Source organism: Cygnus olor, chromosome Z, assembly GCF_009769625.2.
Source record: "Cygnus olor isolate bCygOlo1 chromosome Z, bCygOlo1.pri.v2, whole genome shotgun sequence".
Taxonomy (NCBI): domain Eukaryota; kingdom Metazoa; phylum Chordata; class Aves; order Anseriformes; family Anatidae; genus Cygnus; species Cygnus olor.
In genome coordinates, this window is record NC_049198.1 from 19,012,292 (window position 1) to 19,084,165 (window position 71,874).

The window sequence follows — 71,874 nt, forward strand, 5'->3', positions numbered from 1 at the left end:
ACACACATTAGAACTTGTTTTTTACTATTAAATTTAGTAGGCCATTTTCTCTCTGTTTTTTAAATCTTGGGCTTACTGTGTCAGAATCTTTCTGGATCAAATCTGTATTAATAAGGTTCTAAAGCTTCTACACAAATATTTTGATTTTGTACTTCTGCTTGATTCTTTGGTTCGGATTGATTGTGTGTTTGGCACACTGGGTTTTTAGTACAAGGTTAAGTATTTTGTACATCTTGGAGTGACAATTAAATGTGTAATAGAAAGAAGTTAAAATTCTTCTTTTTTCTTTAATATTTACAGAATTAACTTTTTGAGTATATAATATAATTTTATATGTATCTTGTATTCTACTCTAGAACAAATTAAAGTCAAAGATATTTCCAGTGCCTGCCAAAAAACATTTTAAACTTTAGGCTTAGTAATTCATTTCACCATCAAATTTTATGAGCAAAAGATTTAATTTTAAATTACTTATATATTTTTTTCATGTTAAAATGAGCTCTAAGGTTTGTATTTAAGTAGGGATGGCTAGTATTTCGTGGGAGTTAAAATGTTTCTATTTCTTATACCTCAGCATTTCCAGTAGATTTTTGTTTCATTGTATTTGTCGAATGCTCTCATATACTGATATAGACAATCCCTGAATATGGCTTCACCTATACTACATCTCTCTTCACTTATCTCGGAGTATGTAGTCTGATCTACACCAAACTGAACCTTAAATTACATATAGTATCCTGAACAATAAGTTTGGATTAAAGTTCTAAATGCTTTTTTTTTTTTTTTTTTCCCTTCTCTTCATCAAATTACAGGAAGTACCTCAGTCATTCCAAACCAGTAATTCTTAGCTTTGTTCTTAACTGTCAGTTGTCCAAATTCCACGAGTTACTCATTGCTTTTATCATGGCTCAGCGGAAGGCCTTTTAAAAACATGGGGGAGCATCTGTGGCAAAAATCTAGGCCTACTTTTCCAAGTTTGCCTAACAAAAGAGAAACATTCATATGAAAATACCACATATTCAGTTCTCCATGACAGAATTGTTCTGCTCAGCTTACCTAGTTTCTTAAGCTGCTTCTGTTAAAATTAGGCCACTTTAATGCTTTAACTTTTAGTGTCTGATATTAAATGTTTATTGCTTGAGGCAAGCTGTTTGTTAGCATGGCGTACTATTATGTTTGTTACTGATGGCATTACATTTATTTTATCTCCCAGTATGTTCAAGTCTTATTAAGCAAATTCATATGTTTTATATGAGTCCCTGAGACCTATGTCAGTTTTACCTCAGTAAATGCAATTAAAATTGAACAGTTTTAACTTTTGACTAAATATTTCTCATGTATAAGTGGTTAGACATTGGAAATCAAGACCTCACAGGTATTCTGAGCAACCAAGTAGGCAGTACAGTCAGAAATGCTACTAGAGTGATGAAATAGGATCTGGAATCCTGATTTATATTTTTATATGAAAATAGAAAAAAATGTTTGAAAAGCCAAAATATAAATGACTTTATTTGCATTATTTTATATATTTTCTTGGCTGTAAGTGACCATCAGTTTAGGTGGTAGCTTTTTAAAATGTCATCTGTCACGGGTGGGAGTTGCTAAAATATCCAAAATGAGAATAGGGAACAGCGTGATGGCGTGGCCCATTGTCTGCAAAAGAGGCAAAAACACTGCAAAGAGTAGCCAGCACATTATGAAATTATACATTTCGCTCCTGGCATAGCTGGTTTCAGGAATCTGGAAAACACGTGCGGATAATGGGGAGCCAAGAGCTTGCAGTGCGATGGCTTCTTCCAGACAAGGTCTGTAAGACTAGGAAGGATTTCTTCCTAAATTTGAGGACTTGGTCATCGCCCGCTCCTCTGTGCTTTCTGGTCCCTGGCCATGCAAGGCAGAACTAGGAGCAAACGCTGTGGTCGCACTGCCATTGATTCTTTAAATTTAAAGTGTTCCTAGGTGTTAAAGCATTATCGGCCCGAGGACTTTCCGAGGCTGTCACCCCCTTCTGTGACAGTATAATCCCAGGTCCAGGCACAATCTTCCTTCAGAAATAAGACGTTTTACGACGAAAAAATCACTAAAAACACCACTTGACAGATTTACCAGCCTGCCAGTCTCCCGTCTTTCCCCCTGCTCTTTATGACCGATGTCTGTATTTACGCCAGGGTTTCCTTACCAGCGAACAAACAGAATACACCCGGCTTTTATCGCCATAGCTTAATTACTCCCGCAGACGCAGGACCCGCAGCGCCGGCAGCAGCACCGCGGCGCTGCAGCGAAGCCCGGTGCCGGAAGGGGGGGGGGGCGTGGTTTATGCGAGGGGGCGTGGCTTTAATGGAGGGGGCGTGGTTTAGAGGAGGGGCGTGACAGGAGGGGGCGTGGCTGGAAGGAGGGGGCGAGCCGCGATGGAGGGGGCGTGGCATGAAGGAGGGGGCGTGGCATGACGGAGGGGCGTGTCTCTCCGCGTCGCGCGCCGGGGATTCCCCCCGCCGCCCCGCGCGCGGAACCTTCGGGATCGTTCCCGTGACGTCACGGCAGGGGGGGCTCTCTCCCGGCGGCGGGGCGGGGCGGGGATGGGCGGGGCCTTCGCTCCCCCCCCCTCACCGGCGGGACGCCCCGCCCCTCCCCTCTCCTCTCCCCCCCCTCCCCTCCCGAGCGCGGCGGGCTCTCGCGAGATTGGCCCGCGCGGCGCTGTCGCGGCTCGGAGCGGCGCCATTTTGGGAGCGAGGCGAGCGGTGTGTGTGTGTGTGTGTGTGTGAGTGAGTGAGTGAGTGAGTGAGGGTGCGCGCGTGTGTGTGAGTGTGTGCGCGTGCACGTGTGTGTGTGTGTGCGCCTGTGGTGGCGGCCGGGCCCCCGCGGCCCAGGGGCGGAGGGCAGGGGGGATCCGGAGGAGGAGGAGGATGAGGAGGAGGAGGCGGCGGCGCGGCGGGGCCGGGGCGGCGCCGCTGTGAGGGGGGAGCCCCGCGGGGGGCAGGCCCCGGCCGCGCGGGGGGCAGCGGGAGCCGCCCCCGGGCCCCGCCGCCGCCGCCTCACGGCCTCCGAAGGCGCCGCGGGGGGAGTCGCGGAGTGGGTTTGTTTCGGCTCCTTCACCCCCAGTAAAAGCCAGCGGTGCCGGTTTCTGTCCGGGTATTTTTCGCTCCTGGCAGAGCGGAGGGAACGCGTGCTGCCCGTGGAAGGGCAGGAGAGCGCTGGCACCGCGGCGCTGCCCCCGCTGAACGAGCCCGCTGCTTGCCCGGGGATGCGAGCGCAGGTCTCGCCAGCCCTCAGTGTCAGGGTTCCCTTGGCTGGCTGCATGCGTGCTCGTTTCCTAACGCTCAGCTTCACCGCTCTGTCTAACGCCGGTTCGCGTCTCAGAAGCGCTGATGGCTCTGGTTCTTTTTCCCCTAGGCAATCTGGACCACAGAGGGAGCCCGGGTTATTTGGAGCCTTTTGCTGGTAGCGAGGAAGAACGGTGGAAGTCGACCTGCTGCAGTTGCTTCCTTTGAGAGCAGAGAAATACCGGACGCTGCTCGGGATTATTTGTCCAAGTGCTTTCTCCTGCAAAGGTTTCTGAAGCAATCAGTAGGCATCTGGGAAAGTGAATTGGAAATTTGAAGTCGTGAGCTTTCTAGAAGTGCACAGCACCTCACCCTCGGACGCTTTTGTCCGCATGGCATGGATACGCAGCTGAATTTGTCAAGTTTGGAATGCTTCGGCTGTCAAATAAAGTGCTTTTAGGTTTTTAGTTACCTTTTTTCTTCCAAGCAACACTCTGTCTGAGTCACAGGCGTAACTGGTTTCGTGGACTGGCTCCAGGTTAAATGTAGCCTGAGTCACTGTGTAGACATTACTGAAAAGTTTCATGGCATATATTTTTACCCTTATTTTATTTTTTAGGTTTTCTGACATAGCCTTTTGTCATTTTACATTGAGACATATTTTCTAAATGAAGAGTCTAACAGAAATTTGTTTATCATTTTTTCTTTTATATTTTATTTAATATTTTTGTTGGAAAATGTTGTTGCCAATAAGCAATATGGCGGTATCCAGATAGCTGTTGTTTACAAATGCCTCTGCTACCTGAAGCTAGGAAATGTTCCTCAGCTCAGATGTGAAATTCGGATTTTCAGCTTTACAGTTGGTGGCATAAACAGTGTATTTATTTCACCTGGAGCTGATGATTTCTATAGTGATATGTACATGGAATAGACAAGAGAAGAATCTTTCAGAGAAAAAACGAGCCTTTTAAGTCAGAGACTTGGAAAATTTTGGAAATAGCCTTGCAGAATCTGTAAGCAAGAAGGATGGGTAGCTGATTCGTGTGAGGTCAAATCTATGTCAAACAGCTACGAATGTAGTATCAACAAGAACTTGGGATATTATCTCAAGGAAGACAAACTGGAAAAATACAAATCACGCAGTGCTAACACCTTGTGCGGTCCTCTTGGATTAGGTAAGTATTGTAGAGTTCATAAGTCAATTTACACCAGAACATTTTGTCAGTAGACTGTTTAAATCAGTAGCATCTATTGCCTGGAGGATGTAGGTTTTTTTTTTAACATTGAAATGAGCTTGCAGAACCTAACTTTTTTGTTAGATTAAAAACAACAATTTGTTGTTTTTAATAATAAATGGAATATCTGCAAGGATTTGAAGAATGCATGCAATTCTACAAAGAGCAATTTCTAAGCAGGAGTGTGGTTTTTCTGGGAGACTTAAAAAAAAAAAAACAACAACCCTTCCTCCCTCCCCTCCCCCCAAAACAAACAAACAAACAAACAAACAAAAAACCCAACATATTTGTAGACTGAATCCATACGTAACTTACCCCTTGTGTTAATGTTGTAAACTCAACAATGAGCTGTTATGCTTCTTGAACAAGACTGCTAGATGGCTTGTCTTTCCATTTTTGTTAGGCATGTTTGCAGCATGAGGGTACTGAGAGTGTAGCTTTGCTCTTTTTTTTTCTTTCCACTGTTCTTTGTCATGTATGGAAGTCAGTTATTTATTACCAAAAGTTAATTTACTGTCTGTGCAAACTGGTGTTTTAATGCATCGATATTTTAAAGTTGTGTTCAGAGTAATTACCTGTTCTGTAGTGGGAATGAGACTGGTTTGAAACTATACTGTAATAATAAATGTGCTAGGGAAGGGTTCAAAACCAAAATGTATTGGCTAGCTAACCAATTTTACATGTCATTTTTGGATGTACTGCTGCCCTCTTCCCTTGTAGTAGGTAGATGTTTCTCCATATAGATAAAGTTTAAATCTGGAAATTAATATATGTTTACAATATTTTCTTTGCAGGTGTGCTTTCAGCTGAATTGCTACTGCCTCAAAGGAAATTAAGATGGACAGAACAACTTAATTCAAAAGTCAGTGGTAATTTTACTAAATACAATCCTCTCCCGTCCCTTGGGTTACTCATAAAGCTTTAAATAATTAAAGCATTATTGGGTAGACTATAAACAGAGTGTCTGGTAAGGGGGATACATTTACCATAGCCACCACCTTTTCAAAATTTTTTCAAAGCTTCTGCAATACCGAAATGTTAGTAACACGGAGCTGATAAGGAAAATTGGCCTCTATAACAGCATTACCAAGATATTTGGGAAGAAGCCTGGTAAAAAGTAATTTTAAGCATGGGAAACTGTATCTCAGAATTGCTACAGTGGATTTTTCCCCTGTAACTTTCTATTGAAAGTTACAAGTGAAAGACTGTCATCTAAATAGATATTTTTACATGACTTCTCAGGATCATTGAAATAGTTCTACTCTGTGAGTTGTCAGTTATCTAAATGTTGATCTAGCTTCAGTATTTTGCTGTCTGTGAATGGCCTTGCTGTTTTGTTATTTTAACTTCTATTTCAGTTTTGCTGTTACAAAAACATGGAAACTGTAGATGATGAATAGGAGTCTTTCTGTGATCTCCTGTGGCTGTGGCTTGGGGCTTTTCTGCTTAGTGTGGCTGAGGATTGACTGAATGAACTGAACCACATCTAAAGGAACCAGAGCAACACAGAAGAGTTATCTTCATTCTTTTAGTTGGAGTAGTCTGTGTTTTGCTTGAAAACCATTTGGTGAATGGAAAGAATTCATGCATAAGTGGCCATTTCATTAGATTTTGTCTATTACGTGCCCACAAATGTAATAATACAAGTACTTTTTCATAAATAATAGAAAAAGTGATGCCTATGTTATTTTTCAAGCTGTTTACTTTCAGTGATATGAGAAACTTACCTCTTGATGGGGAGCTCTCACTGAAATTGAGGAGCTGCATCCCACCACCTACTCTTGGAATCACATTTTTATCTCTACTCCCTCTTCTGGATGTTTTAAAAAGTTTTCCTTTCAGCTTTATTAAATTATCTCTTTCTTTACATCTTTCTGGCTGCTGGTAGGTTTTTTTTTTTTTCCTTTTCAAAATGTTTGCACTTGGTAAGTGCAGTTGTGTGTCTGATTTGCATGCATATGTATTTGATGTAGATTTGTGTGTGTGCTTTATGGCTATGCCCTTGTATCCTGAGCAGAATTGATAGTTGGGTGAGGCGCATGGAGAATAAAATGCCTAGCGTGTTGGTTCACATGTATACCTTCTTTGGGCTTTTATTTGTATAGTGCTGACAGTCTGGTAAGTGGTTTGCAGACAAGTATGAAGATAAGGTCCTTGCCCCAGAGAGCTTATACGTTAAGCCTAGATGTAAACATAGCTTTTGTACTGGAATAACTGTCAGCAGCATGGCTCTTCCATGGTTACATTTCTTCTGGTGGAATCCTAAAATGGGTAGTTTGTGTTGAGAAATTGTTGTGAATGGAGTAGGTTGCTCTATGTGGGGGAAAAAAAAAACAACAAAAAAAACACTCTAATGGAAGCTTTTAAGTGTAAGCAGAGTTGAAACTTGCAGCAACGCTGAAGTGGAATTAAATATGTTAAATAGTATAGGGAAATTGTGCGGATAGTTAGCTTTCTTAGTACTTCACAAGGTAATGTACTTTAGGTTCCTTTTTTCCTCCCTTCTAGTGAGTTTCTTCTGTTTAAAATGCATGGATGACGCGGTTTGACAGTGATACTTCATCGAGGACTTCTGGGGAAGTTGCTCAAATTTCTTTCAGTACTAGGAGTAAAATTTATCCTACAAGGAGAACTATATGCAGAACTGATTAAAGACGAACTTGAATGAGACTTGGCACACTTTCTGTTTTGGTTTTGTAACTGTGTTTTCGAGCAGTAGCATTACACACTGAAGACAATGCTGTATGTCGTGCTACCAACTCTTCCCTGATCATTTCTTTTTTTTTTTTTTCTTGAGGTAAGCATACTCTGTGAAAGAGCTGAAATATATAGATTTTTTTTTCTGCTTTATATGCTAGGGTTATTTCAAAACTGCCATCTTTTATAACTGCTTTTTCTTCAGATTGGTCATGAAGACTCCAAAGTGCGAAAATGTTCCCAGTGATTTTGTTATAATGTATTCTGAACTGAAAGGCAGTGTTACTGCACTGACACTTCAGCTTTTGGACTCTGAACCTTGCAGAGGGCAAGAAGGTCAATGTCTATCTAGAGTTCCACTAAATGGTACTGCAAGTGTAGGATTTTGAGCAGAAGGAACCTTGTAGTTTACCTTCAGATAAGCAGGTAGTCTATGCTACAAAATAATTTTTTTTTTTGTTTTTAGATTTAGGTTTTGGTACAGTCTGAGAAGGAAAAGCCTTTTTTTTTTTTTTCATTAAAAGTAGGGATTGAAACATTCTAACCTTTCTTATGAACTTTGTCTCTTTCTAAAATATCTCCTAAAAGAAGTTTTGAATCCTGGGACACTAATACTTTATTCACGGGAGTGGCCTAAGCCCTGTTACTCGTAAATCATATCTATGTAGAGAAAGAAGACAATACAGAGCAGTAGTTGGGATTTTTAGAACTTCTACTAGTTGTTGTCTACTAACATTCTAGGTCCTTGTGCTAAACAAGAGCAGTAAGCACTCTTCACTTGAGTCATTCTCACATAAGGAACTTGGGCCCTAAGTTGACAGGAAGATGTGTTTTTCTTGTTTTGTTTGTTTTTGCTAAGTCACTGTAATGTTAGGTCTTAGGGGACTGTATTTTTTCTAGAGAATGTGTTAGCTTAGATGATGAAAAAAATTGACTGATATGGTTTGACACCATACAATTTTAATACCTTGGTGTGTCTTAAGACTTCTGGAGGTGTTTAAGTCTGACAGAGGATTTCATCCTATTCCCAGCACAGGAAACCTTGCTTACTCTGTTTTCTCTGTGTCAGTACATCTGTATGGAGAGAAAATAAGGGAAAATAAATAATCTTTTGTTCAAATAGTTGTGCTTTTGCAGCAATTTGTGATCAGTAGAAATATTTCAATTTTCAAAAACTGTAAAGCTTTATTATATTTTGAATATTCTTTTATTAATGTACAGATTTTGGATAGCAAAATAAGTTGAAATTAGCTTGTTTCTCATTGTTCATACTAAATAAATGACAGTGTAAGAAACTTCTCTGATAAGCTGCCTCTGAAAGGGGAATAAAAATTGAGATGTATAGGGTTTAAGCAAAAGTACTGGTTAAAGCTTCCACATGTCTTGAAATTAACACTATTTTGACAGGGGATAACAGGGAAGGATATGTTATCACCGGAAACTTTCTGTTTAAAAGAAAATGTGGTTTTGTAGCAGAAGGAAGAAGTTTTGACTTACTTTGTCTGCTTAATTAAGAAAAATCCTGAATAATTCAGTTTACGAAGAATAGAGGCTGTGTAAGTCAGGTGGTTAGGACTGTGTAGTTATGTGGTTAGGATATGTAGTATCCTTGCCTGATTGAGAGAACAATTGTGTAGTTGTTCTATGGCTAATGTATCAGGCACATGAAATGTTTGAAGCTGGCCTGAGATGGGAGAACTGTAGGGTCAATTTATTCTGTAGTTTGGTTATTTCAGAGTTGCTCTGCCTTGTCTTCTGCTTCTCCAGAAAGCTCTTTGACCTTGGCTTTCTCTTTTTGTTGTCATGAAATGCAGTAAGTTGATGCTTGACATCTCTGCTAGTAGGAACGTTGTTTTAATTCTATCATAGAAAATAGTGTGCTTCCCTCTTCTTTCTTCCTGTCGATGATCAGTCTCTTCTAAGATGTCATGTAGACTTTCTTATTGGTCCCCTATGAAACTCATATACACTTGGTTTTGCCTTCTTGACTTAGTAAGAAGGATTTGATATACTTGCTGTAGGTTATTACCAAGGAAGCAAAGCAGCAGCAGTAGCGACAAACTTGAGGCAGTGAATAATATATAACTATTTTTTTACATTGTCATAATAATACTATAGTACACTTTACTGCTGGTGGCTTACAACCTTCTTTTACCCCATTTATAAATATATTAAAATTACTGTGACAAGATGAGGGTGGATTATCAAAGAAGTTTATAGCAGAGGGGTGGAGTTAATGTTCCCACACATGGTTTGTGGTGTGCTGTACTTAAGGTAATAATAATCTGTGAGGCAGTAGGTAAAAGATCACAGGGTATGTGCTACTTAGATACGTGTACATGTTAATTTTAAATTTTTCTGAGAACTATATATGTGTATATACATACACATACTTTTAACATTTATTCTGTTTGTGGATTTCTCTATGCAAATCAGCAGACTGAAATTCTAAACTGCTCTTCAGGGAGCATCAAGAAACTTGAACTTGTTTCTTCCTTTGTAATCTAACTTTGAGAATTCATAGCTGAATTTTTTGTTGTTGTTGTTACTGACTTTATTATTCTGCTCATAAGCTTCAAGCATTTTTACCTATTTGAGTTTATAATTTCATTTTGTTATAATCTTCTAGCAATCTCTGCAATATGCTGTGTCACAGAAACTGTTTTATGTAAAGTAATTTAGGCTATCCTTGGAGCATGAGAAGTAGAGAAGCTGAGAATGCCTAACTTTTCTCCTTGTATCTAGTTTCTGGTGAGATGGTTTCATCTGTCAGTTTTTTTCCTAATTTTTATCATTAATGTAAAAATTTGTTTTCCTATAAAATTTTAGATGACTCTATTTAAGTAGGCTGTATTTAATACGATAAATCCTTGATGGTTAACAGCATACAATCTTTCGGTAAATCAAATTTTTAGATTCTGGGGTTTGAGCTATTTTGCTATCGTTCTGAACAGCTTTTTTTCTTACTGTAGTGATGCCACTGGTTTTATCTGTCTCTTCCTGCTAGGACATGATGAAAAAGCAAAGCTGTTTTTATTCATTCTGGTAGTTGAGACAACTAGTGTTGCTGTGGGCTCAAATGTTTCGTATACTGACTGGAGAGACCTCCCTCAAGCTGGACCTCTTCAGCACCAGTGGGACTGTCTTTCCTCTGCCTGCTAAGTACTGGTTAGACAAGTTAAACAACATGCTCTTATGGGGCATGGGTGGGGACAGTCTCTGATCTCACGTCATTGTCATCTTTAAGTTCTGCTGTGCTTTTTTCTCCGCCCTCAGTGGAGGAGGATTGGGTTAGGAAACACTTTAACAAGATTCACTGAAGTGCTTGGGGCCTGACCAGGAGCGCCCACAAGTGCTGAGGGAGCAAGGCCCTTCAGTGATCATCTTTGAAAAGTCATGGTGATCATGAGAGGTTCTAGAAGAGATCGAATGTTAATTTCTCTCATCAGAAAGAGGATCCAGGGAGCCAGTACTATTTAACATCATTAATGACATGGGTGATGAGGCAGAGTTTATCCTCAGCAAATTTGCAGATGATATAAAACTGGGAGGAGTGGCTGTTACACTAGCTGTTTGGACAAGCTGGAGAATTGGAGAGAGAGAGGATCCTTGTGAAGTTCAGCAAAGGGAAAATGCAAAGTGCTGCATGTGGGGAGGAGTAACCATGCATGCTGGTACATGCTGGGGATTTGATAAGCAGTTTTGTAGAGAAGGATGTGGGGACACTGGTGGGCAGCAAGCTGACCATTAGCCATCAGTGGGTCCTTGCAACAGCAAAGGCCAACAGCGTGCAGGGCTGTTTTAGGAGGAGCGCTGGCAGCAAGTCAAGGGAGGTGATCGTTTCCCTCGACACTGCGCTCGCTGGTGAGGCCACACATGGAGCACTGTGTCCAGTTTTCGGCTCCCTGGTACAAGAAAGACATGCACTTACTGGAGGGAATCTAGCAAAGTGCCACAAGGATGAGGAAGGGACTGCAGCGTCTTTCGTATGGGGAGATGCTGACAGAGCTGGGACAGTTCAGCCTGGAGGAGAGAGGCTCAGGGGGATCTTATCCATGTGCGTCACAACTGATGGGAGTGAATGAAGAAAGGGGAGCCAGGTTCATCTCAGCTGTGCCATGACAGAAAGAGAGGCAAAAAGGACAAGTAAAAGACATGAAATTCAGTTTGAACAGAAGAAAAAACTTTGAGGATGGTCAGACACTGGAACAGGTTGTACAGAGAGGTGGTGTAGACCCAGTCTATGGATATATTGAAAACCTAACTGGACGTGGTTCTGTTTTTGATGACGTGTGTAAACTGAAGTTGCAGGATAAAACATTTTGATATTCTAAGGAAGTACAACTCGATCATTCTTTCAGAACTCTGAATGATGTTTTATCTTTTCCAGAAGATACTTCCCAGATTCACAACTAGTAAGCCATCAAACTCTCGTTCTTCCATGTAAAATTTGTGAGGATGCCAACAAGGAGGAGGACTTATCTTTGTTAATGCTATTGAAAAGGCTGGAGGCTGCTGAGACAGGCGTTAAGACAGCATACCGTCAAAACGTTGTTACATGATAGCAATGTTTCATTACAGGACGATGTTTGAAATTCGTAACTGTGTCTGATAAACCAAAGAGTTGCTTTTCATTGCTAGAACACCTCTAGTGCGTAAGGTTTGCGGACCTTGGAAAACAAAAGGTAGTATTACATGTTTTAAAGCTTTCTTCCGGTGAGTCACAAAACTGTTACAGTTTAATGCATTTAAAATGAGATACTATGTAGTTTGTCTTGTTCTCTTATGAGCTACTTAAACCATTAAAAAAATGAAAATAGCTTCAAAACCTAGTAGCAGTAAAGTGAGTAGATACTATGTTATTTTCTACTGTCTTTTCAGGATTTTGTAGTTTAAAAATCATGCTTATTTTTTCTGTTTTGGCCTGTTCAACAAAAGATAGAAGCATGGTATCTTTGTAAATTGAAGCAATCGAAGAATGCTTCGATTACAGCTGCTTCCCCTGCTATTTGCGCCAGCAGTGTCCCAGAGGATCATTTCTCCCTGACTCCTCACCCCTCACTGTTTGCAGGCTCCCACGTCCACATACGCAGCCAGTACTGATTGCCTGAGAGGAGTTTTCATGGGAGTCACTTTTCCAATGCCTGAGCTGTATTACACACTTCAGAGATGCCATTTGGCTGTTTGGGATGTGTTGTAAGTAGACAAACAGGGAGGAAATATTTCTGTTGCTAGAAAGAGCTGATGAATGGAAGTGAAGCTTGAAGAAATTCTGGATAAAAGATCACCTTCAGAGTGGGAGTGATCACTTTAATTTTTATCTAACTATAACCATTAATTTTCTCCACACTTCAGTTTCCTTTGTTTTCCTGATATTTTTAATGCCAGACTGGAGGTGATTGTAAAGAAAATAACTCTCTCAACTGTATTAACAGGTGCAGTGCTATATGTTTTTGTATGGGTTTCTAATACATGAAGGAAGTCAGACTAGATTGTAAATTGTGGAATCAAATACTAGAGTATTTGTTTTGGAGACTTGTATTTTTACTTTAAAGTTTTGTTACTTTTAATTGTTTTTAGCCTTTACTAGGTCTGATTGCATGCCTTACCCTTTTGTTCCATGGCTTTTGTTAGCAAAACTGCTTCCTGGTTTATCTCTGCAGCTAAGTCATCTGTAAATTCACCTGATTATGCCTGTAGTGACTCTACAGTTACTTTGTAATGAGTCAGCTATGTGTCTGCACTGTATTCCCATTTTTGACCTGCAGTGCAGAGATGGGAGCTGGACTAACAGATGCTTGCCAGGGCTGAGCACCATGCTTAGCCTATAGCATTCTTATGCTTCACAGTTAGAAGCAACTGCCACATATTGCCAGTCTGCCTGCACATTTAGTGAAATCCTTCAGGAGTGAAGGAGGGCAAAATCAACGTAGTTCTCGTGGCAGGAGTCTCTAATTTAGGACAAATGGTTTGAGAATGAGTGAGCATCCTATGTTTTTTTTTCCACTTCCTGATAAGCCCAGGGGGGCGGGGGGGACATATGTATTTTTTTTTTAAACTGCAAGAAACTATGCAAATTTTATTAGAATATGAGGGTTGATATTAAACCTGAGATATATTCCATAGGACTGTTTTGGGTAGTTTGTTCATCCGGATCTCCTTGGTCTGTGTATTTTCATCTAATCACAGAATATCCTGAGTTGGAAAGGGCCCACAAGGATCATGAGTCCAGCTCATGGCCCGCACAGGACCACCCAAAAATCAGACCAGATGTCTGAGAGCGTTGTTCAAACACTTCTTGAACTCCAGCAGCTCAGGAGTGTGACCGCTGCCCTGGGGAGCCCGTCCCACTGCCCGACCACCCTCTGGGTGCAGAACCTTTCCCTAACACCCAGCCTGACCCTCCCCTGTCCCAGCTCCATGCCGTTCCCTTGGGTCCTGTAACTGTCCCCAGGGAGACCTTTTGTGTCCCTGTTTTATGTGCTGACTGCCTGGAGGTTTTTAGCTAACAAGCATTGCAGACAAAAGTTAGAAGTTAGATGTTTTGGCTATTGCATAGTTTTTGCCATTAACCATAAATTAAAGGTTGTATATAATGTGAAAATTGTAATATAGAATGAAACTTGAAGAACTTTGTATATTAATCTGAAAGTTCACGAATACAGGCTGTCTTTTCCTTTTGTACCATGATGAATTATGTTTTATTGCAGGAAAAAAAAGCAGATTCTTTTCATACATTGGTCCCACTGTGGTTTTCACATTTAGAAAGTTTGTTTTCTAAACACTGTTGATTCAAAGTAGAATTTTCAGAGGGGAAAGAGGAAAAATCTTTCTGGGGGATCTGTAGTCTCATGTGGTTACCACCTGAGGAGGAAAAATCTGGCTTAATTATTACAGTGTTATATTTGTGTACACACATAGTGTAATTAAACAGTTTAACATACACCAGTTTCTGACATCTAAGCATAATGGGAACTGGCAGGTCCAAATATTTGTCTGAAGTCTTAAAGATGTTCCAGAATCTTGTTCTTCTGACCTTCAGAACTCTTTTTCCACCCTAAATCTATCATGAACTGGTATCTTCTTGTATTCTCATGGTGTTTGGGATTAAAACGCCTTTTTTTTTTTTTTCTCAGTGGAATTTACTCTTCAGATGTTTATGACCAGGGTTATGACCAGATTTAGGTCCTCATTTTGTGAGGCAAAGCAAGTCAAGAAGTCTTCTTAGAGACTTGTCCATGAATACTGAAGTCATTTGTACTCAGTAAAGTTTTGAATTTCTGTGATGGTATTCCAAATGTGGTCTTACTTGCATTTTGTTCTGTGATGACTTAAAAAAGAAAAAAATGATAGTGCAGAGAAGGCTGACTATACTGTTTAAGACTTGATTCTTCCATTTAATGCAGTAAGCAGAAACTAATCTAATGATATCTCTTTTAGTTCCATCTTTTGATTTTTTCTAGTACAGAATTTTGGGAGTTGACTTGATGATTTTCTTAGACTTTTCACAGAAGTCTTGACTTCTGGTTCGTGCAGCTGCTTTAAGCTTTCCTTTTCTCAATCTGCAACTTATTTTTCTAAAATAGAGGCAATATACGAAGCTTTCCCGGATACTCTTGAGATAGGACAAATCAGTTTGTATGAAAAATGAGTTTTTCCAGCTCCTTTAAAAATGGAGTAAAATAGGTTGTCACAAAGGACCCTATCAACTCAACTGTAAAAAAACAAACCAAACCGAAAACAAACAGCAACAACAACAAACCCACTACAACTTTTTTTGAGTATTTGTTGATTGTACTTGATGCAGTCTTCTCATTTCATCTGCTAACGTGGCTCAAAGTGGGTGACTGTGTTAGCTTTACGACAAATCTCTTCACTGTATTCACTGTACCTTCTTTGGAACTAGCTGCTCATTATTGCTTTGAATTCACTGCCTTATCTTTGGTGATCAGACTTCAAAAAAAAAAAAACACAATAGAATTAAATTTGATGTAATTAAATACTGGAATAATTGTTGCATGTTACCTAAAACAGACTTTTCCCAGATGGATCCACAAGAGGCAAAACAGAAGAACTTTTTTTTTTCTGCAATCTGTTCTGCTGTCCACATACACAGCAAAACAAATCTTGCGAAGACTTGCATCTAAATTTATGGGCTGACAAAGGAAGGCTTTTTTTCTGAAGTCACTATGCACTACTTGAATCAGACATCAAAAGTGTTGCTGACACAAGTCTGAATGAATGTTGTGAGCAGTCTGATTAAAGAAACTTAAATGCATTTGAATAGTAAGAGTATGAGGACAGCAGTATGTCAGTGTCTTTTTCTAGCCTTTTTAGAACTGCGCAGCTCTGTATCAATGATAGACAACACAAGCAAAGTTAGCATTTATGATACTTCTATTAATGGCAGGTATGTTTTGAGTTTGTGCTATGACAGAACGATGAATTCATCATTGTGATAAATTTTGGGCCTAATCGTCTGTTACCAAGAGAGCTTCTGAAGGCAGTGGAATCGCTGCGTTTAGATCCATGGAGCTTACCTCAATACACTTACTTCTGATAGCTGTTTTAATGTTGAGTACAAAGCTGTTTTATCAGTGTTAATGAACAGGGGTTGATCTGTTGCGTCATGTGTACGTGATAAGAGAAGGCTTGCTAGCAGACAAATGAGTTCTTCATGGTCTGTTGGTGTAATTAAAGCAGGTTCTTGTTAATGCTTGTATGAGTGCCTACTGTTTATTTTCATTCTTTTCAGTTTCTTAATGTGAATTTTCAGTTGAAACTGGGACAGTCATGTATTTCTGAAAGGCAGAAGTATCATTCTAAAATGAGTTGATTATATGTGCTACCTATTTGCCTTAGAGGCTGTTCAGCCTCTGCAGAGGCAGATCTTGTTGGATGTTAAGCTGGATGGATATATCAAGTGACTTTCTAAATAGATGTCTTCAGTATTTTTATTAATATTTGCAATAATGAAATAAAGCATATGGCTATTAAATTTGAAGGTAGTACAAACTGAATAGAGGCTCCAATTGCTTTGGAAGATACAGAACGGAGAAATGGCTCTGAACACTGGATAGCTTAAGAAGTAATGGGCTTGAATAGAAGGGGAAAAAAAACACCTTAGGACAAATCTTACAGAAACTCTGACCTTTCAAAAATAATCCAAGAGCAGCTCAATACTGGGACGTGTTGCAGAAGAAAGTAGTAGTCTTGGTTGTTGGTGCAACTTGGTTTGAAAGCGGTCAAAAATCAAACTCATGTTCAGCAATCAAACAGAGCGTAAATGGTTTAAGAGTACCAGTCCTGCCTGCCAACAGAGTAGTCTTCCGTTCTCCCTTTGTGATCTGTTTTCAGTTTAACAAAAGTGTATTCCTGAGAATGAAGAGTATTGTAGAACTGTTGTGTATTTGCCAGATCATCAAAACAGAGCTCATGCTTGTAATGATTTTTTTTTTTGGTATTAAAATACATTCTAGGACAAGTTTGTTGGCAACATTAGAAAGGTAGCAACTGTTAGAATTTGATGAAATGTGGTTAAACATGGGGATTGACAACTTGAAGCTGGGTAGGCTGTGCACCCTACAATGTGGCTTAAAAGAAAATATATTAATATCTATCCTTTCCTGATCTGCTGTTTGTTTGCCAATTTAGTTATGGATAGGGTATTTGTGCCTGTTGGAAAATTGTGACTAAACTTGTTTCTCTATCATTTTGCTGTACTCTGGGAGAAAGGGATTGGCTCATCTGACTTAGTGGCACTAACAAAAACCTATTTAGAGCTTTAACTGAGAACATTGGTAAGATTTGAATCTGCTTCCAGAACAATTTTTGTGGGAAGAAACAGCTTTGCCCACAGTTTTCCAATACTACCCTTGTGGTTTAAAAATATTTTCTAGTCCTGGGGTAGTTGGTGAACACCAAGTCTCAACTCAGCCTGTGTGATTGATGAGCAAAAGATAAAAGCTGGGAATGCTAGTGAGTTAAAGCACAAACTCTCTTCATGGCAGTTGGGTAAATAGTAATGTTTATCTTATCCTCGACTAGTTTTCTAAAAACAGTAAAAATAATTTATTAAGAAATCACATTGTTAGTGCCTTTGTCCCATTCCTAATGTCTGGTTCACCAATAACTTGGTAATACTTCATGGATCCTTTCATATGTTCTTATGTGGTTTGTACTGAATCTGTCTGGTTTTTAGACTGTAAGTGCTTTGGTCTGAAGATTATTTCATTGTTGTGTTGATCTTCCAGTACTGACACCTCTTTGCTCCTTTCTAAAGATTTCATGATTCTCCATCCTGGAGTGGGGAACTGTATCTGAGAGAAGGAGGGGAATCTTTTTTTTTTTTTTTTCCTTCTTAGTCAGTTCACATTTAACTTGCTGTTACTTAATTTAACATCTCTTGCTGGCTCATATGGTAAAACTTATAGCCTTTTCTGTTTCTCTATCAATACTGAACATGATTAATCAGCAAAAGTTCCTAACAGGAACTTGGTTCCTGTTTAAAAAAAAAAAAAAAAAAAAAAAAGAGAAGCTGTTTTTGTTATGGTTCTGTGACTCTAGAACTTCCTTTGTTATATTCCAGGCTGTCATAATTGGATTCTTTAGATTTTTTTTTCTGGAATTTCTGTTGAGGTTAATTTAGAAAAGCATGTTAGATGATGTCAGCACACTAACTTACAACAGGTTATTTGGGTGACACGTACTTCTAAACTCGTCTTTATGGAATTCCAGCTGATTAGGTGCATCTTACCTCATAATTTAACTCTGGTATCATAGGTACCTACAAAACCTTTTGTGTGAACTCCTAGCATAAAAAAGAAGCAGCAACTCAATTAAGTGGTGCAGATTAACACTTAGAAATCTGCTAAACTTCTTTTTAGTTGTTGGAATGTTCTCTTCTTTCACTGGAAGTTTGCGATAGCCCAATTCAGGCCAGAATGCGACAATAATTATTAGTTATGAAGTTCAGATTCCACAGCTCTTACTAAAACTTACTCAAATTACAGCATTTTTAGATTAAAGAAACCCACATCTATGCACACTGACTAACAAATCTTCACTCTCTTGTTCAGAGACATGGAATACTTGTTTTTGCTTCCCTATGACATGCACTTGGATGTTTATTTTTTTTGCCAGCTGAATTTCTAATAATGCATATTATCATGCTTAAAATATATTTGAATCACTGACAGTTTTGCAGTATCTAGCTGCAGAGCATGATTCACATAACCTTATAGTCCATGCAGTGTTTCATCCATTTCTTTCCTTTTAGTGCGCTAGTTCAACTTTAAGTAATATAGCTTGTATTATCTTGCATTCTCTTGCTTCCTGAGAGATGTTTGCCTGCTTGTGAGGAGAACAAGGGGCAGAAAAAGTACTCTTGGGCTTTTCCTTAAGCCATTACCTTCTCTTGCCCATTTTCAAACTAGAAAATTTTACTGGATTTTGGCAGTATTCTGGATACTTTGGCTCTGTTTACATTCAATCTGGAGAAAATTAAGGATTCTTGCTGGCTCTAACTATCTAGTCTTTTCATGAGGAACCCTAATATGGCCTCTGAGGTTAACTTTGAGGGGCTAATTTGAAAAATCAGCTTCTAGGAAGCTAATGAAATGGTTCCTGCAGTCAATTCTGGACAGTAACAGAAAATATTTCAATGCAGTAATTTTGACGTTTCTGATCAGACCTTACACAAGATGTTTCATCCCATCTGTAAAAGGAAACGGTGGAATGAATGTTACAGTTTTATTTTCATGATCCTTGGGAAATACTTGATTAGTGTGACACTTCTGTAATAAAAGAACAAATGTGATGCCGTAATGAGATAAGGCTAGTTAGATTTCAAACCATATCTGTTTGAGAAGACAGTACCAGAAAACAGAAGGGAAGTAATGATGAAAACACCACAAGTGTAATACTTTTGTAAGTTAAACATCTGAAAAGTACTCATTTCTCATTTTTCCAATTGCAGGGACTTGCCATGAGGTGCTGAAGCCTTGTTTCATTGATTCGGAGAGACTGGACCTAAATGGCGCAGCATGACTTTGCTCCAGCCTGGCTTAATTTTCCTACTCCGCCATCGTCAACAAAGGTACGTTCTTTGCTGTTCTTCTGATCAGTCAGTTTCATTATTAGAGAAGTCTAAATGTCATAACCTCAATCACAGTAAAAATACACATATGTTTTTGAATGTGGGAAGGGTGATAATAAGATACCTACCACGTCTTGGTCATGATGTAAATAGTTGAACCTTGATTCTCAAGCTCCTATCTTCAGCAGGGGTTTCTGCTTTAACAACTGAGTTGAAGGAAGGAAGAACCTGGACACGCTGTCATAGCTGTTGTTGGATTAAAACTTCCTTCATAGGTAGTTTAAAATAAGAAACTGAGACTGAGGTGTGTGCTTGAGGGTGTTCTTGCTTCTGATTTTGTTTTGTGTCTTATACGTTTTAGAGAATGCTTTTTCTTACTGCATCATCCAAGTGATTAAAAAAAAGTGCTTTTGAAATAGACTTTCTGAAATGTCTCCTTGGTTGGTGGTGGTAATGTGTGGTGCTTTCAAATAGTTGTGCATCCTCACTGTGGTTGTTCAACCGAGACTGCGATTACTCAGTTTATGAAACGGAATAGTTTGCTTAAGAACAAGAAATAGCACAGAATCATAGAATCATTAGGGTTGGAAAAGACCTTCAAGATCATCTGGTCCAACCACCCCCCTACCACCAATGTCACCCACTAAACCATGGCCCTAAGCACCGCGTCCAAACTTCCCGTAAACATGCCCAGGGACAGTTACTCTACCGCCTCCCTGGGCAACCCGTTCCAATGCCTGACTGCTCTTGCTGAGAAGAAATGTCTCCTAATTTCCAACCTAAACCTTTCCCCTGGTGCAACTTGAGGCCATTCCCTCTAGTCCTGTCACTAGTTATCTGCAAGAAGAGGCAGAACCCCAGCTCCCCACGCCTTCCTTTCAGGGAGTTGTAGAGAGCAATAAGGTCTCCCCTGAGCCTCCTCTTCTCCAGACTAAACAACCCCAGTTCCCTCAGCCACTCCAGGACTTGTGTTCCAGGCCCTTCACCAGCTTCGTAGCCCTTCTCTGGAAACACTCCAGGGCCTCGATGTCCTTCTTGTAGTGAGGGGCCCAAAGCTGAACACAGTACTCGAGGTGAGGCCTCACCAGAGCTGAGTACAGGGGGACGATCACCTCCCTGGTGCTGCTGGCTACACTATTCCTGATACAAGCCAGGATGCTGTTGTCCTTCTTGGCCACCTGGGCACACTGCCGACTCATGTTCAGGCGAGCATCAATCAGCACCCCTAGATCCCTTTCCTCTGCACAGCTTTCCAGCCACTCTGCCCCAAGCCTGTAGCGCTGCATGGGGTTGTTGTGATCAAAGTGCAGGACCCGGCACTTAGCCATGTTGAACCTCATCCTATTGGCCTCTATGCCCATCGACCCAACCTGTCCAGGTCCCTCTGCAGGGCCTCCGTACCCTCCGGCAGGTCGACACTTCCCCTCAACTTGGTGTCATCTGCAGACTTAATGAGGGTGCACTCAATTCCCTCATCCATATCATCAATAAAGATATTAAAGAGGATGAGCCCCAGCACTGACCCCTGGGGAATACTACTGGTGACAGTTGAACCCATTGTGATTTCTAGGGTTTCTTGAATATGGCTATCTTATAAATGTTTCTTTTTCTGTCATATCCTCTTATTCTTTCTTAATGTATGTGAATGTAGAAGTAGAGGCAGCACTGGATATATCAGTTCATATCATCTGTTTAATTTCCCAATTTATCTGTTTACCTTCTTTGTTCTAATATTTTTGAATGCAATGTCCTTATCTACAACTATGAGAGTGACGTTGCTTTCATGTACTTAAACTTCTTGCTGTCTTTCATGTCCATGGAAAATATTTAGCCTTTATAAAATTTGGAAGGAGGCTTGTACGATTATTCAATGCACAGTCAGCATGAGTAGTCTACATTGTTTTACTTTTGTATCTACACACAGATGCACGCATGCTTTTTTTTATTGAGGTCATTCAACGTCCTGATTCATCTTATGACCTTTTTATCTTTCTTTTATGCTGAACTAGCTAGCTTCTTTGTTTAGGATAGTCTATCAGCAACTGTCAGTTGCTGTTAAGAGACAGCCTTATCTGATTCCAGACAGTTCCTGAGATCTGTTTGATTTTATTATGCTTGATTTCTGAAATACTCAATTTTTTGTGACCTGCTCTTTCCAATTTAATGTTTTCAACAGGAATAGTAATCGGAGTTTAGTTTAATATAGTGTCACAATTACAAAACAGTTTTGCTCCACATATTCCAAGAATCTGCTGGAAGAGATTTACCTGCATACTTAAAATGTCAATACAGCAGGATAAAAGTAAGTTCCAGCAGTATTCAAATGTATTTGAGGTGTGTGTTGTTTTTTGTCACCTCCTTCCTGAATAGTAGGAAGTTTCATTGCAAGCATCTGTTGTGGATTCTGTTCTCTTCCATGAGTTTTTGCCTGAAGGAGTTTAGATAAGCTTTCTTTTATCTCTTTCCAAAAACTTTGTAGCTATTACAGTCCTTGTGCTTCATTGTCTGTATTGCAGCTTATTTGCTTCCATTACCTCTTCCTTCAGTTATGAGCGCTTTGTGATACACGGCCCATTTGGATATTAAACACTTGAACAGTCTTTTTGGCCCTACTGACATATGATAGTTCTTAACTTACATCATAAGGCTTGTTCTGTCATTCCTCTACAAGAAAGATCTCAAATATTGTGGCCCCCTGCCTAGCCTTCCCTCCTCCCACAGCAGTTTCTAGAATAAGTGTTTGTTTCTGCTTCACGTTACCTGAATGAGGCAGTTGAAGAGAAGAACAGATAAAAGGGATGGATATGAAGAGGAAGGATAGGATGAAGAAGGGAAGGAGTCTCATGCAGAATGAAGCTGGGATAAGGCTGTGTTATGAACAGCATTTAGAACTGAAAAGGAGAAACTGAACTTGTTTCACTGCGAAAGCACTTTGAGGAACTGTATCTTCAGGATTTTGATTTCCTGTCCATGCTGGATAGCTGAGGCTTTCCCTGACACAGGTAAAGGATAGCATTAGAAAAACATGATGGAACAGGAATGAGCTTGCTTAATGTGACTGACTAGATGATATCTTGATTGAAATCCACCTCATCTGTTGCTGCTGATTTCCATTTAAGAATAAGCTTTTATATCATCTCCCTGTCATTTACATAGCAAAGTCCACTTAGCTGGGTAGCCACTGCTGAGCAGCCTTATTTCAGGTCTGGAATTAATATATTTGCATCAGTGCAGTACTGTAATTGGGCAAATGTGAAGCCATCGTGGGTTATGGACAAACGATTTCTGAAAGGATTTCTGTAAAATGTATATGGAGCAATTGCAGACAGACTGGTAAAGTCAATAGTTTTTGCAAGGTTACTGTCACTTCATGTTAAGCAATAAGGGTTCTTATACTTCAGAAATCTGTTTTGGTTTGTTTCTTGGCTGGCTGAATAAGGTTAGATAACTTCTCAACTTCTAGAAATTGCCAATAGATTTCCTGTTGATTACAAAGCTTACTGTCATCTTTGCCATGAGAGGCTTGATAGACTGATACCTCCATCATGTGGAGAAAAGACAAACTGCATGATCTTTGGAAATGACTTAGTAACTTTAGATATATCAAGCACAACTTACATTTTGTGAAAGTGTGATTGTTCTTCAAAGTTACTCAAAAAATGAATCTCCAAAGGCAATATTAGAAGGTTGTCATATGTATATGAACACACAAAGCTGTCTTCTAAAATTACACCTATAATCAGCAAATCTGAAGCTTTCTTAAATATTTGGTGGCTTAATCAAAGCTTGTTTGTAAGGAATTGATATTGAGGTTCCTTATAATAATATCTCAAATATTTAAATCTCAAATCTTTTGGCAGTTTCTTATAGCTTTCTGTTTTTTCCGTCCTCTCCAAGTTCTCAAGGAAATAGATCTCTTCCCAGGTCTCAAATTGAGAGGGAAATCCCTTTTCGTTTGACTTCTGTACAATTTGATAGTATGTGCTTTTTATTTTAAACATCTCTTGCTTACTCAAATTACACAAAAGCAGTGAATTTTGAACAGCACCTTGAGCACTGCTGAAGGCATTATCATGATTGTTGTTAAGATTGTCGTAAGAACCTAGGGATTGTTTTTTGTGTGCTTGTCTATTGATAGGGTTGGTGGTGGAAGACTGATTGTCTTCAACGTATTTTCCAAAGTAGTTAAGTCTCTTACTGTGACTTACCTTTTCTTTTTGTACTCACTCTGATTAGAATCAAATATTAATATAGCTTGTTAAGATGTTAATGGATAATAACCATTGAAATTAAACTTGTGGCTTTCATTTTCAGGCATGCATCATTCGTGCTTACATTAGAATGATGTTTTCAAGGTTTGAAAAATTAATAATTAAAGTTGCATACCATCTCTAGATGGTGCATTAACTTGGGAAAATTTGTGGGTTAATAGCAACAAACACAACAAATAAGTACATGTGAAGTATCTACCTAAATACATGTGAAGTATCTACCTGAATACATATCAAAGCCAAAAAGCGTTCTGACTGATAAACTGGCCGGAATCAAACCCCAAATTGAAGAGCTGTAGTTGCTATTAATCTAAATTTTGCAGTGTCAGTGTTAATGGTACTTGGTTCTGGGCTGTGCAGATTTCAAACCTTGCAATAGATTATCATCTGAGCCTCACCTTTGAGATGGTCAGGTCTCTAAAACTAAGTTTCACGTGGCATTTAGCATATGACAAATTTAGGGTATTTTTGGTTAAAGATAAAATCTATAGAGTTTGGGAAATTGCTTATCATGGTGAGAACCTCTTGCCTTTTTTATAGCCTTGCAGATTATGCTTGGCCTTGTTTTTTATTTTGCCTCTCCTCCTCATGTCCTTTTATCTCTTCAGCTCCAGCCTTCCATACAATCTCTTCTAAGGTGATACTCAATCTAGCCTTAGTTCCTTAGGCTCCAGGTTAAAAGTTGTGGTGTTTGCCTTCCAGCCTTCTAAACTATGATTTATTGTCCTTTCTTACCATTTTTATATTTTTCCTGTGCTGCAACACATACCACGTCTTCATCTTGCTGCCAAAACAAATAAAAACTTGGCTTTTTTTGCCCTGTTTCACAAGCATGGTCCTCAGCATTGTTTCAGTGTCCTTGGAGTGGAATATAGAGCTTCCAGTTCTACTGGCATGAAGGTGGTAGACATATGACCTGAACATATGCATACTTGACAATTGCTGTATTCTCTGCCATACTATGTGTGTTACAGCTCTGATAAATCAGTTTTGTTATTAATCAGGTATCTCAGGTCTACTACTTGTGTTCCTTTACAGTCATCACTGAACTTTGAGAAACATTCTGAAAATTTTTCATGGACAGAGAATCGTTACGAAGCAAATCGCAGAAGACACAACTCTTCAGATGGATTTGATCCTAACATTGGACGGCCTAATGGAGGTATAACTTAGCTTTCATGAACTGTTTTAAATACATCTATATCATCACTCTGTAGCCCTCTGACTAGGAAAAGAATCTTATCATAATAGCTGTCATTTGCTAAATGTTGTATTCTGTTGTAAAATATATGTAATGGAAAGTCAGATCTTCTGGGAGAGGGTGTGGTGAGTAAGGGCTGGTAAGAGTAGTGTGATTCCAGGTGTATTTCTCTCTTAAGAAGGGTAAGAATATTGAGTTAATTCTCTAGCCAATGACATACAAGCAATCAGGAAAGGGGGCTGATTTTCACAGTTCTGTGGGATTTTTCCCTGCTGCTTATGTGAATGAAAACTTATGTTCACTGTGCTATTACATACCAGAGAATAGAGCTGCTTGCTTAACTCCTCTAATAATTTTGCAAAACTAGAATGTTCCTTCAATACTGCTTGTAATTTACATTTATTTAATATTTAAAAATATAAGGGCATTTTGGGAGAAAAGAGAAGAATGGGTGGCGTTCACAAGGCAGAAGTGGTACAGAAAATATAAACCATCGTGGGGGATACCATGGCGGAGGTTCCCGTGCTCGTACCGGCACTTTCCACTGTGGAAAAAGCCAAGGACTGCATGAAAACAATGTACCTGTTAATGAAACTGGGAAAAAGGAAGACAAAGAAGTACCTAAACAGTTTGAGGCTGAGGATTTTGTAAGTTAATTGTAATTATAATAAACAGGGTTTCATTGTTTCTGCAAGTGCCATTTTGTCCATTACAAGCTACTTCATGAGATTTCACCAATTACAGATCATCATATAAGGGATCACCCTTCCTGTAGGTAAGGGGGTGTTAGTCATTTCTCCGCTAGCCTGTTTCTCTTTTAATCTCCAGTTTTTATCATTGTATTTTTATTACTGTCACTTAAATGATTAGGTGCAACTACAGTTAGGCTTATAGTATTTTACCACAGTTTGCTGTGGCATGTATATGTATTAAATTCTACACAGTTCTCTTACTGGAAATCTGAAGTACTAACAAAGTGGTTTTTCTGCTACCAGCCATTGGAGGTCCCAGGTTTCATTCAACCTAGAATTTTAGGATGTAAGAGGAAGGGTGAGCTTACTGTTCAAAGAACCATACATTACTGTGTGTTTTTTTCCCTTTCTGTGGACAGTTCATATAATGGTATTGACTGGTGCTTGAGATGTTTTGTTGGAGAAGAGAAACAAGTGAGCATTGATATACTTGGGTTGCAGGGGGAGGTTTCTAGTCTGTCTTCATTTTAAAATCTTGGACAGCAGAGGTTATACTTCTGATATTGTTATGATTCTTTATTTCATTAGTTCTATAATTCAAGACTTCTAAAATTTCTTTTTAATGATAAAATTTCCTTTCAGCCATCTTTGAATCCTGAATATGAGAGGGAACCAAACCAGAATAAATCATTAGCTGCAGGTGTGTGGGGTGAGTATTTCTGATGTTTTTAAGTACAAAAAATACAGCACAGATCTTAAGTTGTTTTATTAGGAACATAGACATCTCTTTTAGAATATAAGGTTACAGATTGAGGAAAATTGTGGAAATTTCAGTGTCATTACAACGTATCTTTTTGTAAGAGAGGTAATGCTTCTGTTTGGATGTCAATCTGTTGGTCTTTAGATGTAGCCACAAGTAGGGTTCTTGTTCCCCAATAAGTATGCATCTTTTTGGAAAGATGTCAAGAATTTATCTCCCAAGAGGAAATGTAGTGCAGGTGGGTCACCTAAACTAGTGATGTGATTGCTAGCTGAAGACTTGGTGAAAGAATGCTTCTGACTGATTACAGCTGTTAAAGAGCTTGGAGAGAAACCATGCCATGGAGATAAAATGGTCATTGCCATGGTCTGGAATAGTAGTCATCTCTTCTCTCGTGTTTATAAAGACCTCAGTGTGGAACATTTGGCTATAAATTGAGTGGTTAAAGTGCAAGTAATAATCCTTTAGTAACCTTGAAGGGAAATATGAAAGGCATACTATCTTTTGAAGATGCAGCCGAGATGGTAAATCACATTTTGGGGTGCACTGAATACAATACAGACAGCCGGTCAAAAGAGGTGATTCTCCTGTTGGTTCAATGTTCAGTGTTGGTGCGGCCTCACCTTAAATATGGTGTGCAGCTCTGGGCTCCACAATGCAAAGAGGATGTTAAGGCCCTTGAAAACATCCTGAGGGGGGCAACGGAGCTGGGAACAGGGCTGGAAGGCAGGTCTTGTGATGATAGGCTGAGGACACCTGGGTTGTCCAGTTTGGGGAAGAAAAGGTTCAGAGGTGAACTCATTGCTTTCTACAGTTTGCTGAGGAGAGGAAGCAGAGAGGGACGTGCCGGTCTGTGCTATGTAGGAACTGGTGACAGGATGTGCAGGAATGGCACAAAGCTGCAGCAGAGGAGGTTCAGACTGGACATTAGGAAAAATTTCTTTACCGTGAGGGTGATCAAACACTGGAACAGGCTTCAAAGGGAGGTAGTTTGTGCCCCATGCCTGTCTGTGTTCAAGAGATATTAGGACAATGCCCTCAGTAGTGTTCTATCTTTTGGTTAGCCCCAAGTGCCTGTGCCTGAGCAGCTGGACTGGAGGTCCCTTCAAATTGACTAGTCTAGTATCAACTAATAGTATTTGGTTTTAGATTTCCAAACAATTACTGTATAACTAGTTTCTTTGAAGAACATCTTTTCTGAAAGTAAAATTCCTGCATTGTCAAGTAGGATTATTTTACAAATGATGGTTGTAGAAAATAGAAAAGAACTTCTGTTTAGCCAGATTTGTACAGTGTGGTATTTGTGGAAATATCACCAGACTAAGCTCCTGCTTTATGCCTGTTTGTTCTAGACCACGTGGCTATACAGTACCTTACGAAATAGAAACTTAAGACTTTATACACATGCATGCTTTTTCTTTTTTTCTCCAGAATATCCTTTGAACCCTAAATCTAGATCTCCAAGAATGCTGGTCATTAAAAAGGGCAATACAAAAGAACTGCAGATATCTGGATTTCCTGTAGTAGGAAGTCTTCATTCACAGCCAGTAAAAAATGGAACTGGCACAAGTGTTTATAAAGGATTAATCCCTAAACCTGCCACTCCACCCACGAAGGTGAGTTTTGGATACTAATGGCATGAATGACATGCTGGGAAAATGAAACATGCTCTTATTCAAAATGTGCTAATTTCACCCTTGGGAATTCTGTTTGTAGAGTATGCTTTCAGGTCTTGAACGCTTCAATTGCCACATACTTCAGAAGTGGAAACACTTTTTCACTTAAAAAAAAAAAAAAAAGAAGAAAAAAACCACAACTGTAATTGAATCTCAATTTATTGCATTACCATTTTTGAGAAAAGTGAGAAATGTCCAAGTGAAAAGGATGTTTTGAACTTACAAAATAGCAATGCTTTTTGTGTTTATTTTTTAACAGAAAAAGAGGTACCAAGTGGAGAGCTATAGCTGGCATAAAAATACCTTCAGAATTTATCCCAACTATTGATACAGATAATGTTGCAATCCACTAGAACTGTTCTGGTCCCTTTCCATGTGCAGCTTCCTATGTTCATCTTTTTGGGGGGATTTTTTCTGTGCTACTGAGAGCATCTGACGGAGCTGTTCTTAACTCTAGAATTTACTGCATTAAAAACATCACATGCAGCTGCTAAAGAGTCTCATTTGATGTATTAAGAACCAAAATAAGAGAGTGATAATTGTTTTTGAATTTAACTCATTATATAGAAAGTGTAATCAGTATTTGTGAGAGGATGAGTTGCTCATAAACAGTCTCTGTCCTACAAGAAAACAGGTGTTTGCTCTAAATTATGGTTGTAGTTATGATTTCATTTTGCTTAGTTGTTTTTCTGAAGATTGATGGAAATAATTTTGTTAATGATTATTTACATTTTTATTTAGCCTTCACAGTGGAAAAGCCAAGCAAAAGAAAATAAAGTTGGAAATCCATTTCCTCATGAATCTGCATATGGTATTGGCAATTTCGTTCCTTTCAAATCAACTGCCAAGGCATTTCCTGTATCACAAAATTCAGTGAAAGAGGTAAAGCAATGTTTGTATTCTTAATCTAATAGTTCGGTTTTTTTAATTTGCTTGATTAGATAAGTGAATATTATTTTATGCAGAATTATATGACATAAGTGTATATTTTGGAAGCTTATATGAGAGGGGGGAAACGGAAGCTACCTCACCGGACTTTAAGTCCTGCACAATTTGCTTTGTAGGTTTGATTTATAGTAAAAATGGTGCACTAGGGTGCATAACCTTGATAAATTTAAACTTTTAAAACTGCTAATATACCTCAGAAGGTTTGTTGTTTGTTAGCAGTACTCTATAAATCTGTATCTCTTTGTTTAGATGCAAGAATCATATGTATTTAAATACAAATATTTTCCCTCTGCTTTTGACTGGGGGTGTACGCACAACCCCAAACTATAAGTTCCTGAGAAACTGTCTTTTTTTCAAACTTCTCTAAATGAATGAACTTCTAATAGTCTTATTTTTTTCTACCCCCCTGTGTTAGTGTAATCGGTCAAATTCTTCATCCCCTGTTGACAAAGTTGGTCAGCCTCGTTTAACAAAATTGACAAGAATGCGAACTGATAAGAAGAGTGAATTTTTGAAAGCATTGAAACGAGATCGAGTGGAAGAAGAACATGAAGATGAGAATCATGCTGGGCAAGAGAAGGTAATTTTCTTCATACCTGTTGTCGATCCCACAGTAACACATTACAGACTGAAAGTAACATACATTACATTTGTCTGTAGCCAGCTGTTAAGACATGGTCTTGGATGTTTGAATGTAAGAAAGGAATTACCTTTTGATGAATTTTAAAAAATTGCTCCAAATACTACTGTTTCTCCAGTGCATGTAGTTTTTTCTTTCTGCAGGATGTGTTGCTACATATCAATAATTCGTGCATACCTTGTCTTTAGCAACAATAAAAAGAATAAAGAATCTTTGTACATTAACCTAATCTTTCTGGAGGACAGCATTTTGCACCTCAGCTGTTAGTTATGTTGCAAAGCAATTAATGGAAAAACTTGGTTCTGTTTCTCAAATTGTTTTTGGAATCAAACTGGAATTTAAATTGGAATCTTAGATGCCAAGAACATCTCTATTCTTGGCCTTACTGTAGGAACAATACTTTGATTTATGTTTATATAAAGAACCTGTTTCTGCTTCTGAACTGAGAACTTGGAGGCCTATACTGTATATATTATTAATGTGTCAAGTTTCTTTCATTCACGATCTGTATATGTAGTGCCTGGCTGGCACCTGAGAACATTAATGTTTGTGCTACCTGCCACCAGTGAGCCATAAGCATAATTACCTTATGTAGTTCAAGTGAACGTAAGTAATGTATTACTCAAGATGAGGTGATTACACATCTGAGTGGTAACAGTATTAAAAAAAAAAAAAAAGTCTCGAAGTGTTACGCAGATTAAGAGATACGAAAAAAGAGACAGTGCAACTGTGCATTGCTTGTAAAAGTAAGACTGACTTTTCTGACCTTGTTTCTATTTCAGGCAAAATAAAACTTGCTGTAATGGGATTGTACAATTTAACTATGTATCAGTTAGGAAAGGTCTTCATCTTTTTCTTACGCATTCTGTTGCTAAGCACCCTGAGATGGGTGTTGAGTGCAATGTTGTTTAAGGAATGTTAAGGTTAAAAGGTCTTGGGAAACATTGTCATGAGCTTAGAATTCTCAAAATATTATGTGAACACGATGGGACTTTCTGTTCACAAAATTGTCTTGAGTTCTTTGTCTTCATGGTACTTACGTCAAATGCATATGATTGTACCACTGTACACAGCTCATTTTCTGAATCAGTGTATTTTGGGAGGAAAAAAAGGTGTTTAGAAGTGGAAGCCATAATATCTTTGGACAGGTGTATGTAATGTGTAGCTTGGAGTATTTATTAGTGATTGCATGCACCTTGTTTTTACTAACAGGTGTGAAAAGATGTTAAAGCTTAACAAGGCGTGTAACTGTAATAGTTGTCTACTTTCAACATTCATTTAAATGATCATCAGTAGGCAATGTACTGTGCAACTGAGTTATTAGGTAGATAACTGCACAACAGTGTTCTGTAACATGATAGAATTAGAAGGCCTGCAGTGACAGATTTCACCTCTGAAATAATGAGGCAAATTGTGATCATAGCTGAGACAGGCTTTGAAGAAACTATTTTGCCCTAGTATGGTAAAATCCTTTGATATTTTTATGAATTTTCTCTGATAGTCTGAGATACATTCTCCAGGTTAACGATTTAACAGCTGAATATAGATTTACTGGGATACTTTTTTTAAAGAAATTTTTGGTGAACATTCTAAAATTTCTGGAAGCCGATAACTCTGAATGGGAGGGGAAAGATGGTGATGAACTCGGAAATACGATTTCTTACAAGTGCAGAACTGGCTGATTGAGTGATTGCCTTCTGCTATGGATAATGCTATTGTGTGCCAAGTCTGGGGCTTTTGTTTAAAAAAAATGTTCTAGCTAGATAATGATCATACTCTCCTTTATTTTTATAGTTGCTAAGACTTCTGAGTCTGTTTGGCTAATTACTGAGTAAGAATTGCAACCTGCTGAAAAAGTAGAATAAAAAGAAACATCTCAGGTTTATAGGATAAAAGAGCTTTTAATATTTGAGTGAATCTGCAAAATCTGCTTTCTAAATAAACTCTCTCTCTCTAGTTCTTATATCATGGCTAGTAAGTTACAATTGCTGACACAACAGCCTGTGAAATTCTGTGGTGTGTCCCTGTGTGTAGGATAAGCTGTTGTCTGAATTTAAGGAGTTTTTCTGAACTTGTGACAGGTGAATTTGCTGGTTGAGATATGGTGGCTGTGACCTGCCCCTTAAACCAAATAAGCATAAAAGTTCTCATGTTTTCAAACTTAGCCTGACACAGGATATTTATTTAATAAGGAACCTTGTTTGTAAGTTCAACAGATAATTTACTATTTGTAAAAATATGAAAGACAGCTTATATAAGCTTGAATTTTTGAGATTTTTAAAATTTTTCTACAACGTTTGGGCAGAGCATGGGAGTTGCTTTCTACTTTACTCAATCAGTGGTATAACTTCAGATTTCTGTAACATCTATGTATTGTAAACCCTTGACTAAAGGAGCAGAATTACCCTCTGTAGTATAGGATATCTCCATTTAAAATTAAATTAAACAATCAGTGAATTGCAGCATTTTACTTGTAAGTGGAATTTCCATGTAAACTCTGTAACATATAATTATTTTGACAGGATGATGACTCCTTTAACTTGTGTAACAGCAACAGTCCTCATCATGAGAGAGATATAAACCGAAACTTTGAAAATGAAATTCCTCAAGAGAATGGCAATGCTTCAATTACATCTCAACAGATCATTCGATCTTCAACTTTACCTCAGGCAGATGTTCTTTCAAGCTCGCTTGAGGCAGAGCATAGGTATGTACTTCTTATATAAAATGTTTATTCATGGTAAGTGAGCATGTCTCATATTCTTACCAGCTCAGAATTCAGCATCTGAAAACTGAGAACACAAAATACTTAATAGTACCATAAAAGGCTTAACTTATAGACATGTACTAATGTAGAACGGAATAGACTTTGTTTCTGTTTGAGTTGTGTACCGGCATCTTTAACTTGCTTTACTAAATATTTGATATATTTCCTTATAACAAATAAAGGAAACTGATCCGCATATCTAGGAGGAACAATGCATGTAATTGCTATGAGTATTAACAATACGTTAAATGCTGCATCTTATGTACAACTCTGAGTTTTTTCTTGTTGTTAGAGAAATGGATTATTTTTATAACTGACTATTTGACATAGCGATATTGCAAGACAATTCAATGGAAAGGGAGAAAGTAACTTCAAAAAGGTTCGAAACATAATTGTTATCTCATAAGAAGTAACTGCAGTAGCAGCTGGTAGAGATGAGAATGGTGCTGCTGAGAAATCATAACTCCATCTGGAGGTGAGCTTGTCATGAGTTCTGTTAAATTCTTACTGTTTCTAGTAACGAAAGAAACCCAGCATCTTTTTCCAGTGATAGACTGTATGTATACATTGGACTAGACAACTTCTTTTGTAGTACTTGTAGAGGAGACTTTCTTGGTCTCTTCTTTGGTATGAGTGTTGGAAGTGAAATGCAGTCTGGTCTGTTCTTCCATTTCCCTTGCTCCCTACACACACCCCATTGACTATGGAGACAGAAATGTTGGACTGCTAGTGGCTGCTGACTCTGGTTTTTGACTATAAGGTAGGAGTCAAATCTAAGTGTCACTTGTCAACTCAAATGACTTTGAGTGGCCTTCATAGGGTTTCTGGGCAAGCTTCCCTCTGTGGTATCCTGGAGACATTGTGTGTCTCTACCATGGCTTTGTCCTCTGGTGTATATACAGTGCTTTTGGTAGGAGTTTTAGTAGAAAAATGGACTTGAAGTGACCAGCTTAACTCACAGGATGCTTGTGGATGCCTAATAACTGAACTGGCACATGTTGTACAGAATACTTCTTGGGTTTCCTTCCACTAGGGAAGTTTCCACTGTGCAGCGATTATGTACTCATCCTGTTGGTGTTAAGTTTCCTAATTTGAAACGTAATTTTTTTTAGTATAGTTCACCCTCATAACTGTCCTAGAAACTAACGTGTCTGTAAAGAGACAGTGGTCCTGCTAACTTCAGATGATGTTGCAATACAACCTATTCTATTGGGACCTAGAATTTTTTGAAGGGAGGGTTCCACTGAAGGACATTTCTTGCGGACATCTGGCTAAATGAAGTATCAGGCAGGCTTCATCACCTTGAGTTCATCTAACTACTTCTGTGCTAACTACTTATTTTAATATATTCAGTGTTCTTCATCTCTGTGTCAGTTTCCTGCACCAGTTCTAGCATATACTTTTAGAAGCCTCTTTATTTTTTCGTGAAATAGCTTTTACTTCCTTAAGATTTGAGGTTGACAAGCAAATGGTTTGCCAGGGGAAGATGCTAATCCTTTTGGCAAAAACTTTGCAGCAAGAACACATACCATCTTCATTAAATATCACAGTGTCTTCATCAGATAACCATGTTACCACAGTGTCTTCACGTCTAAAACCACCGGCATCATATGCAGATACTGCTGACCCACTTCTGGCACCAGCCAAAACACTTCGATTATTGCATTTTTTGATATCTCAAGCTAAATCACCAGAGAAATGTGTCTGTTTCTTTCCCTGCCCATATCCCAAAACTCACTCTTAGTTGTGGTCTGTCTGTGCTGTAATATCAACATCTGCTGTCAGGTGAGACGTGGTAGCCTGTCTGTCTCTGACACTAGCATTGTGTTAGAAATGTAGAAACTATACGAGGCCATTGCATTCTGAATCATGCCTCTGTTATTGAAGAGGAATGCAGCTTCTCCCAGGTGCACTGTCTCTGTGACTTGATGCAGAAGATACTGTGGGTTTGAGGTGAAGAACCGTCTCTTCTTTTGGCTCCCATGGAGGGACAGCGCTAGCATTGTCATGGTTGCTCTGTTATACAGGAAAAAAACCGCCCATTTCCTCAGTGTCCATCTTTGCCTCTCCACACCATTTTTGAGGAGGCACGCTACGGTTCCACCAAAGCACTTATGCAAAGGAAATGTATTCTTACTTTTCCATCTTATGTAGATTTCTTGCCTTAAAAAGAAAGTCGACTTGCATTCTGCTTTCTTGCAGCTTGAACCTTAGGAATATGACAGATACCATTGTGTAGCCAAGGTTTCTTCATTGTACTCATTTACCTTGGATGACTTCTTAGATGAATAACCCGACAATGCAGTTTAATGGGCTGGAAAGACTGTGTGACAACACCAGATAAGCTTTCAAGAGAAACTCCATGCATCAAAAGCCAAACTTGCATATGGTCCAAATTATTTTCTCTTCTGCTTGCTTTATTGCTGCAGTTCTGGACAGCAGCCATCCAATTGAGACAGACTAGGAGAAAGTGAGGGTTTTTCTAGGCTGCTTTCCATAAGGCTTTACTCCAGATACTGGGTAGCTTATCCTAAAAGCCTCCATATCTGGGAATGCTGTCAGTTGATTAATAAAGATGCTGGAGTGAGATGATAGGAAGTTTGGCATTTGTGTTGGTATGTTCACTGGACTGGCAGAGGTGGCAGGGTCTATTTTGTATGTGAAACTTGATGGCAGGAAATGTAGTACTTGATATGCACATGTGATGGAGTGAAAGTATGCTTATGTGTTCCGTAGATTTAAGTATTACTGTTTAGTTTTGGCACCTTTTAAAATCAAATGTGTCAGAACAGGGTCAACTGTGAAGGACCTTAAGACTTCTGAACTTCTGTGCTTTATTTATCTTTTCTTAAACTCTTACATAAAAGTAGGTTAAAAGGCTGTTTAAAAAAGATTCGTGCGCTAATATATTTATTACACTTCTTTACATATCTGTATAGGCAGAGCTTGAAATGTCTGAGTGTGCAGAAATTCTTTAATGTTGTCCTCTTTATTTTAAAGGTTGTTAAAGGAGATGGGCTGGCAGGAAGACGCTGAAAATGATGAAACGTGTGCTCCACTAACAGAGGATGAGATGAGGGAATTCCAAGTCATTAGTGAACAGGTAATGCTAAGTTAATACTCTGTGATGAACTTATAGATGGATGCCCTAAATACCTACCTTCGAGCAGGATCTCCAGTAATTCTGATGGTTAGGGTCAGTGCCATTTTAGTACCATTTTCCTTTCCTCTATCTTCTATCCTCCCTTGCCCTTTCAGAAGAACAGTGGCTTTAAAAAGATACGGGGAGCAGTGCTTATTTTAGAGACGGCCTATGCTCAAAATATCAAGGAAAGGCGAGGGGAGGGCTTCTGAGTAGTTTCATTATTGCTAGTTGCAGAATTATACAAGCTTTCCAGTTCCTCAGCTCAGCCAGAGGAAAGGGAATTTTCTTGCAAGATTTTATTGTGGCTTCCTTGTCTGTCTTTGCTGTAAATTGAGGGACACAAAAATTCACTAGTAATGTAGTCTGAATGGGCAATCTAGACTTGATTTTTTTTTTATAGCAGACTGGAAAAAGGGACTGCATCACAGAAGAGACCGTGTGTGTGTGGGGGATCACTGGGGCAAAATATCTGAGGAGGTAGATGGGAAGAGGGTAAACTCTTGTACAGTGCAGAAGCTTAGCTTGGTCTGATTGCAGGCTCTTGGATGCAGGTCCAAAACTGAAGGCTCTCAGGTGAATTTTCCTTTGTGCGTGTATATAACAGGTAGTGTTGTGGATCTAATGTAGTCCATAGACGAAGATGTAGAGAACACTGAAATGCAGCAGATTATTGTGTTTAGCTTTTTCTCTCTAAATGCATCATGTTTTCTTGTTTCAGTTACAAAAAAATGGCCTCCGGAAAAATGGCATTTTGAAAAATGGCCTCATCTGTGATTTTAAATTTAGCCCCTGGAAAAACAGCACTTTCAAACCTGCTCTGGAGAATGAGGATTCTGAAACGAGCAGCACTGATACGTCAGATGATGACGATGTGTGAAGATTTCTGTACCATCTGTAGAAGCTTGTTTTGATCTCATGAGAATATGGGGATGTATTATCAAAAAAAAAAATCTAAGTTATGTAGTAACATACCCTGTTAGAAGAAGAATGATGGGACTTCTCTCTGAAGAAAGCAAGGAATGTTGTGTCGGGTGTGTTGAACATTACTATATTTCTTTGTTAACGAATGTTGTAGAATGAGGACTTGGGTTGCCCCAGCATTGACTTTCTTCATCACTGCAGCATTTCTGACTAGCAATGTGACAATGTAACAAATCAGACTTTCTCATTTAATAATAAAAACAAAAAGAATTGTGTAATGTCTTGCAAAGCTTCTGTCTTAAAATGTCCACATATATAAAGGGGAAAAAGGGCAGCTTGACACTCTGTTTTGCTTGCCAGGTCATTTCTTTCTTACAATGGAAATCCTAGAGTCCACTTTGTATGCAAAAAGGGCAATGTAGCATGTTGGCTAAAATGAGCAAAGTGCACTAAAACTCTTTTCCTTAATTGAGCTGTTGTGCTGTTCTACTTCTTCCACACGTAATTGCTCTTTAGCCATTGTAGTGTAGTCATTGTTATTAATGGAAAAGAACCTTGATGTTACAGTTCCAAATTTTTACAACTAACCTTTAAATTGAGAGCTTTATAGAGTATTGCAAGGCCCAGTATTCTCACAATGAACCCACTCTTGTGGAAAAATAAGCACTTTGAATTTACCATTCACATGCGGAAAAATAATTACACTGACTGGATTTGTCCACTACATGGAAAATAAACTGATTTACAGAGTATTGTCTCAGTGCATAGCATCAAGGGTATTGTTTTAAAAACTAGTAAATTTTGCTTGCATTCATGTTAAATGTACTCCAGCAGCAGTCACTGCATTTCAGAATGAAGTAAAAATACTTCTATTACCAGATCTTGCTTTCACAGCAATGGAGAAGTGTGTCTATGCAATAAGCACCTGTTTTGCTTGCTTTCTGTCAAACTTCTTACACATTTTAAAGCTAATACTGTATTATATACAGTTTTATTTGGATCATTTTAGTGCTTTAAATGTGTTCTGCAAGGTTGTACAAACTACATAGCATTAATCCATAAGCACAACTGCACTCCATGGTGTCACATAAATTTATAACACAGCCTATATGTAGACATTCCTCTTTCAAGGTATTTTTGAATTGCACTATTTTATAGTAAGTAACTCACAATTTTAAGCTCTAAAGCATAAATAGTTGTGAAGATGAGGTTTTGTCCATGTTTAATCTTTTTTTTTTTTTTTTTTTCTGTTAAGGAAAAGACATAACGTGGCATCTAACAATTTTGGGCCAAAGACATACTTTTTTTTTTTTTTGGTTTAGCTTAAATAAGGGATTCTATTGAAGAAGATTTTTTTTTCTTGGAACAGATGTAAATGTTGTTCTAGGTAATTTTGGCACAATGTTTTGAAATATGGTGGTTTCCTGTCAATATTTCAGAGGATAAATGTTTTTTTGAAGAGAAAAGTGCTGTATCAATAATGAAGTCATTCCTACTCGTATGCCTTAAACACCTTCTTTCTCTTTCCATTTTGCTTTTTTTTTAACTAAGGTTGACACCTTTGTACCATTTTTTTTTTTCATTTTTGGTTGTTGCATCTGTTCAACAGTATCTTCTACCTATCCTAGCTACTTAGTTGCATATAAATACACTAATTTTACTACTAAGTAAGCCTTGATATCTCAGTGGTACATAAACTTACTTGTTTTTGTCTTCAGTTTAATGATAAGTGTCATCTCTACAATTAACCCTTTGGGGACGAAGTTGTTTTGACCTTGCATGCTGGCTCAGAAGCTGGCATCAAAGGTCTGCATAACCCTTATCTTAACTAGTTATCAGTCTGCTCTGTTACTTCAGTTTGTCATTCTCTGTTGTAAGAGGTGGTAGTGGGGAAGTTTTATGCTTCTGCTGGGGAATTGGATTGCCTTATGATATGTTTGCTTACAGCAATGCTGAGTAACACACAGGTCCTCTTTTTTTTTCCCCCTTAATAAAAACACTTTGTTTTGAGTGACACTTCCCAACTAAAGAAAGTTTATTTTCATGTATTAGTTTCATAACATGCATGAAGGCACTTGTTTACACTGCATCCCTCCGTTTTGTGCATGAGGATGTAAAGCAGAATGAAATTCGATTCTGTAATATGTATCGATGTAAATTCCCTCTTTGCCTTTGTTCCTTTCCCAGGGCGATTTTAGTAGTTAGCCCTTCTCTTCTGTTGTACCTGAACCATGTTCCATTCACAGGATACATGCTTGTTTCTTCTGCCTGAGCAGCTCAACACCAGCAAGGATGTCTGCCCTAACAGCTTAAAAAGTTGTTGGGACTAAGTTTGTCCATTCCTTTAGCATGTTCTCTCAAGCTTTGGGTATTAAAGACTGTCTGCTGGAGATAATTTGATAGTATTGGGCCTGGAGAGCTTGACTTCAATGAATGTAATCACTGAGTACTGCATGCAGTCATGGCACTGCTGTAGGATTTGCAGTAATTGCTTCTGTTTCTCTTCCTAATCCTGTCTTTATTGATCATTTCCTCTTGATACCACCTTTCCATCCCTCTTTAAAAGGAGAGAAGACTGAATCACTTCTGCTGACCTGTTGGCAATGGATGTGTGCAGTGTCTGCTGCTCTGAAGGGTACCTTTTATAGTAGGGTGCTGGGGCTTTTACCTCATCTGGAATGACTGGAGGCCTTCTTCACCTATTTGTGCAAGGCCTTTCTGTCTCTCAGGTGGTAAAACAAGCTACCACTCCTGAACATTCCTGAAGAGAGTGCTGATTACAATGAAGTAGTCCATTGGTGCGTATTGGACCCAATCAAGAATCTAGGTAGACTTTTGCTGCTTGTATTCCCAGTCTTTGGAAAATGTTACCAAGTATGAATGAAATCAAGTTTTGTGCTCCTATGCAATTACCTCTGGGGAAAAAAAAGCTTCTTATTTATGACAGAGACTTCAACTTTAGTGATTCCTATGCCTTCTGTTCTTCAGGAAGTACTTTTAAACTGCTGGCTTCTAGAAACTGGAAGGAGTGAGTCAAGGCTGTCTGTTTTTCCTGGCCTGTTTGCTGCTAGGCAGTGAGGCAGTTTACTCAGCAGCATGGAACGTCAGATCTCATTAAGGATTATGGCTGTTGTGCACCAAGAACTGTTGGCTCGTTGGGGTGATAACTGTGCTGACTAGCTGGTCAGTTTCCTCATGCTCTTATGCACCCTCAGCAGTGAGCTGTACTGCAGCTTGAGTGAAGTTTTTGTTCCCTGGATCTTATTGTTCAGCCCTCGCTAGAAGTAGCTGGCAACTCATTTGCTAGGGAGCCACTGGCAGCAATTTGTGAGACGGTCTGTCTGTGAGAAACATTGGTGGGTATCAACAGCTTTCTTCTATCAGGAGGTTTGTGCTTCTTAAACATTTGAAAGTGACTTCGGGGGTTTGTCTCTGTGTGTTGCCATCTAGGCAACACCTTCAAAGACTGGAAAAAAACACCAAACACCTAACATCATACATTCAAACAGTTTGCCAGTATTGTTCTGCTACTGTATTGTTCTGCTACTAAATTCAGTGCTTACCAATGTCTGCTTCCATTGCTTGATGGAGATTTGAGATCTCACAGGGCCTGTAGTGTTGTGTTTCTAAAACCACTCCGAAGACACTTGGAAGCATGCTTGCTTGTTTCTGTATGCTTTTCCCTTGGTCATCCTCTTTGTACATAGCTACTTACTGCCCTGGCAATGGCATGGTTGTTACAGAGTAATAACATTCCCTTCCACATCCTGCAGGGCATTCACTCTCTTATCCTACACAGGTAAGGATACAGCTTTGAAGTATAGGGGAATATTTGTCAGTAACTAGCGTGACTGCTGATGTCTGGAGAAGCATCTCCATGTCAGGCTGCTGGAACCTGGGTCCACAGAAGAGTTAGAGTTCACCCTAGGAGGTGTAGGGAGGTACATGGTTTGACTGGTGCTAGGTGGGGACTACAGAGCTTCAGCCCGGGAAGCAAAGACTGAACTCCGTCCACTCTGCCAGGAAGCAGTCAAACTTGAGAACTGATGGAACAAGTTCCAATTGTTTAAAAGATGGACTTGTATCACCCTGGTTGCCTGAGCTATTGCATTTTACTAGATTACTGGACTGTTTGTGTGCTGTCCTGAGTTACATTCTAAGTATACAGAGACCCCTTTGCTTCACTACCAAAAGGCAGCTCCTGATCACCTGCTCTGAAGCCAGCCGGTATCCTCGTTTATTGCTTTGGTGTGCTTCAGCTGGGGTCAAGGGAGGTATATGCTTTTTCTCAGGCCTATTACTCAGCATAGTCAATAACAAGGAATGATGTGCAGCTTTGATCCTGCTTATCCTGGTGTGGCAGCTTTGGTACAGTGGCTTCCTTTTCATTCTTGTGTCTTCTGCGTGACATCTCGGTATTTGGGAGCTCTGTGCTACCCTTATCCTTGCGCCTTCCATCTCATGTCACTCCCTGTTGCAAGGCTGCTGAAAACGGAGCCATCTTTCACAAGCTGTGGAGCGTCCTGTCTGACTTGTGTCTGCATTCTCACTGTCTCCGGCTTAATTTACACCTTCACCAAATGCTATGCTACTGGAATGATTTTTAGAGTCAAATACATGACAGAGAAGCCCTTCAACTGCCATTTGTGTGAAGGGTTCTGCATTGCTTCTCTAGCTGTGGCTCTACAGTAGTATATTTTTGGGAAGTGTTGTCTGCATGAATGTTCACCTCCCACCTTCTTTCTCCTGTTCTTCAGTGTCTGCAGCTAGCCATTCGTTTAGGATCCTGTGTTTGGGAGAGACAGCTGAAGATGTGTGGGTTGTAGTCTTGGCCTATGTACAGATGGAAAATGACCTAGCATTGAGTGCTCTGGCCTAAATGGGCACAGATGTGCATGTACGCATGCAGTTTGAATGTAATAGAAAGGGACACTGTAGAACTGTTCACAATAATTTCTTTCACTATAGTTTTTACATGTTGGTGTTATTGGTGGCTAGTATAATTTTCTTTCCCACCCAGGATATACAGAACTTATATTATGTCCACACTGAAGAGCATCAGTTACCAGGTTTGCTTATTATCCTGTAACATTATTTTAGGTAACAAGAGATACTGTTTGAATGGATAGTGTTTGAAATGAGCTGGACTGCAAGGAAATGACACGTACTATAGGCAGCCACTGAATCAAGCTGCTGTTTATGCTAATTTTCATTGCCAAAATATCTGGGAAGTACTTCTGTCTGCATTGGAAACTATTTCAAAAAGAAGCTTGAGTGTGAATGTGAAGCATGCATGTTTACTGAGTCCTCATGAGTGTTTATCTCTGCTTTGATTTTTTTTGTTGTTGTTCTCCTCTCCTCCTTCCCCCCCCAGAAAAGTGGATGTGCACAAATAATCTGTGTACAGAAGAAAAACCTTTGCTTAGATGAGGTTAACGAATTAGTTATTCCAAAACTGCAATTTGGAAATATGCTTGTGTTCCTGTTAAGCTGTAAATGAGTATAATTTCCAGTCTTCTGTTCAATGAAACTGCTGAAAAATGAACCCATTGTTGCAGGCAGAACTGGTGATACTGGCTGTGTTTATGGTTACCTGGTGCTCCCACTGCAGGGAGCTGTTTTCGCTCGCTTAGCTGTGAAATACTCAGCTTTGTGGGAACAGTTTTCCTGTGACTAGGTCACCAGGGACGCAGCTGTAGGGTGGCAGAGCCCAGCAGGCAGGCTGAGGGCAGCTGGAGCTGGAAAGAGCTCGATGGCAAAAAAGGGAAAAGAAATGTCTGCGGCAAGAATAAATGGGAACAACCGGGAGCAGGCACAAGCGGATAATGTAGGGGAATAAGAGGTCTGCAGTAAGTTTCCATCCAGATTTTGTAGCTGCAAGCAAGAATCTTATTTTCTGGGAAGTGTTCCTTGCTGCTTTTAATGGCTAATCTTGTGTTCGAAGATCAGAGCCAACCTTTGCTCTGTGTGATAATCTCAAGTTGTGCTGTGAGAAAATCAAAATCTCAGTTGGCCCAAATAGGGGCTTGGTGTGGTTCTAATTTCTTTCTCTCTCTCTCTCTCTCTCTCTCTCTCTCTCTCTTTTTTTTTTTTAACATGTTTTTGTTCTATGTTAAGAGAACATCTGGTTGCTGTCCATCAGGACACATCAGATTTAAAATTACCTATGTACATTTTAACACTTTTTTTTTTTATTCTAACAAGACAGATGAACCTGTAGGAGAGTGAAGATGGTAGTTCTTGGATTAAAGGCACTCTGTACTTTAATTCTCCTGAAGATGTGGATTGATCCTGTCCTTGCCTTTGCAAGAGAATTAATGTGTGCAGCTGCTTTGCTCAAATCAGATCAATTTAACTGTTGACTGTGAGACATCTTTGGAGCAACTCTATATTGTCAGCTATAATCCAGAACTGTGAAAACTACCTTGAACACATTGTTCTACAAATGCTGTATTTAAAAAAAAAAAAAAAAAAAGGCAAGAAAGGTGTTGATTTAAATCTTCTGCATAGTTTCTGAATAGTTTCTGAATATTTTAGAATTAATCTTGATAACAATGGATAATACTGTGGCCTAACCTCAAGGGCATGAAAGTAAATTAATGTTCGTGAAGGGTACCAGAGACACGCTTCCAAGGAGGGGAGTAGTTTTGTGTTTTGTGCATGGCTTGGGTGATGTGTTAAGTAGGGAAAAACAAAAAGCTGAGTAAGGCAGGTGTCCTATCAGGTGAGTGGTATGTGCTCATGCTATTAAGTCCAACCAGTAACATGCTTGCAAGAGCTTGGAGGCTGCACAGTCTTGCGTTCAAGTCTGGCCTTCAATCAGGTTCTGTATTTCTTACTGCACAAGTGCTTGACCTTAATTTTCCCTGAATACCTTTCTGCTTCGCAGGGCTGGTCCTGAAGATAAATTAGTTTTCTATTGTGTAAAGAGGAAAACTGAGACTGAAAAACAGATTAAAAAATAGGGCTGGATTTCTGAATATGCACAGCTTGGCTTAATACACTTGGGCAAAACTGGGCAGCAGCAGTTTAGGTTAAATCTGCATTTTTCTCTGGATTTTTTTCATCTGCTTGGCTGCTATTAAACATCCTAAAGGTACATGGTCTCACACTTGGATTTTCAGCAGACTTTGTGGTGCAGAAGCAAAGAAGCAATGAGTCAGTAGCTGATGAGGAGTTGTGGCGGAGCTGGAGGCTTTTGTGACACAGCCACTTGGCGCAAGCAGTGAAGACCCCCACTGTGCCTCTTGCCAGCTGCTGAGGACAGGAACTGGTCCGTGTCTGACGGGGCTTGAACAACACTGAAGCACTCAAAGAGCCAACCCAGAAGCAGCTAGGGGAAATGGTGACATAGTTTTTGATTTGCTGAGCAGTGAGCTGGTGGTCAGTGGTCAGGAGTCCTTGCCTTGCTGGGCACGCAGGGAGTGCTGCATGGGGAGCAGGAGTGGACCAAAGAAGGGTACTTGAGTAAGCACTGTCAAGGTTGGCAGTGCCCAGCAGCAGCAATGTGCTGACTGCTGTCAACATCAGGTATCAATTTAAGTGGAGCTGATGGTTTTGTGCTCATGGTGATCTTTTTTTCTGTGCAAGAATGCCTGACCACTCAGGGACAGACTACTCATTTCATCTTTGGCTTACTTTGGCAGTGTCCTAGGGTCAGTCTGTCCTTGGCCAAACGAGGGCTGTGCTGGTGACCTTCCCCTACCAGGTGCTCGGTCTGCACCTCTGCGTGGTGTCATTTCTGAACCTTAGCTCTGCAGAGCGATGGAAGTCTGTGCTTTCGAGGATCTTTAGAGAAAAAAGGGCCTGGGTTGGTCAGAGAGAGCAGAGGTGAGCTGCTGCTGCTTGTTCCTGGGGCATCTGGTCCCCAAGAGGAAGGTGTTGCTCAGTGTTTTGTAGCCCAGACCTCATAGCAAATGACACCAAGGATGTGAAATACCAGAGTGATGGGAAGACAAGTGAATGGCTCCACACGGTGTAGAAGTAGTACTGCTTAGCAAAGAGAACAAACTTACCTATCAGTGGTCTGGTTTCTATTTTCTTACTTTTAAATAGTATCTTCTGTCCATTTCACTCCTCACTCTCTATTCCTAATTGTTAACTTACCTTGGGTCTCTGACACTGCACTGGTTCTTCTCCTGGTTTTGATCCTCCTTGCTCCTTCCATTTATCCCCTGGTTATGTTAAATTGTTAAATGTGCTTTAAAGCCCCCTGCAATGTCAACACTCCCATCCAATGAATCATTTTTTAATTTGGCTTCGAGAGGATGGCATCTGCCTTTGGCCAGTGATGTCAGACTGTGTCATTCATGCACTCAGCTTTGAAAAGGGCATCCTTATACTTTCCTCTGTGCTGTTTCTCTGGAGGTCAACAAAATTACATCATCATCTGTCCTAGAGATGGTATTTTATAACCTCTCCTCAAACCTTCCTGAAGGAAATTAAGCAAAATGAAGAGCCTTGACAAGTCGGGCTGCTCTGATCTCTGCCTGTCTCAGACTCCACTGCACGTTGATGCCCTCTGCTTTCCTATCCGTACGTCTCCTGTAAAAGCAGTTCTTCCCTGCGTCTGTGTATTTATTGCCTCTTCTTATGTCCCTGGACGTACAGCTTCTAACTAGCACGGTAGCACTGCTCAGACTGATGAGAACAATATTGCAATGCCTTAAATTTCATTTGGAAACCTTCAGTAACACTAGGACGTCCTGTGCCGAACAATCCCCTGCCACTGCATGCCCTGGCGTCCCGCCAGCTCGCGTCTGGGTGCCCTGTCCTACGGGTGTGCCCTGAGCACCGGGCAGGCTTCGTGCCTGTGGCCTCCCGGAACCAGAAGAGGGTGCTGGAGATCTTCGGCTGGCTCCGACCTTTGCAGCGGGCCTGCTCACGGGTTTTGTGCAGTTATTATTTCGGTTAACGTCGTTTTCTAAACGAGTGTAACTAGACTTTTTTTTTTTTTTTTTTTTTAATACTTTACTGTGTAGAGGCAACTGTGCTGTTCATAGAGCTGCTGTGTTTTGGTAAAATCATGGAGTTTGGCTGTTAGCAGAACACTGGATGCATAGGTGTATCGTAAATCAAGGAGGGAAACAGTTCTGTTATATCGATAGCTACACAAACTCCCTGCATACATGAGTTAAAAAAAAAAAAAAAGGCCATGAGAAAAATCATTTGTGTTCTCCATTCTGCCACGATTTTCCCCTGCAAAACATCCCCTGTTTAAAAATTGCCAGTAACATTCATATGCCGTGGCGGCAGTGTTCCAAACTTTGCAATCGAGTTTGGGGAAGGCTGGTGTTTTTTGATCCAAACTTGGCCACTTTTTAGAGAGGCTTTGTTGTCTCTACCAGAGTTCACAATAGAATAGGCATTTCTTCATTAAAAAAAAATAAAATTAAAACCAGGTTTATTCTAACTGCTCTGCACAAAAAGCTGACACTAGAGGACAGCAAAGAAGAAGATGAAACATGCTACTATTTGTATATTTACACTTAGAAATCTTGTCATCGGAGTTGAGCTGAGATGGCTTTCTACAGCCAACAACTGCAATTTGCAGCTCACTAAAGGAGTTTTCTTTACCAGTGGATTTTTATAAGGTGTTTTTTGTCTCTCTCACACCGCGTTTCTGATGCTAATGCGTGCCTGTTGAAGTGAGCCATCAACAGTTATTACAAGCTTTTGTGGCTTTTGGCCAAAACTTTCAGATCTGTGTGGCTAGCATGAAACACCTTTATTTAGACATAAAGCTGCCTCTGTTTTCAAAGATGGAGAGCAACTCTGTTCCTGTTAATCACAAGGAGTAACAGATACTCAGCGTTGTTGAGAACAAGACTTCACAACTTCATTTTAGACTTTTAAGTCAAAGTGGTTTAACTATCTAGGCATAAGGGAGTTAGGGAGTAAGAGGTATTAAAATGCCAACCTGTGACTGGGATGTGAGCTAAGGCAGGAGGGCATGGCTTCTCACGAATTACTTCTGTTGTCACATGAGTTAGGTAAGAGATGCTGCAGGTGTTTCTGTCCTGAGTTAAACGCCGTCACATTTCCAGCTCACACGTTTGTCTGCAGCTGTGAGCCACTCCTACTGCTGTCGGGAGTGGGGATGTGTGAAGCTGGAAAGCTTGCGTAAGCACAACCATAAATAAAAATTGAAGGCTACAAGTGTAATGGAAGTTGTACACTTCCACGGTACAAAGGTATTTTATAGTAAGACCTGGGAATTCGTGGAGCCTGCAACTGAAAGAGGGGAGGCTGGGTTTTGTCCTGGGATGGGTCCAAGTGAAATAAATCTTTCTGCTGCTGTCTGCAGCTCCTTGGGAAGAGGGGATAAATAAATCTCCAGGTATTATTCTTGTTACCACTGTGGTGAAGGAGTTACTCCCCTATCTGCCCACTTCTAACTTGAGTTATAGATGACACTCAAGAGTTTTTGCTAGATGTTTGAAGCAAAACCTTCATTTTGCTCATCTAAAATACACCACTTAAATCAGAGCATTGACTTTCACTTCTTTAAACAATAAACAAACAAAAAACCCACAACAACCCACCTGTGAATAGTCACTTAAAACAAGCCCTCTGCCTTCATCTTCCATCACTTATTCAATGGCTTCTTTCTCCTGTAGGAAGAGCCTGGGCATTTCTGTTCTCAGTTTGCTTCAGCAATGATATCATGCACTGTTTTGAACCTAAGGATTTATTCTGATTATGCCAGAGGCAGAGCAGTTTGCATCTTTTGCGCGTTGGCTGTTACAGTGATGCTGCACAAGGGGGACCACACTGGATGGATGATGCATGCACCCCACTGTTGTAACCAGGCAGAATCTCTGCGCAGCAGTGCCCGAAGGAAGTCCTAGAGTACCGCTCCCACAAAATTATTTTCAGACACTTTAAGGTAAGCCCAAATAACTTCTCCCTTCCTCCAAAAGAACATTTTGTAGACTCATTCACTTTACAGATAAAAGTAGAATACAAAGAGCAGACCAAAATGTGAGGGGTCAGGCTGCCAAGGGGTTTGAGTGAAGGCGTTTCTGCTGGGTGTGCTTCCAATTCTCTGTTTTCCAGAGAAACTGGATAATAGAGCAAGGTGTAACATAGGAGAATTGAACAATCATGTTAGAACTGTCACTGTGAGATGTGGCGTAGGATGCAGTATGTTCTGCAGATGAGAATTTTGAAGTAGGAAACGTACCTTTCTTCTGCTGAAGGCTTGAGGTTTTTTTCTTGTTAAACCTTTTGTAACCTTCTGTTGGAGATGGAAATCTATTAAAAAAAACACCTAAAATATACACTGTGGTTTTGCTGGTTTTTAACCCCACAGAAAACTCTTCAAAGCCAATGCACAACTGTGTGCATCTATGTGTGTAAACAAACATATTTTTAAGCTCTATGAAGACTCCGAGACCTGGTCCTGTTTCAGTTCTTAAGTCACTTGAACCATCTCATTTTCCTTGGTGTGCTTCATTTGCTTCTGCATTCCCTGTTAAAGGGTATATTGCTCAGATTTTTATAACCATCATTGCAGTCACCAAGACACAGGCATCTGAAGGCTTCAGCCTCTGTTGGAGGCACCTGACTTGAAGAAACATGAGCAGTCCCCAACTGCGGCACGTGCTACCTCGTGTAAGCAGAACATCTCCTCCTCCCTCCATGCTGGGGCTACCTCAGATGGGCCATAACAACTAGTCAGAGCTGAGCATGCTTGTTAGAGATTAAAACTGTGTCTTGGTGAAGCAAAAGATAAACTCCATGTTGAAGGCTAAGTGCTCACAGGTTACTTTTAAGTGCAGTATGTATGGACTGAAAAAGTCTGAGTGAGGACCTGGAAGAGCAGATTAGGGGTAGTTGTGCAGCTTGTTTAATAGTCCACAAATGACACCTACAGATCTTTCTACAAACATCTTTGCAAAGTGAGGAGGAGGGTCTGTCCCTCTGCCATGTTCTGCCCCAGCTTGGGAAGCATCATAAGCCACGAGGCTGCTGCTGGCAGTCACTGCTGCCAAGTGCGTGCACTGAGTGCATGACAAGCAGTTCCACTTTTCAGGATTTTTCCCAAGAAAGCCAATTCCTTTTTCCTGAAGCATGTGATTTGTATTTGTGTTTGAGCAGTGAGCTGGCTTACTACGCAGGGAAATCAGAGACAGACTTTCCAAAGGTTATTTACCATATGTGTAAAAGCCACAATGTGTAATTTAGAAATGGAGAGCTCCTCTTGCAGTGTTTGTACATACAGATTAATATATTCTGGGGTTAAAACGAATGCTTAGTTCAATGAACTTATTCTGTTTGTTTGTTGACTTTATAGATGCTACAATGGACGCGGGTTTACGTTCATGAAACAGAAGTAGCAATCAGCAGCTCTTGGCTTTCGTGCATTAGATCTTTACTAAATGGAATGCAAAAACAATCTGCTAATACTTAGGTTTGTGTTGATATTATTGTATTCTTTCCTACCCATCACATAAAAAAAAAGGGGGGGGGGGGGAGAGAGGGGATGGGGAGACGACAATTTTTTGGCCTGTTTTGCTGTAACTCATTACCTGCAGGTGTCAAAGCCTCATTTCGTTCCCTGTTTATTGAGCAATGAAAATAAGTCACTTTGCTTCTTATTGATTTTGAGCATTTTTGTGTTCGTATCGACCTAAGCAATTTTCACTTGTCTTCCTGTGTCTTTCAGGTATTCCTACAGGCAGGTTACATAGCTGCATGGTTCCCATGCATGAGAGTAATACTTGATCTTTGGCCATGCACAGGCAGCCTGATTAAAACATTTTTCTTTCCTACTTCTCAAGAACCCTGTATGAACGGAAATATTTTCTCACTAAAACCATATTTACATACAAAGACAAGGTTTTCTTGGACCTGACACCAGCTGGCAGTGTTCATCTGAGTATGAGAATTTACTTTTTATGAGTTTTAAATCTCTTACTTTATTCTGGTTTTACATCCCTCCCCAGCGGCACTGGATAGATAGAGTTGGTCACATTTTAATTTTTCTGAATTTTATAGTATAGCAGAACTGAAGTTATCCCATTGTCTTCAGCAGGAACTGACAAGGCCCAGATCTTCAGATTTCACAGACTCCCAGGACGGATGAAGTTGGCAGGGACCACTGGAGGCCGTCTGGCCCAAGCCCCCTGCTATAGCAGTGCCATCCGGATGCCCAGGACCACATCCATACAGCTTTTGAAAGTAGGGAGATCTCCAAAGGTGGGCAATGGGTTAGAATTTGTCACAATGACTTTTGCCTGCTGAATTAATGCGTTCCTGGGCTCCCACATTCCCAGGGGTGCCATCTTCTGGTCCATGCTCCCCAGGTTCTTTCTGTGGTGGTACCAGGCACCTGAAGCTGGAGATGAGCTTGGGGCTGTGTGCCACTGTGGTGTGGGTGCAGCCAATTTAAGTGGCTGTGATAGAGCCATGCATAGCCCTATGGGCTCTGCATCACCGTGCTGCACAGTTGTACATCGACTGTGACACTGAAATGCATCCCATCTGCAATGAGAAGAATGGAGCCAAATCTTTCCAAAATGCTTAAACTCCTGTTGACTTCACTGCAGCAGATTAGTTGAAGTGCCCCAATTATTGCTGCATGCAAAAGCCTAAAAAGCCACCCTGGCAGTTATGGGGTGTCTGGTTTTGGCTGTTGCTCTGCCACAATTGGAGCCAGAGAAGGGTTTGGCCCTAATAGCGGCTTGTATCTGCTGAGCCCCTGGTCCTTGCAAGGTGCTGGACAAACACCCACAGCAGGGAGCTGCGTGTTCACTGCTGCCAGCCCCCCTCCGTGCTTACCACCGGGCTGCGGAACAAAGCAGGGGAAGCAAACAAAGGCAGAGGAACAGGCCTTTCTTTGTCTCTGAAAAGTTTGTAGGAAAAATGTTTAAAAGGCCTGAATGCCTGGCATTTGTCCCCCTCAGAGGTGGTCCTTTTCCAGATGAAGCTGCTCCCTGGGGTTTAGATACCCGATAGTGCTCTGTTGTTAGCTGTATGATAACTCATCCTGTGGGGGGTTGGGATTGGGAAAAGATTTTTGGAAGGAAATTCATATCCCCTGTCCCGAAGGGTGATACCAGCTGTGGAGGTGACAACCTTAAGGTAATGGATAAAAAGACAAATGTCTTAGATTACTTCAGGTTCTTGAAAATTTGACTGTAGACACAGGGATGGTTTTGCTAAGATAAACAAGGATATCCAAAAATAAACCAACCCTCTTTCCCCCAAACCCAACCCCCAAATAAAACAAAATTACCACAGTTTGGGAAAAAGTTTGTGAATAGCTGGAACTGGCAGACAGTGAAATGCTTAAGTTGTGGGTCTAATATTTGCATTGGAGTGGTGGTAGCACCTAAAGATGTGGTGATATTAAATATTCTTTAAGAGCAGAGAAGGTAGAGCCAGTGCCCTCAAAGAGCTTGCAGACATTAGTTCAGGTCTTGTCTCCCAGGGTTTAGGAACGTGAAAGATTTTGTGTGCAAGATGTGCTGTTTCTTCCAAAGCACGAGCGTGTGACCTGAAATATTGGGCACTGCAAACAACTAGAGGAAGTGTGAAAGTAACCTGGAGGACAAAGACACTGACTCTGGTCTTCTGCTGTGCCAAGGCATGGAGAAAATACGCCTTCCTGTCATCCCCACACCACTACTTCAATTTCTTCCACTTTTCATAGATTGCTCTATTGAAACTAATCAGCTCCAGGTTGTCCGTATGGCCTTCAAAATGGGTTTGTGGGCAAACAATGGAAATTGCAGCCTGAGCCACCACTGATGGAGCTGGTGGCAGAGGTGGAGACAGAGGATTTTCTGCTGGTGCCCGGGCTTCTCTGCAGGCAGTGCTCCATCCTGGCTGCAGGTTTGTGACTGCATTCGTGATACTGAGCAATGTTGCCAGGTAAACCAGCCTCTGTATGGCAATGTATTGATTATTCCTATCGGCCCAGTTCCAATGGCCTCTGTCTTAGGCAGAGCTGTAGTTTTAGCTGGCTTCCTCCTGTCTTTAACCATCACTCTGGCCAAATACCCTGTGATGACTCTATTGTATCCTCCTGGCCTGCAAAGCTTATAAACTTCCTCTTCAGAGGGCAAGTAAAATTGTGATTAATTCTTTATACTAATTAAAAGTGATCTCATAGAATTGAGCTATTTTCACATTTTACTCAGCAGCCCTTAATATAATGTTAATGGTTGTACAATGCTACTTTTAATAATGCTATAAAACGGATCTATTTCATGTGGTAGGTAGTTCAGTGGAGTGGATAATAGGCAGCAATGTATTTCCCGATCCAGGCTGGCCTTCCTCTCCTGTCATGCACTCTTTGAAGGTAAGAATTTCCTGAATCACTCAGTTTTTGGGGAATATCTTTACAATTTGTGTAGAACTGCATACGATTGTTAGTATTAATTTTGCCAGTGAGAAAAGGAGAGATCTGGGTTTTTAAGGGTTAAGATTTTGGTCTAGAAGAGATGGAAAACAAGTGGGTTGCAGTTCGTCTCATGGAAATGTGTCTGATGCCATGAGATCTGTGTGGGGGAAGTGGTGCCCTGTGTAACTCTCTGCCAGCTCCCTTCCATCACAGTCAATAAGATGTGCATGCAAATTAATGAGTCCTTTAAAAAAACAAAAAAGTCCTTAATCAGGAGCTGGTGCTGTAATAACTACAGTTCCTTGAGGGCTTGTGAAGTAGTTACTGATTTAAGGACATCTTTGGCTTGGAAGTACGTATATGAGGGAGTATTTGGAAAGCAGTAAGTAGCTCTAACCTTTTCAGAGGGCATGTTTATTTGATTGTAATATAAATCATGCAGCACTGTAAAATCAGCACTTCCAACAGATGGGAAAAGCTATTCCTCGTGTGTATCCTGGTATACGTGAGCTATGTTTAGTGTTTGAAGAGGATACACCTTGGGAAGGTTTGCTATATTTAGGTGTTGGCGTCAGCTCCTAAACTGATAGCTTATCTAGGAGCATGTGCACCAATTTCATAAAGCTTGCTCCTGTGGAGACAGGGAACAAGCTCCTCCTGCACGTGTGGTGTCACTCAGGGCTTCGCTTGCAGAGAAACCACACCATAAGAAGCTGTTATTAATGCAAGTAAAAGGCAAAACTCAGTGTTTGGTTTGGAAGATGGGATTTCAGGAAAGCACTAATCATGAAGAATTTGTACCTCATCAGAAAGAGATTAGCTCCTCTAGTGCTGGATGTTGTGGTTGGTATCTTAATGCCGAAGTTAAATGGCTGATCCTGCAGGACTTCCGCCTTATGGTAGAAGGGAAAATGGTTTAGATTACTTTTCTCATCTGCAATTATTTACCCAAACAATGGCAGAGCCTCCCCCAGGCCCATTTAACAGAGGTCATTAAATCTTGTGATGATTTATTTTTCCTTCACCTTGCAAGTCTGGCAATGCTGTGTCTTTTGAGGACATGTGAAAGATGATGTATTACTGGCATTCATCAGAGTTTTGCAGAAAGAGAACATTTGTTGCGCTCAAAGACAATCACAGGTTTCAAAAGAAAGTTTTCCATACCTTAAATTAAAGTTCCATCTACGTCAAACTCTTGATTTCCAGGAAAGACGAAGACTACTCTGCAGGATTATATCAACACTGGATTTTTTTTAACCTAAACAGTATCTGGCTAAATGCAAAAGCCCTAGCAGAAACTGCTGACCTTTTGCATGATTACAGCCTCTGCCCTGCTGAAGAGCCATAAATGAATCATCCTGCAGTGAAATGTAAACAGGATGCTGCCCTTCCATTGCAGCTTTGTTTACCAACATGTGCTCATCTGAACTGCAACGATATTAAATTAGGTGACAACAGCAGTTTGTAGCAACACAGGGATCCAGGGCTAGAGCTGTGGGAGGGGGTGTTGCTCTCCTTCCCCACCCCTTTTCACCAAGCACACACTGAAGCCGGAGGAGTTTTCATCCTCTTTCTGCCAGGTCTGAATAGTCTTATTTTGAGTGTGGCTAGGATGAAAGTTGGCAGTAATGTCTGAAGTGCACAGAGTGTGTGATGTGGGACTCTTCCTCCTGTTCAGGTTTCACCTGGAACCACAGAGCTCAACCAAGTCTCACAACAAAATGAGAGTGGTTGTCTCTCTCTTCTCCTGCCAGGTTTCTTACCCACATGAAAGAATGACAGCAAGATGACAAAGTAAGTCCTAAAGTTTCAAAGAATATGAAATCGGGGAGCCAATATACCTATGTTGGTCTGGTTTACAGCCATGCAAGTTGGTTGTGTCTCCCCTACGTTTCCCTATGCTTTCTGTTTTTTCTTGCTTGGGTGTGGGTGAAACCATGGAAATCCAACTTTGTCCTCTGTCTTCTACAATCATGATAGCAATGGGAGAGCAACCTGAAAACCTGATGGTGGACTGAAGCAAAGTGTATTGTAGCTCAGCCAAATGGTTCAAGAAGATCTTAGGCAAACTAACAGAAATAGATCAAATACACAAACTTTGCCTCTGTAGCTACAGAATTTAGGAATCTGAAGCAATGTCCTGAGGAACTATCACTGTGCTTCAAGTCTTCTTGTACCCACACTTCTGTGCCTGGCTACTTGGGAGAGGCATGGCTCTTCTGTGGATCTAGTCTGAACATGAAATTATTCTTACAGGGAGATCTAGTGAAGCTTGGATTCATAACAACAACTTCATTTTTCTGTACTTGGTGAACTTTATTGTGCTTGTGATTAGGATTAATGGACTTTAAAAGGAGACACTGTCTTATGGTCTTGGCATCCTGCCATTATTTCAAGGTCTGAGGTTCTTAAGATTGTTTGTTTGATATGAAAACCAGCATCAATATGTAGCAAAACTGTAGTACAGGGTGAAGGGAAATAGGAGAGTGGGTAGAGAAGTCCATGGATGGAGATGTTTTGGGGAATGAGGAGTAAAAAGTGCAATGATACACTGATGTTTGCAAAAACTGGATTCTCAGTTTCAGCTGTAGTAACTCCTGGGAGTCTCTGTGCCTTTTGCTCCCAGTTCACTCTCTCCTCTGGTGTGAAGGAGGGGTTGGTATATCTGAGGCAGCATCAGCAAAGCTGCTCTTGGCTGTCCAGAAAAAGCTTCTGGGCAGCACTCTGCACAGTTTCATCCCTTCTCCTTTGCTGCCCAAGGAGCAACGCTACCCAGAGCTAAAACAGGATGAAAGCAGGACAATCCTGGGGATAGTGCTTTTGGATGGTCGAGTTTGTTTCTTGACTTTCCTCCTTGGAAATAAAAATATCTACAGTGGAAAAGGACTCTAATTTACAACACAAGCATAGAGTTAAACAGAATGGAAGGAACTGGATACAGGAGTCTGAAACGATTCTGGTTTGGACCACAACATTAGGTCAGCTCATGTGAGCCAGTTACACGTGCTGATGAGTCCTTCTCCCTCATGCCTGATTGCGTGTGTATTTGTTTAGTTATGGACTTCAGTTTAGTTGTTTCAGCAGACACACTGAAAGCTATCTGGACTCTAAAGCTGTCCTGGGATGGATGTAAACAGCCAGAAATCCTGGCCGTAGAGTGGTAACTTGCTCAGGAGACAGAAAACGTGGGAGCAGGGGCAGGCACGTGGGCATTTTCTTCCTGGGATGGTGGTGGTGAGCTTTTGCTGAGCTTTGTTTACTATCTCCAGTATGCCAAGGAAGAATCTGAAGACTGAATCACTCAAATTAGGTCTTTTTTTTCCACATTACTGTTTTCAAATTTTGCATGTTCGTGTGAATGTATATATGCTGTAGAACCCTGTTAGCAAGTGATGCACTTGTCATTCATGAGTGAGAGAACAATGTCCCCAAAAGGCTCATGAAATGACTTATAATTTTCAATTAGGAAGCACAACTGGACCATAAGGTCAATTCTCATATAGCAACAAAAGAATAATTTTCAAGTTTTGGATTTGAAAAGTTTGATGTTACATCATTCTGAAAACATGGTCAGTGAGTCCAAATTTCTGCAGCTGTTAGAACCGGGGAAGGAGAGTTTCACTTTATGCAACTACAAATATCAATTCAATTGCAGTTGCAAAGTGATCTTGTTTCTGTTGCATCAGTTTGAGTATTTATAATGTAATGTTTCCCCAAACAGGTCCTGAGGTGCACATCTGGTGCTAGTTTGTGCCATTGGGATACCTGTTGCTTTACCCCAGGCTTTTTGTTACCAGAAAAAAGCAAAAGTCATAAGGATTTGCAACCTGATGCCAGCAAGCATGCACAACACAAGCACCTTCAAGAATTTACTGTTCATTTTTTTTTTTTTTTAATTTCATGATTATTTCTTAGAAGTAATATTTTGCTGAGAGGCAGCAAGTGAATTACCTATTGGTGTATGTTTCTACTTTTTGGTAGCAGCTGCGGAGTTACCTGTGTCAAATTTTGCTCAGAAAAGTCTTAGATTTACTCTGATTCTTCTGACCGGTAACTTCTGGTGCTTTGTGATCAAGCATCATCCTGGACCAACCAGAATGACTGAAAGAAGAAAACTCCTTCTCTTTCATCCATTCACTGCCCATCTTTATCTCCTAACCTGGGTATAAGATACAAATTGCAGTGAAGTTTCACAGTAATGGCAGAGCCAATCTACCAGGTCATTGCTACTGAGGAAGGGTTTTACTTCTGGCTGGCTGCCTGCTGGTTCTGTGGTCTTCCATCCTGCAGTCATACTTGAGTTGGCTCAGATGTTCCTGACCCCTGAGCAGGGCTGCCTCAGCTCTTTAAAAAGGGGAAAAAAAGATTTTTTTTTTTTTTTTTTTAATATGTGTATATATATATATATATTCCGAAAACAGTGGCAACATTTTCTGGTGACTATGAGCTGTTTGCTTGCCTAGTCTTGTAAAATGTCACCCTCATTTTCAGGCAGAACCAATCCGTTTGGATGCAATCCCTGTTGCACTTTTTTTTTTTTCCTTCTTTTTAAGAAAAGAAATTATTTCTGTAGATCTGCAGCTGAGATTCTTCTATACGCATTCACGTTAGCATGACCTGTAGGTGCAGCATCTCATAAATCACCAGCGTGATCTGAGACCAGCTGAACCAAAAGGAAGCACACTGAGTGCATACAAATTGCGTGCTGTTTGAAAACTGCGTGGCTGATGGAAAAGAAATGGCCTTAGTGTGTATCTTATCCTGACAAAGCTCGTGGCCTGTTTGTTTTCTAATGTTTTGAGCTAATGGGTTCAAACCCAGACTTTTTAATATTACGCAATGAAGTAGTGCAGAAAAATTAAACAAAACAAAGACAATTTAACTTTCAATATTCTCTGCCTTTCCTCTAAAACAGTCAGAGCTCCTTGCAACTCATGGAAACAGGATGATTGAAAAAAGCATGTGGTGGACAGGTGGGAGACAGCAAAGAGGAATTTCTTAACTGCAACAGTTGTTTGAGAAGAGCGAGGAAATGTACATGAGAGCGTGCCTTCGGCCAGGGGAATGGATTGGGACAACTTCCATGCTTGCTAAATTTTGTTCAGCCTTTCATTTTATTTCTTTTCCTCCCCAGCTGCCTAGTTCATTCTGTTGTTCTGGGGTGACAGTGTTTGGTTCAACCCTTTCAGCCGCTGATTAAGCCTCCCAGCACCCGGGACTGAACCCAGAACTGTGCTTGGTGGGATGGTGGAAGCTGCTCAGGAGCTGGTGCTGGCAACAGGCTCTTCTCTGAACCGTGATATCCTGGAGATTGGTCTTCTGTAAATGAGAAAATTGTCCTGCAAGTCCTCAGGGTTTGCAGTGAAAAGGAAATATTGCAAATGGTGCTTCCTAAAAAGCGCCCACCATGGCACTGGAAGGTTTATCCCAGTGGGAGCAGCCCAACCTCCTGAGTGCCACAGGGCTGGTCTTGGATTGGCATGCCCTTGCATTTTGCTGGGAGGCACCACTGATCACTTCAAGGCCATGTCTTCCTCAGATTCCCCAAAACTAAACCAAACTGTTCCCAGGGCTATCACTTATTTGGGCATTTTGAAATCAGCATACAGCACAGAAATAACTCCTGTTAACAAGTCACCAGCCCTTCTCTCCTCTGATCTCAGTGTGTTTAGATGTAAAAGTCATCCTTCTCTCCTTTCGTCCACTCTCTGAATGTTTCTAGATATCACTACTATATAGTATTTAAATAGTTACTTACATGGGTACGGACATATTTACAGAACAATACAATAAATTATATCTTTTTCACAGTATGAAGCTCTACATGTCTGTCCTGTCCTCTGTCCTTTAGGAGACACAGTATTGCTGTATGAAAGTGCTATGGATTGTTTTTCCCACTGGTATCGGTTCCCAGATCTCTTGGGTTGAAGGAAAGCAGTGTGTCATGTGTTAGGCATTTTAATTATTTACAGAGTACAGAGTGCCTATCAAAAAATCTGCATTATTTTTATGTTAGTGGGCACTAAAAATTGTTTTGATGCATGTACAGAAGAAGCTGCACTTCTACACTTTTTTTTTTTTTTTTTGGTAATGTTATACTTGTGCAGTCTTAGTTACATTTTCTTAATGTACAGTATCTGAGCCCTTATATTCACAATAACCTCCACTGCTACTGCACAACTGTACCTTGAAAACTGTTTTCAAGCCTAATTCTAGGTGAACAGACTCTTTCTGACTCTCAGAATTTTGGTGGATATACTGGGGTTTCATTATTTCTTGGCACACTTTTATTTTGCTATTCTTGACCCAGTTCATGAAGCAAAGTAGGTCTTCTCCACTTGAGAGCTGTGAACAGTTTGGTTCAAGTACACTTCTAGTACCCTGCTAATGGAGGGGGAGGAGGTGTGGGAATGAGCAGCTTCTGTGGGTGCTCAGCATTGTCTGCATATTTATCAGCATACAGCTACACAGCTCTTTAATTAAATCAGATAACAGCTAATAGCCCAGAATAGTTATTTTTCCTGTCTGTCATCCCCAAGGCCACCTTTTAATGAACATAACAGTGAGTTTTGAAGCTGCTGGTGCAGTCTTGCCTCACAGCTAATGCTGGATCAGAGTGCTGAAAGGTGTGTGCTGCTGTATTCCCAGAGGAGGACAAATGAGTGTGGTTTAGCCTTTGCCAGGTTGCAGAGATTCCTCCTGATACCCGTCTGTTGCCAGCATTGCCTTTTGCTTCCATGAGCCGCTTGTAATAGCGAGGCTGCGTGTCTGCTGGTGTCTGACAGCTCTTCTCCAGCTTTCTGCCTCTCCACCCCAGCCTCTGTGCCTGCAGAATGCCAGTGATGCCCTCTTGGTCTCAGCTCTTATGGTGCTCAGCAGAAGGGACCCTCCGAGTCCCTTCAGGCACTGCTGTAGCTCCAGTGACATCAGCTGGGAAATCATGAACCTCCAACGCGAGCAGCAGCTCTTATTCACCTTGGCCTACCACATGCTACTTCCGACATGCTTCTATTGATAACTTACACTAAAAATGACCCAACTATTGTGACAGGTCACTAGGTGACTTGGTAGCAAATGAACAGTTTTCTTCATGTTCTTCCCCTTCCTTTTTGCTTGTCATTGAAAGAAATACTACACCAGCATGGGAAGACAGTAATACTCTTTTGCCTGTGCCATACACCAGAAGAGGTTGATCCATTTTTCCTTTGATCTCTATTCCCTTGTTCAAAGCCAATGAATTCAGCATACACCAATGCTGGTGGAGAGCAAATGGCCTCTCTGTCCAGTCCTACCTGATGCTTGTCCCCTTGCCAATATGATTTCCAGCTGCAGGAATTTTGCTGGTAGGATTTGAAACAGGGAGCCTTTGACCTATCAGAGCCATTACATCAAGTCAATATCACTGTTAACCTCTCCCTACAATTCTTATTTGTTTTATGGCCTTGCTTTAAGTGACAGGGAAATCTCTGTATTGCTGGGGCAAAGCACAATTTAATTATATCTGTAAAATCCAATAATAAATAGAATTGTTGATATTACCTGCCACAGCTTCTCAAATAACTGACCTCACTTTTGCAATGGCACAATTACTCCCTTTTCTGCCTCTTAAGATGCAGCATTTGCCTAAAATGTGGGGACAGGAGAGACTAAAGGAATGGGAAGAGGCAGTAAAGGGTAAAACACAGGAAAATGACCTCTAAGTAGTGAAGCCAGGTTCATGCTGTAGGAAACCTGTCTCCTTTGGCTGCAAAAAATACATTATTTATTAGGGCTGCTTAGTGCTTTTTATTAGACCGTTTAGTTTTTTATTACATTGCCAGGCTTCAATTGCATGGGCTTGAAATTAGGAGTACCAGGAGTCTGTCTCGAGCTGACTTGTGTATTTATTTATTTTTAAAGGGGATTGTTTTGCCCACAGCTTCCTGGGGGTTTCAGGCATGAGCTACTGGGTTAGAAGAGTTGTGAGTGGCTGGGGACAGCAAACCCAGAGAGTGCCAATTAGCCTTGGATGGGGAATAAAATTACCTCTTGGGATGAGAAGAGAAGTGGAGTAGTGGCTACTAAATGGTCCAAAAGGGAAAAATGCTGTGACAAGGTCATGTTGAGTGTGGTGGAGAAGAAAGTGTCACACCTGGGCTAGGTTGGGCAGAAGGTCTGGGTTACCAGCACCCTCTCTGCTGGGGAGCTTGGGAAGGGGCAGCATGGAAATACATCCATCCATGCACAGCTGCACTCAGGTGTTGCAGTGAAGTGTGCCCCAGGAAAGCTCAGTGGGAGAGTAATAGTAGTGTTGAGTGCAGTTTGAATAGTGGGCAATACATAAAGCATGAGAACATGTCCCCAGCCAGGAACAATCAGAAATAGTTTGAGCAAAAACATTTGTAGGAAAAGGGCTGGTTTAATAGCATCACCCAATCAGGTAGTTCTGGACAAAACTTCAAAGTTGTCCCGAATTGTCAGCTCTTGGCTCCTTTCCTTTAGGGAAACTGCATAATATTTAGAGTTTATTGCATAACATTTTTTCACTCTAAAGATTTTTACTGTGTGAAAGAATTCATGAAATGAAAAAGGCAAAATCAGAACAAAACATTCTGAAAATATCAAAGATGATTATTAACACAATGGCAATTTTCAGAATGTCAGCCTTTTACCTGAAATCAAGCTGAGAAGCAGTTCCAAAACATCAGACTTGTTTTGGTTAGAAAAAACATTCAATTCCCACCTACATTTCAAATGCAGCTCTAATCCTGGTGTTCTTCACCACGCACATACTGGCTTTTCAGCCTTAATAATACTCTCTTGCTACTGTTTGTACATGAGTGTGAGCCCAAAGTGTTCATGTGGAGGTCTGGGGACTGTAATTATTTCTGTGCTGAAATTGCTGAGACCTCTGTGTTTTGCTGTTTTCTTCCGTGCCTTGCCATGCCTTGGCTGCCATGAGCATCCCACAGTGAAGGTCTGTGTGTCTCCTCTATCTGTAGAAGAGATAAAGAGGATGGAAATGTGGAGTAGAGATGGAAAATGCTGCATGGGAACCTCTTGTCTTGGGCAGGTGGTAGATAAAAGGACTTGACACAGCTGCTTGGCTGCAGAGCAACGACTGGAAAGGTCAGAGGGACACGTGAGACCCCTTGCAGCCTGAGCTAGATGGCAGGAGGCTGTAGTCAGGGTTATCTGAGGACTTTGATGTTGCCATATTTGCTCTACTGCAGTAATTGGTAGCTAGACCAGTTTCAACTGAGTAGAGGCCAGTAACTGTGTGCAGCCCGATGTTCATCTTGTGTTGGGTATTTTTGTGAAAAAACTTCCCTGGCTGCCAATCTATTGCCCTTCATTAATAAGGTCTAAAGCAATAAAGAGGTCTGTGGCTTATTTTGTAAGCCTGTGTTTATATTTGCTCTCCTGAAAGGGCCTAGTTTTGACATATTTAATTAGTGGTAAGAACCCAGAATAAAGACTTGCAGGTCGTAAGGATACGTCAGATCTTTAGATGCATCTAGTAAATATTTACTTTCAGAAACTTGCTATGGTTTATTCTGGCTCAGATAATACTTTGGTTTATATACTTTTATCTGCTGGGCTACAGGCCCAATCCCAGGAAAACCTGAGCAGACTTAGTTATGTAAAACAATTGATTTCTGCTTGACTATGATGCACTCTACCCGCCTGGTTTCACATAAGTCTTGTGGTAGTGCCATGCAGCTACTTGTATATAATACGCATAAAAATTACTGCACCTTGCTGATAAGTAGTCATTCCTATAATTGTGCACAGCGGGTACTTAACCTCCTAAAGTAACACTAAATCTAAAATTAAAGTATCTGAAAGGACGAAAAGTAATAAAACTTCAGAAACACTTCTCAGGCAGGATATGATAAATTTGTTTCTTGTGTTATTCTAATGCCTCCTGGCAAGTCATTTTTAGTTAAGAAAGGGATTTTGTTTGCTTTGTGGTTTTTCTATTAAACAAAACACATCTAGACTGAAGCTGCTGAGATGCAATAAACCACAACCATAAACAATCACATTTATGGAGTCACTTTTCAAACCAGGACCACATCTTTGAGAAAATCTGTTGAAATTCATATTTACCCAATCCATCTGGCAGTGCTGGCGTGTCTTGTGGTGGCTTTCATTGGAGATTGTTGTGAAACGTTAAATTCACTCTTTCTCCTTCTTTCCACACATTCCTTCCAAACTCCATCTCTCCCATCCTGACCTAACAACAAAGAGATGAATCTAGTCTCCACCACAAGCACTCTGGAACAAAAAGAAAGGACATATTTTTCTTTGTGAGAAGAGAAGGTTGGTGATGAGCCTTGGCTCTGATTTTTGCAAGCACATACAAATGCAGTTGGTTTCCTGGGGTTTTTGTATCTATGAAGTTAAAAGAGTTGCTCATGTGAGTAAAATTAAACACATACTTTGGTTTACAGAATTGAGGCTACGCTGTCAGATGTTTGGATGTTTATTTGCTTTCAACAATTAATTAAAAATGATGGAAAACTGCTTTTAATGTGCCATTAGGCAAGAAGTCATTAGAATTCGTAATCTATAAAAGGCATTTAGGTCACAGATAATTTCCAGACTGAAATTAATTCTGTAGCATCTTAATGACTGTGTCCCCAGTGCATGTTCTGGCAATTCCAATAATTCTATCAGGGCTTTTTTGTCTGTCTTTCTGCTGCTGTGTCTGAAAAAAACTTCCAGAGTGAACAGTGGTACTGCCAACATGGACAGAGCACTACGGTGACATGTTCTGTAGGTCTTTGAGGTAACAGGTGGCAAACGTATTTAATTTTTGATAACAGAAGTACAGGCATAAGAACAAATAACTCCTACCCAGTAGCCTTCCATTTAACAGATACTCTGTCATTGTGTTATGTTAAAGATGTATTTAGTTATTTATTTATTTTCCTGGAGAGACAGTGGGAGATATGGTAAGACAAAATGCTCTTGTTCCACTGGATGACTGCAGAGGAAGGAAAATGCAGAGTGCGTCTAGACTGCATGTAATAAGAACTGAATGTGCTGGGCTGTAAATCAGAGAAGATGCCATCAGTGCATGTGGCTCAGATGAGAGCTACAGTACTTACAGATCAGGCAGGCTGCGTTGCTCCCTTATCAGACTGTAACACAGTGGCGTGAATAGATGCACAGACACTGCTGTAGTCAGTGAGTAATATCACTTACATACAAGCCTTGCTTTCACACACACACACAAAACAGAACAAAAAACAAAAAACAAAAAACACCACCACTGCCGCCAACAAAACTATACAGCTGCTCTGTTATCTTTATACTACCAAGGATTTCCGTGTCAGTGAAAAATGCTCTTTCTTTTTTTCTTTCTTTTCTTTTCTTTTCTTTTCTTTTCTTTTCTTTTCTTTTCTTTTCTTTTCTTTTCTTTTCTTTTCTTTTCTTTTCTTTTCTTTTCTTTTCTTTTCTTTTTCTTTTCTTTTCTTTTCTTTTCTTTTTTCTCCTTTTCTTTTTTCTTCTTTTCTTTCTCCTTTTCTTTTCTTTTTTCTCCTTTTCTTTTTTCTTCTTTTCTTTTCCTTTCCTTTCTTTTCTTTTCCTTTCCTTTCCTTTCCTTTCCTTTCCTTTCCTTTCCTTTCCTTTCCTTTCCTTTCCTTTCTCTTTCCTTCCTTTCCTTTCCTTCCTTTCCTTTCCTTTTCCTTTCCTTTCCTTTCCTTTCCTTTCCTTTCCTTTCCTTTCCTTTCCTTCCTTTCCTTTCCTTTCCTTTCCTTTCCTTTCCTTTCCTTTCCTTTCCTTTCCTTTCCTTTCCTTTCCTTTCCTTTCCTCCTTTTCTTTTCTTTTCTTTTCTTTTCTTTTCTTTTCTTTTCTTTTCTTTTCTTTTCTTTTCTTTTCTTTTCTTTTCTTTTCTTTTCTTTTCTTTTCTTTTCTTTTCTTTTCTTTTCTTTTCTTTTCTTTTCTTTTCTTTTCTTTTCTTTTCTTTTCTTTTCTTTTCTTTTCTTTTCTTTTCTTTCCTTTCCTTCCCTTCCCTTCCCTTCCCTTCCCTTTTCCCTTTCCCTTTCCCTTTCCCTTTCCCTTTCCCTTTCCCTTTCCCTTTCCCTTTCCCTTTCCCTTTCCCTTTCCCTTTCCCTTTCCCTTTCCCTTCCCTTCCCTCTTTTTTTTTTTTTTTTTTTTTTTTTTATATATATTTAAACTCTAACTGGTAAACTTAGTCTTGATGGGAAGTGACTAAAGGTTTTCCGCACTGACCAGTGTTCATGTTAATGTAGGTGCCTTAGGAGTACCAAGTGTTGAGGTGTGGGCTCCATGTCCACTTACAATAAGCTGGAGAGGGTGTGCAGGGGGAGCCTCTGTATGTGTATGTTTTGCCTTAGGAAAAAGTCATGATATGTAGCTAAAAGTGAAGTGAGTCTCAATTAGAAGGAGCAACATGTTCACAGCTTGTATATATCTGCATCTGTATTTTTGGATGAGGCCCCAGGACTCGCAGGAACGGTTAGCTTTTGTGTACGCATGAGGTATGTGTGTGTTTTAGCAGAGGGCTTTTTTGCTTTTTTGAGAGCAAACAAATGAATAAACCACGCTAAAAAGGTGTGTTTATATTTTTGGTTTTGTCTGTTAGGGACTGCAGTGATTTTCTTTCTGCGCTTCCATATGTTACAACACTCCAAAAAGCCAGAAATCCTTGTGATCATGGGATAGGATTATGTCTGAAAGAACTGATGCCATGCAGGCAGAGACATCTTTCTTGGTGCTCTCATTACTAGGAGTCTACCTACCTCAGCTGAATCCTCTGGGCTTCAGCCAGCTCATGGTCACTGTGAGGATGGTACGGCAACTGACATTAGTTGTGCTTTGTGAACAAAAACATAAGCAAGTCATCAGGAAATTAGAAAAGAATGACATTTCAATACAGGCCTTGAGAGAGACATTTTCACTCCAGATGTAGTCTGATAGATGCCAGATAACCTGAAGGAGTACTGGCATGCCCAGAAATTTGTCATCTCTTCTTCCCAGCTACGTTGTTTGATTTAATGAGGCATTATCTCTCCCTGCAGACCCTGGCTGGCTAAATTACTCTACCTGTGATTGCTACTGCAGTGCCCTTCCTGGACAATAAGCCCCCAGCCGCTGCCTTTTCTGAGTGGCCTGCCAGATGGTGTGCCTCTGTCCCCATGGGGTCTCCATGCTGCTTCTACCAAAGGTTTATTTGCAGGACAACATGCAGAATGGAAAACACCATATTATTTCTGAAAGAAATCATGAGCATTTTGTGAACTACAGTGGCTACCCAAGACAACTGTCTGATTGTGTATGGGTTGGTGGTATTAATTTTCTTGCCATCAGACCCAAGGTAACAAAACAGTGTAGGGGACCTTGCACGGGGACACAGATAGTCAGCCCTCTCTGGTGCCATGTCTGCTCCCCCCCTTGTAGGCTGCCTAGGCTGGTCTCCTGGTAGGGCTGCTCAGCACTTCCCAGTTACTCCTGACCGATAGATAAATCCTAAAGAGGTATATGGTAGCAGTTGTCTGAGGTTTTTCCAAAGGTGTGTGTAGGAAGATTAATTTAGCCAGTTAAATTGTCTCTGTTCAGGGCAGATACGTACATGCTGTTGACTCCTAATTCAAGCTGAGGGTATGTTCCACAAGTGTGTTCCTTTTGAATTCTCCCTTTTGATAACAAGATGCCTGGTGTGTCCTCTGTGAGCAGAGCCCAGCAGCTGCCCCATGTCAGATCAGAGCCAGCTCCAGACGGCTCCAAAAGGGACCCACTGCTGGCCAGAGCTGAGCCAGAGAGCGAAGCTGGTTGGGCCTCAGGGAGAGAAGATTGAAGTGGAAAATGAAACAAAACAAAACAAAACAAACCCTGCTGCACTACAGCAGCTGGGACAGAGGAGTGATAACCAGCCCTGCAGCCCCCAGGTGAGTGCAGGAGGAGAGGAGGAGGGCAGGAGTTGCTCCAGGCAGGCAGCAGCAGTTCCCCTGTGGCCTGTGGAGAGGCCCCTGGTGGAGCAGGCTGTCCCCCTGCAGCCCATGGGTCCCACATGGAGCAGATCTCCACGCTGCAGCCCGTGGAGGAGCCCCCGCTGGAGCAGGTGGATGTGGCCTGGAGGAGGCTGCGGCCCATGGAGAGCCCCCGCAGGAGCAGGCCCCGGGCCGGAGCTGCAACCCGTGGAGAGGAGCCCACGCAGGAGCAGGGGGTCTGGGGGGAGCTGCCACCCATGGGGGACCCGTGCTTCATGTGGGAGCAGGTCTTGAAGAGCTGCTGCCTGTGGGCAGCCCCCACAGGCTCAGTTCGGGAAGGACGGCATCCCGTGGGAGGGACCCCACGTGGAGCAGGGGCAGAGAGTGACCAAGAAGGAGCGGTGGAGACGAAGCCTCAGGGATTGACCGCAGCCCCCATTCCCTGTTCCCCTGCACTGCTCAGGGCGAGGAGGTAGGAAAGAGTGGAAGAGGGGAAGGTGTTTTTGGTTTGCTTTCAGTCTCTCACTGCTCTACTCACTAGTCATAGGGAATAAATTAAATTAATCTCGCTATGCTGAGTCTGTTTTGCCCATGACGCTAACTGTCGAGTGATCTCCCGGTCCTTATTTCAACCCTTAAGCCCTTTCCATCGTATTTTACTAGCAGATAACTAATGATAGGACAAGAGGGAATGGCCTCACGTTGCGCCAGGGTAGGTTCAGGTTGGAAATTAGGAGACATTTCTTCTCAGCAAGAGCAGTCAGGCATTGGAACGGGTTGCCCAGTGAGGTGGTGGAGTCACCATCACTGGGGGTGTTTAAGGAAAGGTTGGACATGGTGCCGAGGAACATGGTTTAGTGGTGACATTGGTAGTAGGGGGATGGTTGGACCAGATGATCTTGGAGGTCTTTTCCAACCCTAATGATTCTATGATTCTATGATTTTCTCCCCCTTTGAGGAGGGAAGTGAGAGGGCAGTTGTGATGGAATTCAGCTGCCCAGCTGGGTAAAACCACCACAGTGACAGTGACTGCTGCATGCTTGCATTGCTCTAGCCTCAGAGAACATTGGTGTTGAGAAGAGCTTTGCTGAAGTAAACACTGCATAAATAAAGGGAAAAACAGGAAAACCCAATCTACTAGAAGAGTAAGCTGCAACCCAGGAGTGCAAGACTTACAGGATATTAAGATTTATAGGTGTTTTCTACTGTCACAGGAATTACGTCATATAATCGTACTCATGAGCAGATTAGAATTTTTGTTCTCTCTGCAGTCTGTATTAACTGATGATTGTTCTCTACACTTCTCTTTTCCCTCCACAGTGTCTGCTCTCCTAATGTGTTCAAAGAAAACAGTATATCATATCCTCATGGAGAACAACATGCCATCTCTACCTGTGCTTCCCATATGAAACAGAGTTCCTTTAGTGTAGGATAGGCTCTCCATTGTCTTCTTCATCCTAGAAGCCAGTCTGTGTTTCAGATTTATACACACCCAAAAGCTTTGCGCTTCTACTTGGGAGATAAAATGCCACCACATGAAGCCCTGAAAAAGCCTTTATTTAAAACTTAGACTTCTCTCTTCTGTATATGATGACAATTATTTTAGTAACTGCTGGAAATAATTCTAATGCATCTTAAACCTGCATTTGTCTTTTCACAGCAACATTGTGCAGGTAGCTCACAGATGGAAATGGATGATGCCTTGTCTCCAGGTAAATGTGTGGTTTGGCATACCTGGGCAACAAGATTTATCCAGGAGAAATATCTTTTTGACCACAGTGTGTCTCTTGCTAGTTAAATATGCGTCCAGAAATGGTTATAAGGACAAGCTGATGAGATAACTTGCCTTAATGCTTTATCTTTTCAGCTGTTTGCAGCTCAGAGACTTCCAAATGACATTTCTGTGTGCTTGATAACCATCAGCAAATTTCTCTTCCATTAACGTATCCATTTTCCCCTTGAAGCCAGTAGACTTCTGATAGCTGCAACATACCTGGCAAAGCTTTCTCAGTCAGCCACAGTGCAGGAAGAAACAACTCCATTTGCTCTGGTCATAACCTCCTATTTGTTTCATTTGACATCTCTAATTTTTGAATTGGAATAAGCAGTGAATAATATATGCCTGCTCACTTTTTCTTGGCACTCATGATTTTTTAGACCAATAGCATATCCTTCTCCAGTTGTCTCTTTTTCAGACTGAGGAATTTTGACTTTATTATTTCCTATTGGGAAACAATCCACAACTTTGAGCATCATTGTTGTCCTTTCTTTGAACCTTTCACAATTCTATTATGTCCTTTTGAACATAAGAGTAGTGTAACTGTACACAGTATTCAATTTGTGGATAAACCCTGGATTTGTACAGAGGCATAATGATGCTCTTGGTTTCATTCTCTGTTCCTTTTCCAATAAATCTTAATATTCAGTTTGCTCTTGTCTGCTATTATGCTTTCAAGCACTAAGCTGATATATTTATGTAACTATTTATCATAACCTCAAAAATTTGCTCTTGAATGGTAACGGTCAGCCTGGAAACCATCAACTGACATCTGAAACTAGGATTTTATTTTTATTTTTATATTATTTTTTTTTGCCTGTGGGGCTGACTTTATGTTTGTTTGCCCTGAATTTAATTTGTGTTTTATTATCCAGTCATTCAGTTTCATGAGGTCCTCCTGAAATTGTTGAGGATTGGCCTTTTCAACTACTCTGAATAAATAAGTATGAGCAAACTTTGTCTCTGCATTGCTTTTTCCAGGTCACTTTGAATTTTTTGGACAGCACAAGTCCCAGGGCAGAGCTGTGCAGAACACCACTTGTCACCTCTCTCTGGCATAACCTGAGCATTCGCCTCTGATGTTGTGGTCACTGAGTTTCCTTAGAAGTCCTTGGTTGACAACCTTGCTGAAAGCCTTAGAAATCCAGACAGACTATATATCAGCTGGACATCCTCATTCACACGCTTGCTGATCCATCCAGAGAACTCAAGCAGGTTTGCAGAGGAAGATTTGCCTGCACAAAACTGTGGTGACACTGTCCTAGTAGGCCTTTCTTCCCACGTTCAGCTAGTGTACCCACATTCTTCTCGATTCCAGCTCTTTGGCTTCCAATACAAGAGCACACTGCCTTATACTTTGAACCACTGAATTTGACACTCTGTTTTGACTGCTTCCATCATCTGAGTTGCTCAATGTCAAGATGCAAGGCACAGTCCTGCTCTAAGCCAGAATGTGGAGACTTCCTAAGCATCTGTGTTTCTGCAGAGCCAGCAACAATCCTGTGTCCTAATCCTTTCTGCCAAGGAGCATGGGATCCTTCTCTGGGATATTTTCCTGCTTCACAAAAGAGGAAGGTGTGCCTATCACTGTGGGGTTAAGGAAACACTGACCTGGAGGGCTCAGTTTTGGTGTGGGAGTCTCAGCGCTTTCATTAATCAGACTCTGAGACCTCCTGCTTCTTGAAGAGCATTCTGCAGCTTTTCTCTTCCTGCTCCTCAGGTTTGCACTGATAGATTTACTCAGTGGACTCCTATATCCCAAGGTGATTAATGAGAATATTAAATAACATGGATGCTCTAAGACAAATGTGAGGGGACTATCCCTCCAGTGACACAACTCCTTACAGCACAGATTGCTGTCAGCTCTCCTGTAGCTTCTTGCAGGCCCTCTTAACAGCAATAAGAAGGCCTTAACAGCAGTCCTTTCTCTGATTAAACAAATAATCTTCCACAAGATGCTAGCTGGTGTTCATCAATGTTTGTTTCCTTTGCTTGCTTTTTAGGAAGCTAGGTTTTCTTCCTAAGGAATGATAATAGGTTTGGCCTGGCTTTGCCTTCGATATGCTTGTATTGTGTTCTCCTCCAGTTTCTGTTTCATTCTGTCTTTCATTAGGCTGCCTTTTTTAATTCACTCTAAAACCTTAAATGCCATTGAGGTTTGGCTAACGTATATCATCTTGTCTAGTTCACTTTATCTCTCTGTTCTTTGAATATGGATATTAATTTCCTATTATCCACTCATATTGTGCTTCCATTAATTGGAGAGGTTTATGGAAAATATTTGTTACCAAAGCTGAGATTTCTTAGAGGAGAACCTTAGAAATTTTGAAATGAAGATTGCCTGGTTGCTTTAATCAAGAATGCATGAAATCTTTCAGTCCGTCTTCTACTTTATTTGAGATAGTTTTCATTTTTTAGACCCTTACTGCCAACCTCTCTTTGTCTCCTGTATTAACATCTTCCTTAATGAATATTTGTGATTTCAATTAGTTTTAGTTCCTATCTGTCCTTGAGGTACTAGAACCATTCTGATTTATGTAGCTGCATGTTGCCAATTGTTTAATTTCTGTTACAGAGTCATCTTAATCCCCAAAGTTTTCACATCGTCACTGTGCTTATTGCTTCCTCTTCAGTCTTCATTTCTCTTTCTTGCCAGCTTCTTTAACTGGAATTATTGATACATATCTCATTATTTTGTACAGGCAAGTGGCTGTTTGGACATATGCTGACTCCTGTCCAGTAATCTAATGTGCGTTAGTTTGGTCCAGTAATAATTTTGTATTGGGTCATACCTCCGGCTAATTTATAGACGTTCTGCCTTGAGTAATACACTTACTCAGACTTTGGAGTATGTAAATATTTCCCTTCAGTGTAACTCTATAAGTAGTTCTGGAAGATGATGAAATTACACAGAAAACATGTGTTTTTGCACTTTCCTCTAAGATGACGTAGATTTTGCATAGGTCTTAAAGGAACCAAGATAAAATTTCTCCTTGTTCTTTTCATCTGATATGAGCAGGCTTACAGGAATGTCTGTGTGCACCTGGCTGGCAGTGTTACCTGGTGCTTCAGTAGCAGAAAACAACTCCTCACTGAGCTTCCTTTCTGTTTTTGCTGCTGATTAACATGTGGAGAGAGCACCAGTTTGCTATGGGATCGCTCTTTCTGCTGCTTAGATAAAACAGAAGCAGCCCAGAGACTCAGCATGCTGCCTGCCGTGAGTGTGGGGGCTCAAGTACAGTTTTCATTTTGAGCAGTGTTATCTTCTCTGTGATGATAGGAGCCAGGGAAGGTTGCAACCCTTCCTTGCAACTGTACACAAGCAAAGCACAGTTGGTGTCTGCTGCAGAAAGCCCTGGTCTCAGAGCTACACAGGTGTCATAACATTGCATAGTAGTCTCTGAGATAAGCACTGCCATGGATTGAGAAAAGATTGCTGTACTTTCACTTATTCAAGACTTAAGAGATATTATTATTGGTTTTAAACACAGAATAGAAGATCTGCTTAACTATGTGTGGTGCTTTTTATTTATTTTTATTTATTTTTTATTTATTTTTGTTTTTTATTTTCTTCCCCAGTAATTTGGGCTTTATGCCCATGCCAGAGCATGGGTTAGGGCTAAGTACCTCCAGTGACATGTGTCACCTCCACCTCTCTCCAGTGGTACCTGGAGCCCACCAAAATGCAAAAGGTAAAGCTCCTGTTGACATCAGCAGCATCCAGCCTTCACCCCCAAAGATTATATCGCAAAGGTCACTGGGGATTGCATACCCTTTCCTCCTACCCTCCCAAGCCTTTCCTTTTAAGATTTTCTTGATGTTTGCTTAACTGAATGTTATGCTAAATCATGACTGTGTGTAGATCTTCTTGAAATCTAGAAATGTTAGCATAACATCTGTTCACTCGGCAAGCAATATATGAAAAATGGTGTGTGTGTGTATGTGTGAGTATAAATAAATTTCTAGTCCTGGTATTCTTGGAAGTGTTGTTGTGGCATATTGCTCCAGATGGGATCATTTTGAGCATTGTATACAATACTGTATTTCCTTCTAGATCCAACACATATGTTGCATTTATTAGTATTAAAATAGAATCATTAAGAAAGTCCAAGAATTTGAGTTAATTTCTCTCTGTCACAAACTAAAAAAAATAAAATAAAAATAAAAGAAAATAATTACTTTTATTTTCCCCATTGGATTATACAAATCAGTGCATGACATCAAAGAAGATACTGATTTGAGATCTCTTGCCCCAGGCTAATTTAAGATACAAGACAAAGTTATCTGATGTAAGCAATAGCCTAACTGGTACAATGTTCAGACTCAGTCATAAAAAGTGCAAGCAGAGAACAGAACACAGAAAAATGTCTGACAGCTGGTATTAATTTAATAGATTCAGGGGATTATACCAAATTAGATCAGCCAGAGTCAATGTTTTCAAACTGCTGCTTCAGTTCAGTGCAGGGGATGCTCAGTTTTGCTTGGGGGCAATCTG

General features: G+C 40.5%; 1 protein-coding gene across 13 annotated transcripts; it reads left to right on the forward strand.

Moving 5' to 3' along the window:
* The first annotated feature begins 2,611 nt into the window (after positions 1-2,611).
* GPBP1 (GC-rich promoter binding protein 1) lies at positions 2,612-36,583 on the forward strand. Of its 13 annotated transcripts, none has more exons than XM_040539878.1 (15): positions 2,612-2,738; positions 3,391-4,435; positions 5,290-5,357; positions 11,583-11,877; positions 12,214-12,388; positions 19,170-19,289; positions 24,599-24,722; positions 25,185-25,408; positions 26,096-26,162; positions 27,645-27,829; positions 28,631-28,771; positions 29,253-29,417; positions 32,000-32,184; positions 35,245-35,347; positions 36,108-36,583. In XM_040539878.1, exons 6-15 carry the CDS (start codon positions 19,227-19,229, stop codon positions 36,264-36,266), a joined length of 1,416 nt encoding a protein of 471 aa, XP_040395812.1. In that variant the 5' UTR covers positions 2,612-2,738; positions 3,391-4,435; positions 5,290-5,357; positions 11,583-11,877; positions 12,214-12,388; positions 19,170-19,226; the 3' UTR covers positions 36,267-36,583. The 13 variants fall into 13 exon arrangements, with proteins under 13 accessions (XP_040395812.1, XP_040395814.1, XP_040395813.1 ...); XM_040539880.1 differs by having other exon boundaries at positions 12,264-12,388; XM_040539879.1 differs by lacking the exon at positions 12,214-12,388.
* The last annotated feature ends 35,291 nt before the right edge of the window (positions 36,584-71,874 follow it).

Bases quoted from the DNA above. Each gene is read 5' to 3' on its own strand.
- GPBP1 (XM_040539878.1), top strand. From the start codon at position 19,227: ATGGCGCAGCATGACTTTGCTCCAGCCTGGCTTAATTTTCCTACTCCG. The intron at 19,290-24,598 runs GTACGTTCTTTG...GTTCCTTTACAG, and splicing joins CTCCGCCATCGTCAACAAAG to TCATCACTGAACTTTGAGAA. The intron at 25,409-26,095 runs GTAAGTTAATTG...ATTTCCTTTCAG, and splicing joins AGTTTGAGGCTGAGGATTTT to CCATCTTTGAATCCTGAATA.